We start from the raw sequence: 72,089 nt of genomic DNA, 5'->3' as shown, positions 1-72,089 counted from the left end.
AAGTTGTTTGAGCTATGCATGAAAATTGTATTTGTGTGTTGTCTTTTATATTGGTTTTCGATTATTATCCCTCTGAGTAACTCTCATATGGATAACTTATACTTCCTTTGGTATTATAGATGATATAACTAGAACTTGATTACCATCTGTTTCCTCTCTCTAGGTGGGCAATTCTTTTTGTTTATTGTCACACTCTTCCTGAGTTTGTTGAGTATTAAGTTCTTGTGTTATTAAAGGTAGTACCTTTTTCTTCCACTTATGTTAGTGGTGGGACATGTGCTTCTGATCTGATTGATTTCTTGGATCATATCCTAGTCCACCTTTATCATTGGCAGACTTAGTTTGTAACTGAATAGGTTCAACAATACCTTTTTGACGTTTGCCTAGAGGACCAGTACTTGAATATCCCATGCGTTGAAGCATCTTATAGCCTAGACCATATTGTGTCGGGGAAATCTCACAATGTTGTATTTCTTTGTTTGCATTGTCCTCTTTGAAAAGTGATTTGAGAACATCATCTCCTTCTATTTCACCTGCAAGAGAAGTAGAGGACTATATAAAGGTGCCATCATAAATGACTTTTGGAGTTGAAATTTGTGGCTTCATAACCTCTGACGATTTTCCCGATTGTCTTGGTGATGGAGGAAGAGACATTAGTGAGAGTATAGGCTCTATCTTGTATCCATCCATGCTAGTGTTTGTGATTTTCAATTTCTTTTGTAAATCTTTCAACAAAGATTTTGAACTTTCAGCTATGGAGGTTGCTCTATTATGAGGAACAAAATCATTAGCACTCTGCGTTAATGCATTGCAGGTATAGCTTGTATCGGCCGGGATACTGACTTCAACTCCATTATAAGGAAATTTCAGGCATTGATGATATGTAGATGGTACTGCTTTCATTTCATGAATACATGGCCTACCCAGTAAGATGTTGTATGAAAGATGAAGATCCAGGACTTGAAAAATGACATCTCTTTCCACAGGTCCTACTTTGATTGGTAATAGTACCAGACCCTTAGAAGTTCTTTCTTCTTCATCATAAGCCTTGATTGTTATCTTCTTTGTTGGATCAATAACATTTTCAGAGAATCCAAGCTATGTCAGTAGATTGTAAGTACAAATATTCAACCCAGCGCCTCCATCTATCAAAACATGTTTAACGCGGTGTTTATGGATCATGGCTTCAATGTGTAATGGCTGGTTATGTGGGTGGCTCAGTGAGTTATCATCTTCTTCAGAGAAAGTGAGGTAATGAGGTGAGGTCAGGTGACCCACCATAGATTGAAACCAATCTACGTCTAAATCTTTAGGGACACTGGTGGTAAGTAGAGCCTTGTCCAGGACCTCTCTATGAGCAGAAGAGATCTTAAGCAGTTCCAAAATGGATATTTGAGCATTGGTTCTCTTCAATTGTTCAACAATACTATAACCAGGAGAAGACGATGAAGCCAGTTGTTTGGATTTAGCCATGATTGTGTCTGTTTGTCTATTTGGTAGATTTGATGTTGTTTGATCGAAAGTTGAGGAACTAGTTCCTGGGAGAGTAATCTTCCTTTGAGCGCGAGTCATGGCATTAGCAACTTGTGCTTGATTTTGGTGATTTGGGACTATGATCACATTGCAATATTCAACTTGAGCAGATTCAATCATGTTGATCACATTATCATTATTAGTGTAAGTATAATTGACTCTAGCTCCTCCCTTGGATTTTTAGGAATCTCCTTGTTCATAAGTGGGTAAAGGATCTTTAAAGGTCTTATGATCAGCATTAGTCACGTGATTTCCAACAACTATCTTTCCTACGTCAATGAGATCTTGGATTTTATGTTGAAGTTTCATGCAGTTGTTTATGTTATGTCCCTTGTTCCGATGGTAGTCACAATATTTCTCCACCATTTGGGTCTAATTTCTGGGTCATATGGGCTAGAATTGTTTGGCTTGTTATCAGATTATTTGCCAATAAAGTTTTAAAAGCCAATTCATATGATTCATCTAGAGGAGTAAAATCACATGTAGGCTTTGAAAGCCAAGGTTTTTCTTTAAACCATTCTCTTGTTTTCTTTGGGGGATTCTCTGTTGTAGTTTTAGCTGCCTTGAGTGCTTGCGTGCCACTGGCCAAGTTAAATATTGTGGATTTTGTTTTTGCTTGGACAAGATCTACCACTCCATCATTAACGATGTTCTTGTTGCTATCTTTTCCATATTTCCAGTATTTACTCTTTTCTTTAGAGCTAGAACCTTGCGATGTTTCTTTTCAAAGTGATATATCTCCCTTTTTGATAAGAACGTCTTCCATTCTGAGGGCGTTATCTACCATTTTGTTGAATGAAGGGTGTACTTGCATTTGGACACTGTACTTCAATTCAGGGACTAAGTTGTTGACAAAGATATGCATTTTCTCAAGATCTGGGATAGTCCGTGAATATCTAGAGAACATCTTTCTCCATCAATGGAGGAAGGTGAGAAAGGGTTCTCCTGTCTTTTGTCTAGTATTGCAAAGCTCTATCATAGTGACTGGGTGACGAATGTTGTATGAGTATTGCTGTAAAAATAGTTGGATTAGTTCTTCAAACGTTTTTATCCCTTTGGGTAGGCTTGTGAACCATTCCATTGCTTAACCCCCTAAACTCCTTGGGAAAAGGCGCATGAGGTACGTTTGATCGTGCATGAACTCCATACAAGTGGCACAAAATTCTCTGACATGATCTTGAGGATCTGAGGAACCATCATATTTGTCAAATTTTGGGATCTCAACTCGTGAAGGAAATTGAGACATGTAAAGGTTTTCGTCAAATGGGAATGGGCATATTGTGTCCAGAGAATATTGCTTTTGCGTTTTATCTTTGTCTTCTATTCTTGTGACCACAGTTTGTAATGCTTGCATTTGTTTGCTTATTTTTCCCCATGGTGTCTCTTCCTCTTTAGCGACAAGGGCCTCCACATTATAACCAGAAGGGAGTTTGGCACCTTGTTTTGCTAATTCTAGGAAATAGTCTTCTTTTTCCCTAGCCATGATGACCTTCATCATTTTCTGGAATTATTTATCATTCTGACATCTATGTACTTTGTCTTCAGGAGGTTCAGGAAGCTCAGATTCAGTTGATAAGGAATCACTGTCAGTGGCATGATTGCTGAAATCTTCGAGAGTGTTTCGTTTACTAGTTTCGCTTTCTTGTCAATCCCCAGACATGGTGGGAGATAAGGGCTGACCAAAGATTGGTATATCATAAACTGGTATCTATGACGGGGATGGTTTATTGTAAAAGGGGTTTTCTTTGAAGAATGGATTGTCTTTTGAAAAAAAGGGCATTTCTTTTTCTTTGTCTCTTTTTCTGCGAGAATTTTTGGTTTGAACAGGCATTTGTAACCGACAGGACCGAGAGCCAAATGTTTTACGAAAGTCAAGATCAAATTGTAGCTAGTAGTTCGTTTAACGTAGTGATTGAGAGAAGTAACTAAGATTTGGTATGGTTTCAGGAATGATCTATCCTGTGTAAGACGTTATCTAAGTTAACTTAGGTTTGATAAGATGTTTGTTTGAACTAGCTTAAAGATGATCGATAAAATCGTGCAACGCAGCGACAGAGGTACATTATCAAGGTTGTTTATGCTCAGGAAGATGATAACCAATTTTAGGCTCGTTGTAAACTGTTTTGGATAGGTTTGACTGTTTTGGGCTGGCAAAATCAGAGACTTGTACGACTGTATTTCTGAGACCGTATGACAGTATAACAGGTTTAGGATGACAACAGTTCTGTTTCGTACGAGTTGCTACCTAGTACCGTACGACAAATGGGTAGATCCCGAACGACAAATAATTTCGAGCAGTTATGTTTCGTATGACACAAAATATGGCTTTAAACGACAGACTGCTGGGTTTCGTACGATAGAGAATTGAGCATAGGACGACACTTTAGTAGACTCGTACGACATAGGATATGGTGCAGGACGACAATTTACTAGACTCGTATGATTTTTCACAGAGCAGAGACAAAAATTATGAGTTTTTTTTTTTCAATGGCTGATTATGACAACTGAGTATGACCAATTCTGAGATAGCCTGATTTTTTACGATGATAGACTAGTTTGTGACACGAACAGAGTTTTGATCACTGAGTTTGTTAATTTGTTTTTTCCAATTTTAGTATTCCAGTTTTAGTTTCAGGGATGAAAACACATAAAACACGCAAGATAAATAGTAACTCCAATCACAACATGCAAACCCTATGGAAGTTGGCTTAGAGAAGAAAACCTTTGCTTGCTGACTTAGGTACACACCCAATAGCTAATCAAAATATGACTGCTGAGTCGCACGCAATGGATTCTCAACGCCGTACTAGCCGACTCCAAACGCTAATGGGGGCACGATATGGCAAGTGTCTTGGGAGAGTTACTATCTCTCTTGCACAAAAATTATCAAACTTTCAGAGGTGAATCGGGTAGCTTCTAATTTTAATTGAATCTAGTAAGGGTTCCATTCGGTGTGTCGAGGTATAAACTCAATTAAGAGGTCTCCTAGCCTTGAAAACCAAAGTTCAATATACCCAAAGGTACTGGGGAGAGCTATTCCCAAGCATTGTCGTTGACTTGATTTTCATCAAATCACGTTTATTTTATAGTGGGTTGGAGTACTTGGCGTTTAGCCGTTCCCACTTAGGTCGTTCCCCTCACACCGGCCGTAACGGCTTTAAGAGTTTTTCAACCCCTCAGGAGAGCAGGCCTGCTAAAGATGTACAAATCTCAAACAAAGAAAAATCCTCAAGGGTCTAGATTTATGATTGTCTTAGAAAGACAAGAGCATACTCTCCTCCCTCTCGGAATTTTCCAAAAAAGCACAAAAGACAGATTTGTTCATTACCCAGATAGCAAGTTAGGTGCCTAGAAAATTTAAAGAATACATGATGTTTGATTGATTTCTCTTTTAGGCAACCTGCAAAAACAACGTATCAATAGTCATGTTGTTTTTGTATATGGTGAAAATGTATAACAATAATAACGATATTGAAAGGCTAAATGAATTCAACCACAAAACCCTAGCCTAACAACAACAAAGATCCACCATAACATATGAAGATTACCTAAGACAATGCAAATCAAATGAAAACACAAAGATTATACCATCACATGTCCAATAGGGTTTGGATCTTCATTCTTCTTGTCTCCATTGATCTTGCTTGATATATTTGCTCTCAGATTTTGTGTGAACAAGAGCTTAACAAAGAACGGAATGTGGTTGCAAGTAGGATCGCATATGCAAAGCGTAGTGTAGTCAAGTGCATAAAATTGATTAGGGTCTGATAATGAAGGAATCATCTCCTTATATAGAAGACACTATAAGAAATGGAGGGATAAGATTGAGAGGTGTAAAAGGAGGTCGGCTATGATTAGAGGATAGGTAAAAGAAATAATAAAATAATAAAAGAGGTAGGTAGTGTATGAATTAAGAGATGAATGACATGTGTCATGGGTAGAAAAGGTTAATGAATTAATTAAATAAATAAAGATTTAATTAATTAATAGAGGAAGTAGGATAATTAAATAAATAAAATATTTATTTAATTTAGGAAAAGGAATAATTTAAATAAATAAATGTATTTATTTAAATGAGAAATAAGGCTAGAAGAGGATAAATGAATTAATTAAATAAATAATGATTTATTTAATTAATAGATGAATTAGGCTAAAGTAATTAAATAAATAAAATATTTATTTAATTACACTGGACATTTTTGGGTGTCTACATTTTGCCCCTCTTTGAGACAATGCAGCTTGTCGCGTTGTTTCAAAGAAGATAAGATGAACTGATACAGAGTTGCTCCAAGATGGCAATGATATGCCCCCTTGAGAGATTGGATGAAAACGTCTGAAAAGATTGCAAACAATCTCTTGATAAGAAAGATGAGATAGAATGGACTAACCGGATAAAGTGACAAAGTCACGGGATAAAGAAGACTGACTCGGGAGACGAGGGCTAGGGCAGTCTATAAGATAGACCACGAGGGAAATACATCCTCATTATCATCCACACATCCACGAGAGCAGAGTGTAGAGTGAAAATAGAGCAGCATCAGTCAGCAGCGATGGCTTTGATTCACAAATTCGACCGCCTTCGTCGATTCCAGAGGCTAGCAGAGGCAGGAGAGCAAGTGAGTACCACAAAACTTCCTCGTACTTTGATGCATTTATTGTTGTCATTAATGCATGCTAGATAGGGTAATAAATGTGCTCTAGGTTAAGGTCCAAAAAATGTCAAAAACGTCCAGGCGCGTCTGCGTTGGTGCCAGGCACGTCTGTGCTCGCTAGGCACGTCTGTGTTTGTGTCAGGCGCGTCTGTGCTGGAAAACGCGTCTGTGAAGAATGCGGCCGCGTCTGCGATGTGCAGGCGCGTCTATGATTAGAAGGCACGTTTGTGTCATCCAGGCATGTCTATGCAGAGCATAGGCACGTCTGTGTGCTTCAAGCGCGTTTATGCAGTCTCTAAGCGTGTTTATGTCAGAAAAGCGCGTTTGTGTCCAAAAAATGTAAATTTGTGTCTTCTAGGTTAAATCGACAGTTCTGTGATGAACATATGTTGTCAATTGGATAAGCTGCTGAGAGGATACACTCAAGCAGGTCCTCTAAGGAAGATTAGGATTGCAAATAGGGCTAGGATTGACAATTCTATGATAGAACATATGTTGCCAATTAGGAAACTACTCAAGAGGATTCACTCAAGCAGAGGCCCTAGGATAGGATAGATCAAGACACTTTGTGATGAACAGTGAGTACCAAGATATAGTACTCTGTGATGAACAGTGAATACTAAAATATGAGCAGCACTTTGTGATGAACAGTGAGTGCAAATGTGAGCAGCACTTTGTGATGAATAGGGAGTGTCAAACACGTAGTACTTTGTGATGAACAGGGAGTACCACTAGGATAGAAGCAACACTTTGTGATAAACAGGGAGTGTCACTAGGATAGAATACCATATGCACTTAGATAAAAAGTAGCATTTTGTGATGAACAATAAATGCCACTATGACTGACATGATTGATTTGCTTGACTGCAGGAGTATTTGCCTATGCTGGAGTCACGGGAGAGATTCCCATCGACTCAGAGGTTGCGACCTGAGTTAAGGTTCGAGGACAGAGTTTCTATTAAGGCTATGGGTCTGAGACATATTCTGTATGTGCCTGAGTTTCGGGTGAACATGGGACTGCTGACTGCACTGGCGGAGAGGTGGCACTATGAGACTTGCGTGTTTTATTTGTCGATGGGTGAGATGACAATCACGCTGGAGGATGTATACAGGATTATGCGGATACCGATCGATGGGGAACTGATTCCCTATGATCGAGATGGAGACAGGGAGGCCCTGAGACGAGTGTTCTGGGACCGAGGACTGGAGATGAGGGCAGGGTATGTGGCATGGGATACCATGACACAGACAGGATTGACACTACCGACAATGGTAGGAGGAGCGATCAGTGGATTCTTTGTCCAGATAGAGCGACACGAGGGTTGGCTTTGGGCTGGGGAGATGCATTGGAGACATTGGTGACACAACACACCAGATATGCCTGGGGTTCGTGCGTGCTGACGCACCTATATTACGAGTTGCATCAGTTTGTGTACCATGGATCAGTGGGATTGGGCTGCGGGGTCACATTGTTACAGGTGTGGGCCTATGAACATCTACCGGTGACGAGACCGATACACTTCAAGGGTAGAGGTCACAGACGCAGTTTCGTGCATTTGTATGACATGATCACCTCACAGCCACAGATTGACAGGTTAGAGCACTGGCGGTGGGTTATTGATGACATTGATATGGTTATATGGAGGCCATACCTGAGATGTGAGCAGTGGGAGGATGATGCAGTAGAGCTACCCTACACCTTTCGGAGCAGGTACCTGATTGGGCGGACACCCTATGTACTGGAGAGGCAGCTAGTGGACAGGGTGGGCAGACAGTTCGACAGGATCCAGCGGATGCCATGGGGTTCAAGCATGTATGCATGGACTGTAAGAGATTAGGCGCAGTTTGGGCCCTTACTATCATATGATCAAGCTGTTACACAGCTAGTAGAGATGATGCCCCTACCCTGGGACATATGGCCAGAGATCGAGGATGCCAGCATGGATGCCGAGTACACAGCATACTGAGCCGAGCATCCATTCCCACGCTTGACGGATCCAGGAGAGCTACTAGATGGAGATGGTGGTGGGGATGGTGATAATGATGGAGATAATGGGGGTAGAGGCCGATGGAGGAGGAGGGGGCAGTTGGAGAGAGGAGGGTGGCGCCATGGAGGGAGGGTGGAGAGGACAGGTAAGCTCGGGTGGTGAGGGGTTGCGATGGATTACCGCTACAGGTTCCAGCAGCACAGGGTCCCAGACAGGTGCAGGGACAGGGACAGGTACAGGTACTGCCACCAGTACAGGCACAAGGGTAGACACCCGTACAGGGGGAGCCACAGGGGGCTGAGGCGGAGGAGGATGAGTTGATTGAGATGAGGGAGATCTGCCAGGGACAGGCAGATGAGATCCAGGACTTGGAGAGGGAGAGGGATAGACTCAAGAGGCGGCTCAAAGATACTGAGCGGGATCGAGACTAGGCCATTCAGTGCTACACAGAGGCTGAGACAGCACTGAGGGCTGGGAGGCAGGTGATAAAGGACACAGGGACTGGATATGCCTACATCCTGCGGGCAGGGGAGGAGATTGCCTACTGGCGGGATCTCTATTATGGTGCAGTGTCAGCTGATCAGCGGGCGAGGAGCTTCCATAGACCATTGCAGACAACGACAGCTATGGGAGGGAGTCGGAGGAGACAAGCGTCTAATGGTGGGGTTATGGGTCCTCCACCACCACCGGATAGAGGGAACAGGAGGGATGATCCTGGGGCAGGTCCTTCGGGGGCTCAGATTCCTTCGAGGCCAGGCGATTCCGAGGGAGGGAGTTCATCATAGCCGTAGAGGGCTCCCTATGTATCAGTATTGTATCAGTTTTGTATGATGATGTAGACACCTGCGGGTGATTGTAGCCATATGATTTTGACATCATTGTATCATGACACTTTTGATTTATATATACGAGATGACTCTTCTTTGCGGCAGCTATATGCATGTGTACCTATGTGATGCTTCTATGTGTTTCTGTGATGTTTCTATGTGATGCTTATAATATGGATGCAAATATGTACATGATGAAATGCAATATTTTTGTGTTCTTTTATGTTTTATAATGTTATGCCAATGCAAATGTGAATGTATGTAATGCAGATGAATATGATAATGCAAATGTAAATTATGCTAATAGGTGTTGTGTGCAGGAGGTGATGTAGTTGTGATATCTATATGTATGTATGAAATGCTTATATGTGGTAATGTAGGTGCAACTACATGAAATGCAAATGTTTTTGGTGTGTCATTATACTCAGTCATGCGATAGTAGGCTACGCAGACTCGAGAAGGATGATGGAAATCAATCAAGAAAGGGGGATGAAAGATAGAAGATATGGAAGTGAAAGAGCTTCTTGTGCGTTATCATCATTAAACTTTATTATGGCAAGTAGGTTATGACAATCAAGGCATATGTTCGACCCAGAAAGTCATTGTACCCATTTGCATGGAGATAAGACAGCCACAAACAAGGAATGCCCCAGTTCACACTAGACTCTCAGTGTCCTCATATCCGTGGACAAGTCATAGCATTACTAAAAGACAATCCACATACAACAAATACAAATAGGTGACGATACCCCATCCTCACCTTTCTAGTCAAAGACATCCTAGAGATAGAATCTCTAGTCAGAGACATCCTGGAAAAGCTAAAAGACATGTCACCAAAAGATAAAATCAAAACAAAACCAAGACTCGACACCAACATCCACTGAATTCCTCAAATTTAGTGTCTCTTGTCACTTGTATAAGTCTTATTTGATTGTGGTCACAATGTTTACTTTCACAGAAATGATAGATAGCACTGAACCATAATGTTGTCTGAGTTTGTTGAAAGATTTGATTTGTTGAAGCCCATTTTTGCTGCTGTGTCTCATCTGAAACTGATTGAATCCATAAAACTGATACTTTATTGCGGATAAGATGAAACTTTATTGTGGATCTGTGATGCAAATGTTGTTTTATTGCGGATTGTGCGCGAATAGACTGAAGAAAGCTGGAAGAAACTGTACTCCTCGAAACATGTGATGTTCTCAGTTCCACACCCATCACTAGACGTAGGATTTGCCTTAGCCACGGATAGGAGTTGATTTATTATGGATGGAAAGGGAGTGAAAAGGGAGGTTTATTATGAATGGCGAACCAATCTTGGGTAGATCAATAACAAGCCATGATGAGAATGGGTAAGTTTATTATGAACGAATAGGTTGTGTGTGTGTGCAAAGTGAAAGGATGAAAGTGAATCCCAAAGGAGGGAGGAGCAATGTATCTACGCATGGCGTTGGTGACCCAAGTTTTCACCATGGTACTTGCCCAGGGCACCACCGAAGTGGTTTTCACCATTGGACGAAATTATTTCTCTTTACTTTTTTCGATTTTTCAATTTTTTTTATTTTTTTTTTGTGTCACAAGGCGCCTGTTTGCCAGGTTTTTACCAAGTAACGATTTTTTTGTTTTATAATTTTTTTTGTATTTTTGAAATTTTTGAATTTTTTTTGTATTTTTGAAATTTTTGAATTTTTTTTGTATTTTTTGAATTAGGATACTCTGAAGAGCTATGTGTAAAACCTGCGAAGGTGCATGTTGTTGATAGGATCCTCCAAAGGTTCACTTTCTGTAGTTGAGAGCTGATATGCCCCAGATCCATATGCTACTGTAATGATGTAAGGACCAAGCCAGTTTGGTTCGAACTTGCCCTTCTTCTCTCTGTCCTGCTGATTTTTGGGATTTTCTCTGAGAACCAAATCACCTACCTCAAATGTGCGAGGCTTGACCCTGTGATTGTAGTTGCGACTCATTCGTTGTTGGTAATCCTTGAGATGATTAAAAGCAGTTTGTCTTCGTTCATCCAGTAGTTCAAGTTCTTGTAAGCGAGAGACCCTATAGTCTTAATCACTGATAATGTTTTGCAAAGAGACTTGTAAAGAGGGTAGCTCGACCTCAATAGGCAAGATGGCTTCAGCGTCGTAGACAAGTGAATAGGGTGTAGCTCCTGTAGGTGTGTGAACACTTGTGCGGTATGCCCAAAGTGCAGGATTAAGTTGGATATGCCAATTACGGCCAGCGTCGTCGACTGTCTTTTTTAAGATCTTAAGGATTGTCTTATTAGACGCCTCAGCTTGACCGTTACCTTGGGGGTAATATGGCGTGGAGAAATGATGGGAAATATGGAAGCGGTCACAGAGTTCACGAACATCCTGATTTTTGAAGGGACGCCCGTTATCAGTGATAATGGAAACATGAATACTGTATCGGCAAATGATATAGTTGAGGATGAATGTAGCAATCTGTTTTCCAGTGACTTGTGTGAGAGGCACGGCTTCAATCCATTTTGTGAAATATTCTATGGCAGTGATAATGAATTTATGACCATTGGAAGAAGGAGGGTGAATCTTGCCTATGAGATCGAGTCCCCACTGACAAAAGGGCCAAGGAGATGCAATTGGTTGAAGTTCTTGTGCTGGCGCATGTATGAGGTCTCCATGAATTTGACATTGCTTACATTTCTTGACAAACTGATATGAGTCCTTTTCCATATTGGGCCAGTAATATCCAGTCCTGATGAGTTTCTTGGCTAAGGTAGGACCACTAGCATGTGGACCACAATATCCCTTCATGTACTTCACATAACGCAATCTGAGCTTCGTCGCTTTCTAAACATCTAAGAAGAGTGCCATCTAGACCTCGCCGGTATAGGATATCAGCTAAAATGACATATTGAGAGGATTGGCGAATGAAAGTGCGACATTGGTTATTTGATAGATCAGGAGGTAGGGTATTGTCACGAAGGTATGTGAAAATGGAACCATATAACTGGGACTCGGGACCGACAACACATATCATCTCAATAGGAATGATTTCATATGAAGGAACCAAAAGGTTATCCACCAAGAACTCATAGCAGGTCTCATTTGGAGGTAGATCGATCAGTGAAGCAATTGTAGCCATGGCATCTGCGGCTCGATTCTGCTCTCTTGGTATCTGCTCAAAGTCTATCTTTGTGAAGTGTTGTTTCAGGTCATCCACCATTTGTTTGTAAGGCATTAATTTTTCATCTTTTGTTTGGTAATCATCAGTTGCTTGACGGATTACAAGTTGAGAATCCCCAAAAACACAAAGTTCCTGGATCTTCCATTGAACTGCAATCCGTAATCCAGTTGTTAATGCCTCATATTCCGCTATATTGTTAGTGCAAGGAAATGATAAGTGGTATGACTTTGGTATAGAATCCCCTTGAGGAGTTATAAAGAGGATGCCAGCTCTTGCCCCATGCTGTGTGTATGAGCCTTCGAAGTACAGTTGCCATGGCTTTGCATGTGACATTGTTAAAATGGATTCATCTGGAAATTCTGAACTTAGAGGAACATCATCTATCATGGGAGTATCTGCTAATTGATCTGCGATGGCTTGTCCTTTTATTGCTTTTCTGTCCACATACTCGATGTCGAATTCTCTCAGGATCATTACCCATTTGGCTAGTTGCCCAGTAAGTGTTGCTTTATTGAGAAGGTATTTCAATGGATCGATCCTCGCAACCAACTTAGTCTTATGAGTTAGCATGTAATGTCATAATTTCTGCGAAGCAAAGACCACGGCGAGACATGTACGCTTGATTGGTGTGTAGTTTAGCTCATATCCCACCAATGTGTGACTGATATAGTATACTGCTTTTCTTTGCCCTCAGCAATTTGTTGTGCTAAGAGTGCCCCCAGTGCTGTTGGAGTAGCTGATATGTATAGTAACAGAGGCTGATCTGGAACTGGTGGCATCAGAACTGGCGGATTCAGAAGATAATCTTTGAGTGTTTGGAAAGCCTGTTGACAGTTATCATCCCATTTGAATTTGATGTTTTTATGTAGCAGGTGTTGAAAAGGATTACACTTATCTGCAAGTTGCGCTATGAATCTTTGTATGGACTGGAGTCTCCCTTGTAAAGACCTAAGTTGACTGATATTTCTTGGTGGTTGCATCTCTAGGATGGCCTTGACTTTTGCTGGATCAGCTTCGATTCCTCTTTTGATACAATGAATCCTAGGAGCTTCCCGGAGGTTACTCCAAAGACACATTTCTTGGGATTTAATCTTACTTTGTATTTTTCCAACCGATCAAAGATGACTAAAAGTATGTCCAAATGTGTATTTCTATCTATTGATTTTTCCAAGAGGTCGTCGACATAATCTTCCACAGTTATGTGCATAAGATCGTGAAAGATAGTAGTCATGGCTCTTTGATATGTAGCACCTGCATTTTTTAGCCCAAAGGGCATGACATTCCAATAGAAAGTTTCCCAAGGACAAGTGAATGATGTTTTGTGTTGATCTTTAGACGCGATCTTTATTTGATTACAACCAGAGAATCCATCCATCAACAATAACATTTCATGACCTGCTGTAAGATCTACAATCAAATCTATGTTTGGTAATGGGAAGTCATCCTTAGGACAAGCTTTGTTGATGTCTTTGAAATATGTACATGTTCTGATGTTGTGATCTGGTTTATTGACAGGCACTAAGTTGGAGATCCATTCAGGATAATCAATTGAGCATATGAATCCGACGTCCAATAGTTTCTCAAGCTCTACTTTGACCAATAATGCGACTTGTGGATGCATCTTTCTTAATTTCTGTTTCACTAGTTTTGCCCCCGGTTTAACTGTCAAATGATGCATTACTAAATCCGGATCTAATCCAGGCATATCAGCGTATGACCATGCAAAGTTGATTTGTCGTTCTTTGAAGAAACTTATGAATTTTGACCTTTCTGACTCCGTCAACGATTGAGCTAGGAATATGTTGTGTGGAACCTCTTCTGTACCAATGTTTGTTTTGATAGTCTCCTCTACCAACATGGATGACTTTTCCTCATATGATGCTGGGAGAATGTCGAGCCTTCCATCTTCGAGTGCCTCAGAGAGGTTTTCACCCTCAGATACGTCCTTTCTTTTTACTTTTTTGGGGTCAGACAGCGTCACAGTGTGGTTTTCGCCATAAGACCCTTGGTTTGTTCTTATTTTCACATTTTTGCGACTGGAAGGTCCGACGCCCTCACCAAAATATGCCACGCTATTGAGTTCTATAGTGTATCCCGCTTTATGGTCCCTAGGGGGAAGATCATCTCGTATGCCAAGATAGTCAATAAAAGCTTCATCATTTTGGAATGTGTCAAACTGTGCAGGTCCTTCATGATCCCAGTCAATGAGTTGGTGGTGAACAAGGGGAAGGCCTTTAATGTCTTCGAAGTTAGCGGGGCTAAGAGTGAAGATGCAGTTATATTCGGGTATGTCAAGGTAATTATCGAGGTCATCGATGGCACTCTCCTCATCAGTCTCGATCATGAACGAATCCAAATTATCATCACTAGTAGTTCATTCTGCGACAAGTGTTCTCATCCTATGTGATTTCAACCTAGGACCTTGAGACAAGGACTGTGTGGAATCCTCATGGGTTGTTTCTTGACCAACTTTGAATCTTTTATAAAATTCCTCTTCTTATGTGGGTTCATCTGGCTCTCTGAATATCTCGGTGAGCTCGTAGTCACTAGAGGATTTTTCTGAACCCCATTCCCATTCGTTGGAATCTGTGGAATAGCGATCCTCTTGTTGAATCTTGGCAGCTTTGATTTGTAAGGCTTCTTTTGTCCTTTGAGTGGGGACCTTGGAAGTCAGGAAACCAAGTCCCTTCGAGCGTTTCTTTTTGAAAGTCAATTTAGGCTGTAAAGGTTTAATGATGCCTTCCTTTCGTAACCCAAGAGGGCTTTTTCCATCATACCCGAATTTTTTTAGGATCTTGAAACCTTTGCCATATTTCTCACATGGTAGACTAATGTGATCTTGTGTATCATCTTCAATGTCTTTGTAAAGCATTTTGTATAAGTCTTCCTCTTCCAGTTCGCCCCATCTTTGAAAGGTAGTAGGGTCCCATTTGAGTATAATGATGGATACTTGCTTGTTAGGATGTGGTCTTCCATATTCTTTTGGTGAACTCATGAATTGTTGTAAGTACATGGTCTGATTTAAAGTGTACTCCCCCATGCCCTTGTCATGAAATTTTCCTTTAAGCTCACCTTGTTTGGATGTCGAAGGTTTTAATGACTTAGGATCAATGTAAGCCGAAGAAGGAACAACTTCGTGATTACTGGGAATGATGGTCTCAGTTTTTGATCTCAGGTTATTGCAGTATATGAATGGATTAGGATCACCGTTAACTGTTACCTCCACTCCATTGTGAGGAAACTTAATGCATTGGTGATATGTAGATGGGACTGCCCTCATTTCATGAATCCAAGGACGTCCTAGCAATATGTTGTAAGTGAGATCTAGATCTAGGACTTGACAAACTACATCCTTCGTAACCGGCCCAACTTTGAGAGGCAAGGTGATTGTACCCTTGGATGAACGCTCTTCATCATCATAGGCTTTGATAGTAATTTTGTTTGTAGAATTCACAGCTTTATCGAAATATCCCAATTGTTTAATTGTGCTCAATGTACAAATGTTTAGACCAGCTCCTCCATCTATCAGGACTCGTTTTATTCGATGTTTGTGTATGAAGGCTTCAATGTGTACTGGTGCATTATGTGGCTGACTTACGGAGGTGTCATCAGCTTCTATGAATGTAAGGGAATGTGGAACGGAAAGGTATCCCACCATGGCTTGAAACTGGTCCACATTCAGATCAGTAGGAACGACAGTGTCTCTCAAGATTTTGTCAAGAATAGCTTTATGTGCGGGGGATATGTGTAAGAGCTCAAGGATGGAGATGAGCGCGGGTGTCCTCCCTAACTATTCTACAAGGTCATACTCAGGTTTGGTTGATGAAGAAGCGGTGTTTTTAGTTGGAGCACCTTGCAAAGTGATTTTACCTCGACGAGTTGTGACATGACATTCAGAGGTAGGTTCGGAAGAAGATCCAACACCTTTTAGGACAATCTTGGGTCTTTGGGTAGAATTCTCAGGGTTTTTGTCCTTGATGATAATGGTAGAGATGTAATTGTGAATCAAAATGTGATTGATAGTTGAATCATAGTTATAGGTTGCTCTGGTATAGTTGGTTTGGTCATTTGTGGCTTTAGCTTTTCCCTTGTCATGCTTTGGGAATGGTTCCTTAAACATTTCATGTTCTTGATTGGATGAGTGTCCCTCAATCTCAATGTCACCCCTATCAATGAGATCTTGTATGATGTTCTTCAGTCGATGACAATTTCCTGTCTTATGTCCCTTGCTTTTATGAGATTCACAATACTCATCATCATTCCACCAATTTGGTTTAACTATTGGTTCATATGGAGGAAAATCTGGAACTGTGATTACCTTGTTTGCCACTAGCTTCTTGAAAACTGACTCAAGTGGTTCTGCCAATGGAGTGTACTTCCTTCGTGATCTAGAAGTTGTTTGGGTATTCACTTGATTGTTTGTAGAGCTTGATCCAGAAAAAATGAATTAGGGTCGCACTATGTTGGCATCAACAACACCATCATTGACTGTGTTCTTGTTTTTATTCCAAAATCTTGGCTTGTCCTTTCCTTTAAAGTCATCTTTGTTTTCCTTGAATATCTTAATGACTCCTTGCTCAATTAGGACCTTCTCTGTTGCTAAGCCTTTTTCAATGACGTCCTTGAAGGTAGACAAACAAGCTTTTCTTATCATAGCCAATGTCTTTGTTAACGTTTTGGGTGAACATCTCTACCATTTGTTTTTGTGGAATTTCACAAGAGCATCTGCTGGCTAGATTTCTCCATCTTTGTAAAAATGATGCGAAAGACTCTCCCTCTTTTTGCTTGGTGTTGCACAAAGTAGTGACTGATATGTCTGTCTCTATGTTGTAGGAGAAATGTTGGATAAATGCCTCTGCTAGGTCACCCCATGACTTAATGCCAGGTGGAAGTTGGGAGAACCATTCCATAGCTTGATCACCTAAGCTTTGTGGAAATAATCTCATCAAATATGTCTCTTCTGCTGCTACCTCAATGCAAGCTGTGAAAAACTGTCTTATGTGTGCTTTAGGATCCCCTTTTCCTCTATACTTATCAAATTTAGGCGTCACAAAATATGTAGGAAAAGGAGGCATTGGAATGCTCTTGTCAAATGGATAAGGACATGTCTCTCATTGTGTATGTTGGCTTTGGTGTATTTATGTCCTCCATTTTCTTTTGTAAGTCCCTGATTTGTTGTTCCAAATTGCTCTTAGGTGGGGATCGACTTCTTGGACCATACCCCATGCTTGAGGCACCAATTGGAGGAGGAGCATGTTGCATATATGGATGATATTGATCATACACATGTTCATATGGAGGAGGTCTATAGTGATGCTGCGTATATGGACCACTTGGTATAGATTCATGTTGAGGAACGAAATATCTATTTTGTCCATGTATACCATACTCTACAGGCATGTCATGTTCTAATGTGTTACCCCCAAATTTGACACGGGGTTTCCTTGTGTCCAAATTTTGAGCATGCCTTTGAATATCCAATTGCTTTGGTGGTTGATCCTTAGCATTGATATGTGATTGAGCATATTTCTCTGCATAAGACTTCCATAATGGTCTGCGAAGGTGAGTATCATATGCTTGACCATGTGTATGTGGGACCTCTGGTTTTTGAAACAAAGATGATGGTGATTCAGGCACCATATGTGGTCCTCTATTGCCTCCTTTGATCCATGTTGGAGTGAGGTTGTTGCAAAGGTCGATTTTCCATTATTTGAGACATGTCAAAATCATGAGGTATCTTGGCTCCACTTTGTGCCATTATTTGTAAGAAGTATTGTCTATCTCTCCTCATTATTTCCTCAATCAATCGATTGAAACGGGGATCCATAATGGATTCTTCCACATTTACTGAATGTACTGAAAAGTTGTCCATATCATCATTGTGTGTATCATTGTTGTTTGTAGTGTCCATGTTCTCAACATTTGGAATGTTTCTATAGGCATCCATGTCAGGTAATGTAGTATGATCAGAATTGAAAAAGTTATCATTGTCATACTCATAAGAACTCATGTTTGCGAACTCTTGAGCCTCTTTAGTTTCTCTCCTAGATTTTTGAAGATGGGTTTCAACCATGAACTAGGTATTAACCGAGATGTGTGAGACTAGATGAAAATGGAAAAAGTATGGAAGACCAAGAGTTGGATGGAATGTAAATGAATCTGAAGTGTACTTGCAATGTCCAAAGTGTAAGACCAAGTATGTATGTAGTAGAGTAGGTGTGACTTCCAAAGAGAGGATAGTTTCTCTTGATGAGGTAAGTTGACCTTGACTCTAAGTAAGACCAAATGAGACCCAAAGGTGATAGACCTTGATGAGGGACCACTCAGCAAAATGTTGTTGTATGTAGTGTGTTGACAAAGTATGATGAGGACAAGCAAGTGACCTTTTGACTCAAGTTTAGACAAATGTAAATTTAATGCAAGATGCAAAGCAATGATGGACTTTGTGAGACCCAAAGACAAGTTGAATGCTAGATGAAAACCTGGAGAAACAACCTAGGAAGCTCAAGAATTCCGAAACTGATTGCTCTTGTTTGCTGGATTGTAAAAATTTTCCAATTTGTGAAGTTGTTGGTTGTGACCAAATCTGAATGTTTGACTGTTTTTCGTGACAAGAGGACACAATGTTGATGAGGACTCAATGTTTGCAAGTGTTTAGACTCAAAATGACTCCAAGAAAAGTGTGTTGTTTGATGTAAAAATGTTTTGCATACACTTGAAGACACAAAAGACACAATGTTTTGTTGTTTGGTCTTGAATGTTTTGAATGTTTAAAATAAGTCAAGCACAATTCTTATGGTTGGCCAAGACAATAGGTGTTGATCCCACATGAGGTTTTACCTCTGAGGCTACGCTATTCAAAGCGGATACTTGGATGCTTGACCTCACTGGCTCCACCCTCGGCACTCACTTCTCGGGTCAGCCAAGGATCAGTCCCCACGAAAACTCCCCGTGGCAAACTTTGTATCTCTACTAAGAACCATATGTGTGTGGGCCGCTACCAGAGGTCCGACCTCCTGCCTCAACAACTAGAAGGATTTTGGCTTCTAAAACAAAAAGGTGCTAGTAAGGGCATCCGCTCGTGTGGCCATACATGCGGCACTTTCAGCTCTGTAAATACAGAAGGCTCCCAGTCGGTAGGGGTTACGCCCTACAACTAATCAAATAAATTTGATCAAACGGGTTTATGGGGAGACATAGTGTCGGTATGAACTAATCAACACACATTATCCATAGTTTTCACCTTGAATACAGTTGTTTATAGTGGTTCGGAAGAGGTGGGTTTTCCTCGCTACCACTTGGGTCGTTCTCTTCTCATTGGTAGTCCTAATGACCACACGGGAAGACAGGCCCTCTAAAGATTAAACAAAAAGAGCCTATTGCTCAAGACACAAAAGACAATGATTCAATTTTAGTGCACCAATTGAAGTGTTTGCTAGTCTATGAAAACAAAGTACACAATAAAAATCCAAAAAAACTTTTGCCAAGTACCTGCACCAAAGAGTTGTTAGTAGTTTGGATTGTTTCAAATAATCACCCCTTCCTGCAAGCACACAAGTTAGGTAAATTTTAAATCCAAAAGGCTTTGTGAAAATAGGGGCCTTCAACAAAACGATTTTGCTTTCAAGACAAGCTACACCAATTTCGTTAGCTAGATCTAAAAATGTTAGCTCAAAATAAACCAGATCCGAAACCTTAAATGCAAGACCCAAAACTAAATCAATAAACTCAAAAAAAAAAAAAAAAAAAAAAGTGAAACCAATGTACACAGACGCGGTTACCTTCGACACAGACGCGACGCCCTGACGCAGACACGGTTCTGTGAGACATAGACACGACTCCAGAACCCAGACGCGACTTCTGGACACAGACGCGTCTAAAAACACCGCAGACGCGACTGAGGAACACAGACGCGGTTTCTGAAATCTGCAAAATAAAATACTGTTGAGTGCATAGATGCGATTCTAGATGTCACAGATGCGCTAGAAAATCAAAAACGCGATCCGAAAGTACATAGACGCGAAAATATCAAAATGTTGTCGAAAATGTCAGATCTGCAACTTCAAAACACGAAATCTGCAACAAGGATGTTAAATGCAAAAAGGGACAAGTGTCCCACTGGGCATGCCAAAATCTATATGGTGAAAATGGATAACAATAATAACAATATTGAAAGGCTAAATGAATTCAACCACAAAACCCTAGCCTAACAACTACAAAGATCCACCATAACATATGAAGATTACCTAAGACAATGCAAATCAAATGAAATCACAAAGATTATACCATCACATGTCCAATAGGGTTTGGATCTTCATTCTTCCTATCTCCATTGATCTTGCTTGATATATTTGCTCTCAGATTTTGTGTGCACAAGAGCTCAACAAAGAACGGAATGTGGTTGCAAGTAGGATCGCATATGCAAAGTGTAGTGTAGTCAAGTGCATAAAATTGATTAGGGTCTGATAATGAAGGAAGCATCTCCTTATATAGAAGACACTATAAAAAATGGAGGGATAAGATTGAGATGTGTAAAAGGAGGTCGGCTATGATTAGAGGGTAGGTAAAAGAAATAATAAAATAATGAAAGAGGTAGGTAGTGTATGAATTAAGAGATGAATGACATGTGTCATGGGTAGAAAAGGTTAATGAATTAATTAAATAAATAAAGATTTATTTAATTAATAGAGGAAGTAGGATAATTAAATAAATAAAATATTTATTTAATTTAGGAAAATGAATAGTTTAAATAAATAAATGTATTTATTTAAATGAGAAATAAGGCTAGAAGAGGATAAATGAATTAATTAAATAAATAAGGATTTATTTAATTAATAGATGAATTAGGCTAAAGTAATTAAATAAATAAAATATTTATTTAGTTAGACTAGACATTTTTGGGTGTCTACAGTTTTTATTCTTTGATAGGTGTATGTTTGATTGATAAATTCTTTGACAAGCATCCTGCAAGAAATTGGTTAGGCTGTGAAAATCTCAGGCGGACAAAAGACAATTCAGGGTCAACGTTAGCATAATCAAAATTTAATTCAAGCAAAAACCCTAAAAAGTAATTTGTTTTTTAATCTATCAGAAAACATAATCGTACGACAATCCTCGTAAAATAGAACGACATAAAACTTTTATCGTACGAGTCAGAAATCAATACAGAACGACAGAAGATAACATAAACATTGTGTCGTACGAGTCCATATTAAGATTCGTACGAGTCAGAAATCAATACAAAACGGCAGAAGATAACAGAAGAAGTATGTTGTATGATAAACTGTAGGCTTCAATATAATGTCGTACGATGCAGTGAAATTGCTCATATGGTATTTCGCAGAGACTATACGAACGAAACCTGTAGGATAAAAAGAATTATTCTGAGGCCGAAAAAGTAGTTTTCTGCCCCACGGTGGGCACCAGAAATGTGTGTGAAAAGTGGAATGAGGATCTGTATCTGCAAGACACAACACTTCAATTAAGTCATTACATGTATGGCTAGATAGATATAAGCATGAATATGAAAACCATAACAAATCGACCCATTGCCTTCTAAAAGATGCGAGTATAATATTGCTCTCAAATTTGTATAAGCAATCCAATGACTAGACTACACCAAGACGAAGGATTTTAATCTATATGAGCATGATGAATGCAAGATTAATCTAACAAGATTTAAGCAATAAATGAGATAAATGATCTAAATATGTATGCAATATTCTCAATGAACCTAGAGCAAAAACAATATAATAACAATATATTCTCTAGGATCTTTTTTTGAATGAGAGATGAGAGCCTGAATTTATAGAAAATTTAGAAAGAAACCAAAGGCTGAGATCAAATGATGATGAGCAGTCAAGATTTTCCAAGAGGAAGCACAATCCAGGTGAATTGATGTGATTGGATGCTTTTCTCAGTTTTAAAGGAAATTGAACTAAAATTAAGATAAAATCAGAAAAAACTGATTTATTCTCTATTTCATTCAATTTTAATATTTAATTGTTTTAATTGCTTTCTTTGAGATTATCTATCAATTTTTAATTTGTTTTTGAAGATTATCTCCAATTGATTTCTTTTTCTCAAATTTTTAATTCTTTCTTGGTCAATTAATTCTTTTTTGATGATTTATTTTCTTTTTTGAAGATTTGATGACAAATTGATTATTTAATTAAATATGCTAGGATATTTAATAAAATAAATAAGATAATTGTTTAAAAATGATTTACTTGGAATGATCAATTATTTAAATAAATATTTAATTAATATTGAGTGATTAATTTTCCATGTGACATTTGATAATTAAAGGATTAATTGTGTTCTCAAGATTTATTTAATTGCCTTTGGTTAGGACCTTGGTGATGTTGTCAAGATTGGGGGCCCATGGTTTAGATGACCATTTTTAGGGTATTACACTTTCTTCCACTCTTCTTCCCTCTTTTTCTCCTCTTCCTTTTTCTTCTCTGCTTCCTCCTTCTTCTTCTCTTCTTCCTTCCTCTTCTTCCTTCCTGTTCTCTTCTTCCTTCTTCTTCTTCTTCCTTCTTTTTCTCTTCTTCCTTCTTCTTCTCTTCTTCCTTCTTTTTCTCTTCTTCCTTCCTCTTCTCTTCTTCCTTCCTCTTCTCCTCTTGTCTCGCTTTCTCCACTTTCTCTTTCTCTTGTTTCTCTTTCTCTGCTTTCCCATCCTTTTCTTTCTCCATTCTCTCCTTTTCATCTTTTTCCTTATCTGGGATGATAGCCTCAATATCCAGTGCATCAACATCAATGGAGTCATTTTGTTATGCTATTCTTTCACCCAGACTGTCAAAGACTTCATCTGGTTTGGTTGTGGATAGGTCAGGCTCTTGCTCAGCCAGTCGATTAGCTTCAGATACTTTTTGCATGTTGACAACTACCTTAACTTGTAGATGAGTGTCTTTTTCCACTTCATAAGTTTTGCCTCCGAGTAGATGAAGTCTTCTTCTTCGCATGAAGAAAATGCCTTTGTACTTATCAATAATTTCAAACAATTCTGAATTAGAGGCATTTGGAAAATATTGAGCAAAAACTTTCTCCTTGATGTCTTGTTCCTTTTCAATGGCAATGCACCATTTGTTGTCCAAAGAATCATACAAAGATTTAGAAGTAACTGACTTAATATCGGAAGGTGACCGATCATTAATACATAAATATTTAATAAGTTCTTGTTCAACATCCTCTTTTTCAATATCATTGAAATCATCAAAATATTCTTTTAAATCATCAAGAACTTTTCTTCTAATGTTTTTTATGGTCCTTTGACAATGTGTCATATGTTTGAAGAGGAAATATCTAAATTTACCGGTGCAGAGGTTGCTGGTACATTACCGATTGACTTCATCTTCTTGCTTGATTGCCTTGTCTTCTTCATTTCTACCTCCGGTTCAGTGCCTTCTGAATCCGGTGAGTTATTCCTGGTTTTCCTCTTCCTTTCGAATACCTTAGGCGGAATAGCCTCTTGTTTCTTTTTAGCTGGTGACCTCTTGGTCACTTTAGGACTGACAGTAGATGTAACCGGTGCTGATGCCGATGGCACTGCTTTACTCTTTTTCTGCTTTGGTACCTTGATAGGTTTGATCCTCTCAGAGTAAGTACCGGTCATCTTCTTATTAGGATCTAGTGGTGAAGCAAGTAGGGTAGAGGCATACCCTGTCAGTATATCATTTACCACTTCATAGCCCATAGGCTCAACTACATCTTCTCTAGGTTTGACCGCTTCCATTATGCAGTGATTTGTTTTGATTGTGAAATAGATGTCATCTTCATATTTCTTAACTAGATCACCAGATATTCTCATTCTCTAGTTCATCTTTAGTCTGAATTCATCAAAATACTTGTTCAGAGTCTCCGGATAAATAGTTCCCACTACTTGCAGACTCTCCTTTATTTGTCTGGAAACCGGTAGGTCACTTGACCATTGAACATCACAGTCTCCAGGAAAATATCTTTGAAAGTAGAAAAATAAACCGACAAGTAGTTGACCAAATTTAAACCTCGGGGTTTTGTCCAATTTGATCAACTTCAGGTTATCCAAGAGTTTCTTCTGCATGCAAGTGCATAAGTCACATTCTGCATTCTCCTTGATCATCCTATAATCAGCATGCACCGCAGCTGTAGGAACATAATTCATTATGCTAGCATAAAATATTCTATACCCGATTACCATGCATGCATATTTTACCAAGTCATCTTTAATGGTGTTAACAGCCATTGCCCGTTGGTCACTCACAGAACTAGTGAGATCTGTCACTTTGGTTTTGGTGATCTTTCGAAGAACAGGGACTTCCCCAACTTTGCAGAAACCGGTCACGACATGAATTGCCTCTAGTGTAATATCATGGGTTCGCTCAAGGTACATATTATCACTATGAACCCTACTAAGGATAATCCTGATGTGTTCTTCTGTAAATTCCTTGAGAAAATATATTGCATTGTGTAATTTCTTCTTCTCTATTATGTTGTATTCAGGTTTAATCTTCTTAGCGTCTCCACAAAACAGACTCAGCTGGGAGTGAATCACTAGAGATCCTAGGTCTTCTAGTTTGCAATCAATATATCCTAAAACATTGCCTTCGACAATGACTCTGGCGGGAATTTGAGATAGGGCATTATATTTCATCTTCTTTTTAAGAAACTCAGGTGCTTCCTCAGGTTCAGTAGAGCTAGAAGGGATTTTAGATGCATAAGCCATATCTAGAAGATTCCAAATGACAAGAATATGTCACCAAGAAATACCTTCACACTTTGAACTAGGGTTTGTTGATGTCGAGCACAACACACTTCTTCAGAAGCTTGTTTACCACTTTGACTTCCACACTGATAGCTTGAAGTGGCTACAAAATCTTGTGCAAGATTCCTTTTTGAATTTTTTTGAATGCAAGATGAATCGCTCTGGTTGCACTGTTCAAGCTTAGAAAAATTCTTCTCTGAAAATAGGTAAGTAAAAATGACGACAAAAGTCACTTTTAAACATGCTTCCACCTACCATAATAAATGCATCACCATTAGGGCTCAAACCCTAATTTTACCTTTTACAACTTCATTTCCTCTGTCGGTTGACAGGTAACAAATACCGATAAAGGTACTTTATCGATATACTCTGGGGGTTTGAAACATTTTACCAGTATGTTCCCCCTAAGCTTTTCGAAGCTCAATTTGCTGGTTCAGGGATTTCCACACTGGGTGCGGAAACTGGTACATCTTGTGGCTTCTCTTTAGATTTGTTTTTCCAATTTTTATCCATATCCGCCTGAACGGTTTCAACACCAATCTTCTCTTCTGGGTTGATCAATATGTCTCCCGATGGATTCTTTCTCAGTCTACATGCTTTGGCAGTGTGTCCCGGTTTGTTGCAATGATAGCATATCATTCCAGGTGTTTTCCATGGTCCGATGTTCACATTTCCATTCTTCCTTCTGCATGTTGTAGCAGTGTGACTGCTACCATGACAGATTAAACAGGTTTCTCTCCAACTGGTTTCCGCTTCATAACCATTTGACCGGTGGTCATAGGTTTTGTACCGGTTCATAGGAAGTTCCGGGACAACTCCTTTAGATCTTGGTGCATAACTTCCAGAGTTGTTCATAACCAACCTACACTCAAAATCTCTATGCCCAAACTTGATGCATGCATAACAGTGACCATTAAATCTACCAGATCTAGCCACATTATTTTGAAAGTAAGGAAAGTTATTGTAAGCCTTGCTCCTACATACATTGGCAGTATGTCCTTCTTTAAGGCAGTTAAAGCAAACATGTTTAAACTTTTGCTTACCTTTAGTCTTGTTGTTGTTCTTAGGTGGCGATTGCTTCTTTAGTGCATCATTCTTAGTTCCAGAGGTCTCACCTTCCTCGTATCTAGAGAAACCAAGTCCAGTGGTATCCTTTGATGGCTTCACTGATTCCAACTTTTGTTCCAACTTAGCAGCACTCCGGTTGAACTTAGCAAGTATCTCCTTTGTTTTAGCAAGTTCCTTGGAAAGAGCATCATTGGTTTCCATCAAGGTTTCATTCTAAGAAATAGCTGCATTCAGTTTAGCGTATTTCTTGTTTCTCTTCTTTACCCTCCTGCAGATAGGCGGTAATGGTACCGATTTCTTGTTTCAACTTAGAGATCTCATGCTCCTTGTCCTTTACCAAATCTTCAGCTTTCTTCTGTTTTCTAGCTCCTGACTCATCCTGATAGTCAGTCCTTCCAACTCCCTCCTTAGGTTAGTTTTGGATTCATTTAGTTTTTCCACTTCTCCGACTAGGGCCTCCATGCCTGCTTCATCAGAAGAGCTATTTTCAGTAAATTCCATCAATTGCTTAGCAAGTTCTCTTCTCTTGGCTAAAGAGGCTTTATAATTGATTTTAAGTTCATCATAGGCTCTCTCAGACTCAGTAAGACGATGAGTGAGTTCCCTCATGCTGTATTCCCCCATATCTCCTTCCAAATGGTTAGACTTATAGAAAGGTTGGCTCTGATACCAATTGATGAATACTAAGAGGGGGAGGTGAATTAGTATACACAAAAACTTAAACAAACTCTTAAGTAGTTTAACTGTAGACCAATGTAGCAGATTAAACAATAAACTGGTTAAAGCACAAACAAGCCAAATAGCAAATAAAGCATTCACCCACAGAAGCACAATCACCATAACACAAGATGTTTTGACGTGGAAACCCAAATAGGAAAAACCACGGTGAGCAAAAAACACAAGTCAACTATTTATAGAATACTAACCAGACCGGTTAAGGTCAGACCGGTTAAGGCCTTACAACGTTCTTCACCAGAACAGATCCGGTTAGGAATCCAGATCTTTGTTAGGAGATAAGTCTTGCTAAAGACTACCCTGTTAGAGGATTTCATATCCACAACTGTGAACCACCTTGTTAGAAGATTTACAATAGGCTTGGCTGGGCCTACCCGGTTAAGGGTTTAGACTTGTCGAAGATATTAGTAATCAACAAGTGAATGATCTAGACAATAGCACATAATGCTTGATTAGATCCTTGACAACTCCCTATTAATGCATTCCAGCATTACTTCAGTCTTCTATATTTTTGCACTCTCTATTTCTGTTGTGAGATACCTTTTCTTGCACAAACCTAATCTTCTATCCAACGCTCGCACACAACAACAACTATAAAACCCTAGACATGATGTCCTCATATAGGAACCTGATTTCATGTCGGTCCAATAAGATTAGACTACAATTTCCTAGGTATAGTGCATCTAGACACATTTGGTAACACGACACAGAAACACAACCAAAGTGTCGGTGGATGATAACTCATCATACATTACAATTATATCAGTTTAATACAATATATCGATTACTGGTTGACAAATGAAGATTGGAAAACTAGAACATAGTGTTCCGATCAAAAGATTAACTATCACTTGGGGTCTTCGTTCCGCTTGAGATCTTCATACCGCTTGGGGTCTTCGGTCATGCTTTGACTAGTAAGCATCTTCTGCAAAACACCGATAGTCTTCAACAAACAAAGGCTATACATTTAATGACATACAATACCGGTTGGAACACCTACCGGTTGAGAATAACTCATACATCAAATAAGTGTGTGTCCATCAATGACAATCACAACTAATTCGATAAATTCTTTCGGTAAGTTAAAATTCTAGATAACATGATTAAGTTCATCCATTACAATTTAACCCTACATTACGTTCAAACTTACATTAAAACATATGTCATGCATCTAATTTCCATACATACTTTGATTGCATTAAAACTAATGAATACTTTTCCATTATACTAACCTACCTGTTTCATGATCCAAATTACTACATTTAATAGGATGACTACATACATGCATTTAAGATCAACATCATCTAATTCCACATTATACATTATAACCATAATACCATCCATACATCCTAAATTAAAAAGGAAACAAGAATCATAAACACCACATAACACCGAAATAATGTCGGAGTTCACCCCTAGTGGGCTACATCTCTGGGTCTGCTCAACTGCAAGACCCCTTTATTAAATAATATGGTGAAGAATACAAAAGGTTCACATCATTTACATCCTGCCATCAAGGCGTACATAATCTAATAATACATACGACCACATCAGTCCAATAGATACACGAATGATCCCTAAATATGAAAGGATCCAACTGAACATGATAAGAAGCAATTACAAAAGATCAACTAGAGCACCCACGAGACTAGGTCTTCGCAACCCATCAAAAGCAACCCATGGTCTAACATGAATATCAGGTTCTCACAAGGGCATAAACAACAAGACGACTCCACAAAAGTGCTCTTATCAAAGACAACACAACAACACACTAGCAAACATAAGGGACAAGTGTGATCACATAACTTGGTATGGTTACCATGACAGGTCTCCATAGGTTCCGACCCCATCTACTGGGTTACCCTGGCAGCCTATTCCGAACCTTTGGCCCATCCAAGTCTCATGTGAACCCAACACATCCTTTCATGAAGACAAGGTTGATGGTTTGCCATTTCAGGCCTTCTCACTGTATGCCGAGTTTGTACTAGCACTCATCCCATACATGAGGCACAATTATCTTGCTTAGTGTTTTCGTTAACTAAATTCTCTAATATGCTATTAGGTTATCACTTATTTAGACACACTTTTGATGGGTTACCCAACAACCACTTTGGGCGCGACCCCCACTAGAAAGCCACTTTTCTCATATGACACTAGACCATAATCAAATGAACTCATAAACCAAGGAATACGCCAGGACAAGATTACGAAGTTCAATATGGTAGGAATACCCACATGGTCAAACAAGTCTTCAAATGAGGTGCACTGATTGACGGTACTCTGACTAGAGACACGACCAGCTATGGTCAACCACATACCAACATTCAACACTGACATAAAGGACATGACCGAATATGAAACCATCACAAGAAAACAGTCAAAACTCGAGATCAAGGATATAAGCAGGTACCCAAATCAACATATGATGACATCCAACAATCACAATCAATGACTTGCCGTTTCTTAATCAAATGCGAATACATAAAATTAAACATGCATAGGCATAAATCAGAAATGACGATCTTCTTCCATATTGTTTAAACATTACAATCAATCCAGTTTTCTAAAAGATCTAATTAGATTGCAATTTGTCTACCTTGTCTAGGTACATGTCGCTCATGGTTTACTAACTCACTATAATTCATTTTGCATCATAAAATAATATAAATACTTCCTCTTGAGTTTTCAAACCAAAATCACATTAATAAGATTATAATTATATGCAGAATCATACAAAGATATAATCAAATATACATTAACCAACTAAAACATGATGTTTATTTTTCAAAATAACATATCATTCCCATTCCTTTTTCCAAATAAATAAACCACTCTCATATCTGCAAAACAAGCATATACTTTCCAAAACTGGAAATATTCATTTAAAAAAGAAACTGAAATAAATATTCTCTTTTTTTTTTTCAATGAAATTAAATTTCCTTACATATATTTAAACAAATATACAAACCTAAGATACTAATTAGTATATATATCTCTCTCTCTATATATACCTTAATTAATAAATTCATAATTCAACCACAATTAATATATATTTAAAAATATACATTAATTAATAAAGACAATTAATATATAATTAATAATACACATTAATTTATGAATTACATCAATTAATATATATTTAATAATATACATTAATTAGCAATCAGTAATTAATATATTATTAATAATATATATTAATTAATAATTAATTATAATAAAAACACATTTAAAAAAAACAAACTTAATTTTTTTTTTTGTGCCAACAAGTGGCCCCCACACCCATGGTCACCTCGGGCTGTGGTTACCACAACCGTGGTTTCCACGGGTTGTGGTCTCCACAGCTGTGGAAAACCACAGTCTTTGGTCTCCACAACGTGGAACCATAGGCTGTGGCCTCCATGGTGTGGAGCCACAGGTCGTGGTCTCCACAACGTGGAACCACAGGCCATGGAACTCCACGGGGTTGTGGGTAGAGCCAATGCTCCCCACGCCCAAACATGCAGACATTAAATAATTAAAAAAAAAAAAAACTTTAAAAAGATATAAAACCCCAGTTTAAAATTAACAGTCTCAGACTGAGACAAACAATTTCCAGAATACTCATGGTATTCAAAATAATAAAATTTTATTGAATAACCTTCCAAAATAGGCAAATTTTTCCAACCAAAACCATATTTGGGCAAAAAGAATAATTTCTCACAAATTTATTCAACCAATTTTCCAAACTCCAAACTAATTTCCAATATGAAACTTAATCTGAGAACATTCAATGGGGATTTAAACAAATTTTTATGGAGAACAACAAAACCCAATTTTTGATTTTGAAAATCAATTTGAACAACCAAAAATGTAATTTGGAGGTTTGGAAAGGAAGCAAGGAGGGTTTAAATTCAAAAATTAAACTACAACTCTTCCATTTTTTCCAAAATATATGAGATTATCACAAACACAACCAGAAACCTTCAAAATCCATAAAATCTCTATTTAGCAAAGAAACCAAAGAGATAAACCAGAAACCTACCTTATTCAGCAATCCTGGAAAGATTTGATGGAGAGCCAAACCTGCAAGCTCAAGAAATCCTTCTTCCCCCAAATGCCCAAACTTTTCTCCATCCAAAAATAATTTCCAAAAATAACTCCAAAAATGATCCCCAAAATATTTTCCAAACCTAGGCTAAATGGAAAATATTTGACCAAAATTCTCATTTTTGGATTTAAAATACTTTCTTTTAAATAAAATGAAAAAAATCATTCTTTTGTAACAAATCAAATATACTAAACTTGCTTTTCTTTTAAAAAAATTGATTTTCTCAATTAATTGAAATTAACCTTTCTATTTCCAAAATGCCAAAGAGGGTAAATTATTTCTATTTCGAATAAAATTTAATCTTTCCTTTCAAAATGCATAAACTAAATAAATTCATCATTTAAAATTAACCATTTAATCGAACTTGCTACAAACATAAATATAGCAATTCTAATTAATGATTAATCACACACAAAGGGTCCTATTTAATTTAGCCCCTTAATTACTAATACGTAAAAGAACACATTTAATCAAATATAAATAATAAGGATTAAATACTCAATTTTACCATACGCAAAACACACAACCCAAGAAAGCCAATCGGATACACGACCCACAAACCCAAACAAAAGGAAACTAACGGATGATCAAAGACACTCACTTGAGCATAACTAGGGTAAAACGAGGGTCTTACGACCACCTAATCCAATCTCTAAGGACCAATGAGGAACACTCAAACCTGGGAATCCAAGTGGAGACGAACCTCGTACCTATGCGGTACTATACTTGCAATCTCCTGCAACCATGAGTCACACAAGCATGCACACATATATATATATATATATATATATATATATATATATATATATATATATATATATATATATATATATATATATATATATAATGAAGGTGTTAGCCCGAGATTAATAACACGAATTAGGAGAACAAATAAACTTACATAAGAATTGATGCAAAAACCACATTAATAAGTACACACAATAATCATTATATTTGACTATAACATTTCATCATGGTAAATCAACCATCCAAGAATGCCACATAAAAAGTCAACCAAGGTCAAACCAGAATTAGAATCCGATTAGGGCAGGGATACTACACTCGACCTTCGCTTTTTCAATTATTGCATCTAATTCTTTTATCTGTACCAGGAGCTTCAGGGTCTCCCATCCATGTTAGGCCTCAATTCTGTGATGAAACATGCATTGCCCCCATGACCACCTCACAAATGGGATTTTAACTGCTTTAATCCCCTTCCCTTCATGTTCTACTACTTCATCTATATCAAAACCCTCTCTAGGTACCACCCATTCTAGAAAGGATTCCATTTCTCCCAAGTACTCATTTGGGACCAAAGCCTCCATAACCCACCTCATTGTTCCAGTGTCTTCACCACACTCCAGACCCCACACCATTATCAAAGAATACACGTCCATTCTCATTTTGTAGCGATGCTTTATCCCTTCAAATGCCTTACCAACAATGAGATATATGCATGGCGCAAGATGTTCGTCCCAAAACCTAAAGAAACTCTACATTCTCCTCAAAGTTAACTCCTTGTGAAAGGGGCATAGTTGCTGCTGAGTCTGCAGGGTGAAATTCACCTCCATATCGCCACCTTGCTCACCACTACTGTCGACACTCCTTCACAACACCTCCACTACACTTCTACAAAGCTCTTTTTCCTCTATTCTCCTCCTTCGTTTCAAACTGAACTTCAAACAATGAAAAAAGGAAAGTATCCGACAATAAATTCAATTCCTCTCGGCTCTCTCTCCTTCATTAATGAGCCTGTTCAACATAAATACCCACCGCCAACAACGAACAACACATTTTCATTGTTTGTACTCATAATGTACCTGCTCAATAATTCTCATTCTTCGATAAAGTCCCATTAAATTATAACTTAAAACTAAAGCTCCTCCAAGCTAACTTGCTGCAGGTCCTCAAGTCTCAATTCACCTATTTCATTAAAAGTTAAAGCCCATTTAGAAAGGATGTCCACCTCCACATTTCTTGACCTTTTGATATGAATCACTTTGAAGTCTTCAAAATTAGTTAACTCTTCCACAATACTGCTAATTGAATTCTGTAAATGCCATGCCTCAATTGAACCCTTCATTATTGCCTGAATAATAATCAAAGAATCCCCCTCTAGATGCAATCTACTAATGCCTATCTTCCTACCAAATTTGATTGCAATCAATGCAGCTGAAACTTGAGCAACATTATTAGTCCCTGAAAGTTTTTATGCTCCCAAAGCCAACACATCCCCTTTCCAATCTCAGACAATGAATCCCGCACTAGACGGTCCAAGATTACCTTTAGATGCTCCATCAAAATTAACTTTCCACCACCCCTCTGAAGGTCACTTCCAACTCTCCTTAGGATGAGAAATAGAGCTAGATTGAACCTAACCATGCCCATTAACGAGCGACTTTACATAATTACTATAATAATAATTATAATTAAAAATAAATAAATAAATAAATAAATTAATTTACTTTCACCTCCACTAAACTTACCTCTAATTATATTTATTAACCTATGTTTCATCAAAGTCATAAATTGTAAATGTCCATTCAATTGTTTTGTCTTAAAAAAATCATATAAATGAAATATACAAAAAAATAATAAATTATTATTTTTTTATTTTCAATAATTAAAATTAATTTTATTAAAATTTGATTATTTAAAACTCAACTATTAAACCTAAAAAATAAAAAATAAAAAATAAAAAATCAATAATAATAATTTTGTTCAGTAAACAAATTTAAATTTATTTTAACTATTGAATCAAATTTAAATAATAATTAATTTAATTATTAAATAATAATAATAATAATAATAATAATACGTCAAATTCAAATAGCAAAACAATTTTGCAAGAATTCGGCAGAAACTATGCTGCAACGTAGCCTTGTTTAGGATTGATCTCATTTTGATGAAATTTTTTAAATATGATTAAATATGGATAAGAGTTTAATTTATGTTGAAGTTGGAATTTTTATTTTTATTTATTTTTTATTTTTTTATGTTTATCAATTTACATCAAATTCATGGATCTTGAGATCCGTCTACATCATTTCCTTTATATTGAGTTTGAAATATTCATCAAACTAAAACAAATCTTTCAACAATCACAAAATGCATACTTCAATCTCAATTATTTATCCTAGCTCAATTATTAGATCATTATTTTTATTTAATCTAGATTTAAACAAAATAACCTTTTCCTTATAATAAAACTAGACAATGATCTTTATATCCATAACACATTTTTTTTTAAATACAATTGATTTAAAAAGAAAAAAAAGGTTAAACATAAATATAACTTCTCACGTATCATATATAACCACAATAAAAATGTTTACCAAATGGGCTTCTTCCACACGCTATTGTTAAAATTAAAGCAAACAACATATATTGTTAAAATTAAAGCAAACAACATATATACTTATCTCCATCTCTCTATCCCTCTATCATAGTGCCACATAAATCTCTCTTTCTCCCGCTCACACTCCCTCTATATCTTTCTCCCTCCCTCTCCCCATTAATTTATTTATCTCCTTATCTCTTTTTTTTCTCACTCTATCTCTATTGCTCCCTTTACCCTGTCAATCTCCTTATCTCTATATCTATTTATGTCTCTCCTTTGCCTCTCCCTATCTATTTCTTCCCCTCCATCTTCATCTCCACTTTTATCTACTGTAACTAATGACATGAACCACCCTTTGTGTTCACAATTTAATGTTTTACTTATAATCTCATATAAACTTTTCGAATTATAAATTTATTGTACCCATTCTGTGAAATGAACTATCGATAGGTTTCTGCTCGAAAGGGTTTTGTATGCACCTGTTTAGTGACTTGAATCAGTAGATCGTTGGGCTGAGGCGTAGCCCCCGCAACGTATCCAGGCCCTTGAAGAGCACAATAAACATTCAGGTAAGCAACCGCTTTTGCTTACAGGTTGCCGAAATATTGCTCTGACCACTCGGTTGATCCTATCTACATTTGCAACACAATGATAGAATCATAATGGAAAAATAATAGAAAATTGACATTTTTATTTTGCATGTAATCTAACAAACCAGAATCTTGCACACACTATTGCATGTAATCTCACAAACCAGAAGCTTGCATACGGTATTGCATGAAATCTCAGAAACAACTCGCTTATGTTTGGGCTTAATACTGTAGACAGACAAAATACAGAAGAATTTAATACATATTACTATTCCATATTCTTCTGCATCGCAACTGCAAAGGACAATACTTCTCCTTGGTTGCCATCCCTTCCCAAGGAGAGCACCAAAGTTTCTAGCTATCTGTAAGACTATTCATAGAAAACCCAGATGAGAAATGTCAAGCATTTCAACTGGTAAAACATTATAGAAAACAAAATACATCTGTATAGTTCTGACTTCCAAAAGTGCAGCCGTACCGCTATTAGGATCTACTGCCCCATAAGTCCAAGCATCCCAATGGTTTCCAAGAATAACAAACCTGGGTATTCACCACCATCACCAAACTATATTGGGAAAAGTTTCAGTGACTTCAGTTGGTGGTCAACGGTACGAGATAAATGCATACCTATCTGGTTCTTCAGAGCCCCTGATTAGTGCAAACACGTTTCGAATGCTAGACATTGTCTGTTTAACCTGCAGAAAAAAGTTGTGCATCCTATGAGAATCTGAGCAAGTGACTATAAGGGAGAAAAAAAGTGGAAACATGGCAGATCATTAGCTGAATGCTGACTTGAAGTCGACCTATAAGAATGACTTCAAGCGGTCACCACTACATTTTTACTGCTAAAATTCCTCTCTGGCGCTAGCTATGGAACATTAACAACCTACTGCAATCCACCCATAATCACAAAAGGAGCATATTTATAATAAATGCACTGAAAACTTGGCTTACCACATAGCTAAAGTTGAGAATCCCTGGCCCTCTCCCCACACCCTGAAAGTTTAATGATCCTCTCCATGCATAAGGAACAGGAGGGCCTAGAAGTGAGATAAGAATATGGTGTGATTCCTCTGCAGAGATGGGCATGGAAGGGATGCTTGGAAACTTGTCTGCAATGCCTGATACTCTTTAGACCTTCAATCTTGTCGGTGTTTGGCCATCCTGGAGTAGAGGCATCGCCCATTCCTTGTATTACAGTTCCAAATTGGGCTCCATCTGAGGGCAACCACTTGGACTTGGGGAAAAAGCCCCGTGTTCCATTTCCACCAAATTGCTCGGTATCACTGTACATAATAACAGCAATTGCACCAAATTTAGCAGCAGTTCTGACAACAGTTCCCCTGTAGACATCACCATATCTGGCAATCACAATGGCTCCACTTGTTGTTTATAACTAGGGAAAGATGGGTTCAGATTGCCTTAAGGCAACATCCGAACCCATTTAGGATTGGGTCCTATCTTTAAGGGGTAGCGTGGCCCCAAGACAAGTCCAGCCCCATCCTCCACGCTACACCAAAAAGGCCTCATGCCACAAAATATAAATTGGCGCCAAAAAGGATTGAGGCCGACCTTGGTCAAAAGATCCATATAAATAAGTTAAAGTGCAAACACAATTCAGTCATCCATGAAATCAGCGAATTAGCTCTGCAAACAAGAGGTGCGAAATCACTAAAGAAGGTTGTGCGAATTTATCCAAGGATTGTGTGAACTTGTCCAAGGATTGGGCGAACTTATTTAAGAGGATATAGGGCATTTTGGTGCAGTCATGAAGCATGCAAAAATGGCAGATCTGATACATAAAGATCAGATTCAGAAAAGCAAGCTAAGTATTGTATTTGTGCAATAAGAGTGAATACATAATCTGACCTGTGGGTCTTTAATGCTGGGTTTTTCCTCCTTGGAGGTTTTCCCAGGGTATTTGTGTTTGTCTCTTGGTTCCTTGTTTCATTCTTGAATTTACTTGATTATAGTTTACTAAATTACAAATCTGATTAATAAACTAGGGCATAATCAAATGTTACAAATCTGATTAATAAACTAGGGCATGATTAAATGTTACAAATCTGATTACTAATCTAGGGCACGAATTTAACACCACTTACATTCACACTCATCTGTGCAAGCCTTCAGTAATCCTCTTCAAGTCCATAAATGGCATATACCACCTTGCCAACAACAGTTCCAGAGGGTGACCCAGCATGGAAAGGTTGTATTACTGATTTGTTGTTGTGGCCTTGATCCAAACATACTTCATGTTGTATTCCTCTTACAGGCGAGGACAGGAAGAGAGATCTAGAGGCTGGGTAAGATAACAGAACTTTGTAATCTACTGAGTACCGAAAGCCCATATTGTTCAAAGTGAAATTCTACATACACAGCAGTTTGCATATCTTGGGGTGTGCCTGCTACATGTGAACTTCTTGTGAGCTCCCTGAGATCTGTGGCAGTGGTGATGTTACTTTCTGCATTGACAATGTAATGTCCCTTCTTGAGATCTTCCTGTTTTTTGCCCTAGAATAACAATTTCCACTTAAGTCTAGGAAGGTGATTTATTTACAAGCATAACTTTATAAAATATTGTCAAATGTAATACATTATTTAAGATAATCCTGGTTTAGGTCCAACAACAATATTCATAATCATTAAAAAGTAAGAAACATATGATACCATGTAACTTTACAAAGCATTAACCTAAGTTACCGGGTTCGCCTGTTTTAGTCCAAGCACTTGAACCGGGTTCACTTGGGTTCGGGTTCGCCCGGGGGTTCGTCTGGGTTCGCCTTGGGTATGTACCCAAGGGTTTGGGTTTGCAAGGTACGAACCCAGGCATATCCAAAGGTGCTGAGCACCAAAACATAACAAAAACATAAATTTTTGACCTTTTTTTGCATCCAAAAACTGTAAAATGTCCCTAAAAGCTCCTCACTTATTGATCAATGATGAAGTAGCATACTATTAAATGTTGTTCTTCTGCCATTTTGCATTGTTCCATCTTCCAATTCAATTCTGAACTATCAAATGGCATTTGGCATTGATCAATAATGAAGTATCATAATATCAAATCTATTTAGTTTTATAATTTTGTATATTTCTTTAAATTTTTGTATATAATATGTGAATATATATACATGTACAGACGAGCCCGACCCACGAACCCAAAGGGCAAATTTTTTTTGCTCGAACCCACAAACCGGGTTCGCGTGCCCAAACCCGAATGGGTAACATAACACAAGTATTAAGATTTCATAATAACACATGCATCCATATAAACATCATTTATATTTAAATCCAAAATAGCATTAATAATTATTCCAAAGCATATTCCTATAGTAATTGTATTAGGATTTCGTTAGAAATGTTTGCAAACCGCAATCTCAAGGATGGTTGTCCTTGTATTGTGAGAGCATGGTTGGATCCTCGACCAACCATCTCGGGGTTGCGTACTTGAGAAGACCCTTAAGCCTAGGAGCTCCATCGCGGGGTGGTGTACTTGAAAGTCCCTCAAGGCTAGGAGCACTCATTTACCTCCCAGCCCATGAATATGGCAAGGTTGCGGTTCACTCAATCCCTCAGTCCACCTTGGAGGCACTCCATCCTCCTCGATCAAGCCCAAGAGCACTCATATGCCTCTCAGCTCATGAGCGCTACATCTCAAAGTGTTGTAATAATTATATTTTTCTTTAACAAGGTCGTCCTTTATTTAATCTGCCATTTCCCATTTTCAATATAAGTAGAAGCTGTTTTTTAAAAGGTTTTCTATTGGCTTCGACTTCATTTGTAAAGCAGTGATTTCAGCGGGGGCATGGCAGTTCACCGTTCCAAAGATTTCAGCTCCTTCCCTAGTGGCATGTTCCATAGGCATGTTTTTCCATTCAATCAGATACTCAGGAATAACCTTTTTCCTTAACTTCTTTTCTCACATATCAATGATGGCTTCAGGTTCCAAAATTAATTTTCCTTCATCATCTAGCGGGGGTAGCTCCAGACATGGTGTACCATGCTGCCCTAACACCTTCTTGAGGCATGATACATGGAAGACATTATGAATTCAACTATTTGCTGGTAACTCCAATTCATAAGCAACTTTGCCGATCCTTCGCATGTTCTTATATGGGCTGTAGAATCGTGCTTGAGCTTTTCAGCACCACTCCTTTTGGTAGAAGATTGTCTATAGGGTTGTAATCTTAGGAAGATTAAGTCTCCCACTTAAAATGTTCTTTTAGTTCTTTGTGGATCAGTATACATCTTCTGTTGATTTTATGCATGGTGCAAATTATCTTTAAGTGTATTCAAAATGTCTACACTTTGTTGCACCAAGTCTCCAGCTCTTGGAACTTGACTTTCAATGAGAATTAAATCTCCAAATGATCTTGCTTCATGTCCATACAATGCTTTGAAAGGACTCATCCCTATTGACATGTTATGAGTGGTATTAATAACAATACTCCCTGAGATGTAGCCATTTGATCCATGCGATTTGCTGCCCTATGACATAGTTTCTTAAATGCCCCACAAGCCATTTATTGACAATCTTAGTCTATCCATTGGTTTGTGAGTGATAACTTGTACTTGGGGTGAGTTCAGTTCTAGTTAGCTTGAAGAGCACTTGCCAAAACAAACTAATAAATCTACTATCCCTATTGCTGATGTTCTTTGGTAAATCATGTAGCTTGAAAATTTATTTAAAGAAGATATCTGCCACCTGAGATGCTTTATATTTAGTGGATATTGCAAAGAAATAAGCATACTTAGTTAGTCAATCCCTCACTTGAGAAGTCAGTGCTATTAGTTCCAATAGTATTCTTGGAAAACAACATCGAGAACCCTTTTTTGCTAGTGATCATCACGCAAGCCAACCTTTGCAGCTGGTGGATATCGATCTGTGTGGGCCCATGGCACCTAGTCACAATGGATTCGGGTACTCGTCTTTTTGTTGATGATCACACAGGGAAAATTTGGGTCTATTGCTTGCAGACTATAGATGAAGCCTTTTCCTACCTCAAAGAGTTTTGCACCCTTGTGGAGAAAGATACAAATCATTGTATTTGTCTCCTCCGTTCAGATCGAGGGGGGAAATACACCAGCATAGAATTCTCCACCTACTTGAAGGAAAATGGAATTTGGCATCAACTGACTACAGCTTACACACCTTAACAAAGTGGAGTTGGTGAATGGTGTAATTGTATCATCATGGAGATGGTACGTAAAATGTTGAAGGATTCTCACTTAGGACATGCATATTGGGTTGAAGGTGTGTATAATGGTTTATCTCCCAAATCGTGCACCAACCAAAGCACTTGATAGCATCACACCAGAAGAAGCATGGATAGGGGTAAAACCATATCTCTCATTTTTGTGTATTTGGATGCACAACATATATGCGCATTCCGAAGCAACAACGAAGGAAGCCTGATGGAAAATCTATGAAATGTAATCTTCTTGGTTATAGTAATGAGTATAAGGTATATGTTTTATAGATCCTAACACAAAGAAGATGTACATCTGTAGAGGTGTCATTTTTGATGAGAAGATAGTAAATTCTCCTCCCACATCATCACATGCTCTTGATAGTGCTCATATTTTCAACTTGGATGGATATGTTAATACTCAATCTAATTCAATACCCAAAAATGTCACAAGACCTATGCCTAGGTAGCATACTAGTATCATTTGTGATGCAAAGCTAGATGGAGTCCTAGACACTTCAACTTCAAGACTAAGAACTTGCAGCATGGCTCATAATGAGGTAAATCTAGCACTAAATAGTTCATTAGTTGATAATTTTGAACCTTCTAATGTTCAAGAAGCACTAGAATCAAAGCCTTGGAAAAAGGCTTTGGATGCAAATTATCAATCTCTAATGAAAAACAAGGCTTGGGAGCTTGTTGATCCACGACTAGGTAAGGGAGCCATTGGATGTAAATAGATATTCAAAACTAAGTATAAGGTAGATGGAAGTATAGATAAATATAAGGCTAGATTAGTAACTAAGGGATATGCCCAAAAAGAAGGGATTGACTATGAGGAAACATTTGCTCCCACAACAAATATCAAGAACAATTAGAATGGTTTTTGCTCTAGCTACACAATTTGGATGGAAATTGTACCAAATGGATGTAAAGAGCGCCTTTCTCAATGGAGACCTTAAGGAGGAGGTCTATATGACCCAACCAAAGGGTATTTTGCACCTGGTAAAGAAGAAAAAGTATGTAAACTTGTTAATTCTCTATATGGTCTCAAATAGGCTTTTAGAGCCCGGTATATTAAAATCGATGAACATTTGCTAAAACATGGATTTAGTAGGCATTCATATTATCCAAATCTCTACCTTAAGGAACAAGGTGGGGAGTTGTGATTATTAATGTATATGTTGATGACCTAGTTATCACAGGCAGCTTATAAACAATGGTTGAATCAACTAAGAATGATCTAAGGAAGGCATTTGATATGACAGATCTTGAGCTACTACACTATCGTCTTGACATAGAGGTATGGCAAACTAATCATCCTATATTTGTATCTCAAAGAAAATATGCCAAGACATTCCTCGAGAAGTTCAGAATGATGGATTCCAAACCCATGTCTACACCAAAGATGTGCCATTGAAAAGGAGCAAAACGGGTCCCAAGATATATCCATGGTACAATGAATCATGGTTTGGAATATAAAAAGAATGATCAATTCTTCTTGACAGGTTAAAGAGGGGTAGATTATGTAGGTTCTATTGGTGATAGGAAATCTACATCTGTATTTGTTTATTTCTTAGAATCAGGTCCTATTTCTTGGGTAAGTAAGAAGCAAGCCACAGTTACTCGTTCGTCAACAAAAGTAGAATATCGTGCAGCAAGTGCAGCAGTTTGTGAAGGGAAAATGATGGAATATCCAACATTCCCCCCTTGTTACATCATTATTTTAAAGTGTTGATAAGAGAACTTTGAAAAGTATCAAACTTCACATGTCCAAAAGGCTGGGTGATGATATAATGACACAGTTCCCTTGTAGTGCAGAATTGGAGCTGAATATTATTGGACATGTGAAGTTTGATACTTTTCAAGATTGTCTTATCAACACTTTAAATTAATGATGTAATAAGGGGGGAATGTTGGATATTCCATCATTCTCCCTTCAGTTATTTTGTTTTATTTGTTTTGGTTGGTTATTATTTGATAGCATATTTAGGATATTATTTGTTATTTTGTGGGATTCATCATATTGTATTGTATAAACATGTGATTCCTAATGTAGTGAATAGAGTCAGAGTTTCTGCTCTTAATAGCCTTTGTCTCTACAGATCAATTGTCAACTACTTGCCATTGGTAAGTAAACTACATGCTGTTTGCCATTTATATTTTTGCATCTTTATAATTTACAATAACTATTATTGACCTCAACTATTTCCAGATTGCTGCTTCCATTGATTCATGGATTATTATTATTATTTTATTTTTGTGTCAATTGGCTAGGTACAAGGATATAAATTCTCAATCATGGCATTGGCCATGCTTTCTAAAAGAATTTGTTCACAACTTATGCCTCGGCATTCTCAGATTCCTTTGCCTGTCTGCAACACCATTTTCCGAAGCATCTCCAAACGAACCAAATACATAAGTACATTCCCGCTTTGTTACTCTATTTTTTGATGAAGTGAATGACAAATATAAATTATAATGATGCTCATTGTAAATTTAAATAGGGTATAGCTGTCTGTTGTTCTTTATAGTTTCCTTTTTATTTGATGGAAGTAATAATAGTTAAATGTGGATGCAGAGGAAGTAGATCTAGCAGATTTCTTGAAGGCTGTAGGCAATGGAGTTGAGACGCATACTGAAAAACTTGCAAATGAAATTGGAGATTTGCAACAGCTGCTCACCACCAGAACTTTAAAGCTCAAGAAGATAGGGATTCCTTGCAAACAGGTATGTTTTACTGATTTTGGCATCAAAAATCTGTTTTAGTATAATCTTTTATCAGTTTTTTTCTATGTTGCAGTGCTCCCTTGGGGTCCTTGAGAGGGAAAAAGCTATCATATGCAGGTTACTGTTTCATATTTTGTGAGCATGATAGGGCAGGGGCCTCTTTATCTTTCATGCAAGCGATCCTAGTATGGATAACTTGTAATCAGCTTTCTTGGTTGCCAACTGCAGCACACGTATTTTTCCTTTTTTTCCAGTGCGTGCTCATAATAGCATGTACCCCATTCCTGTAAGAACTTGGTTGTTTTTGGATGACAATTTCATTGCAAAGAGTTCAATCCGTCCTAAAAAGCCTGTTTAAAATGACAAGATTCCAGATTTGATCACATCTGTTTGCTTCTACAAGTCAAAGAGGGAAACAAAATAGCAGTTGAAAAAGTCTACAGGAAAAAATCTAGATGACCAACATAGATCTGGCTGGTAACGTTAATTGGCAACTAAGAACTCCACTTGCAAAAGTCTGGCAGATTTCCTAGTCAAGATGACCACTGTAAGCTACACATAGAAAGTGTTCAGTAACCTTTCTGTCTATTTGACCAAATGTAGCATCATCTGTAGCAAGTTTCTTTTCCTAGGCATATCAGGAAGGCAAAGTGTCTCCTTGTACCATTCCTACAACTTAATTTAGCTCAGGAGATGCAGAAGGCCCTCCAGTTCTGCCACTTCCTCATTTAGCTGTGTTAGAGCGTCCCCTAGTGACCCAGTTTAAAAAAGATAAATGTTGAGAGCTTCTAATTTGCAACTATTAGGTACTATATATATGAATTTCTACATATGTTCATTGGCTTCGAGGACAGCGGGATGGATTTTCATTTCCAGGCTCTCATAAGCTCTTGAAGTCAAGTAATTAGTTCACATCAGATTGGAAAATTGCTGCTGAAGGAGCTCAAGGGGTGGTGGAATGATTATACTCATTGGAGGTACAAGAAGCAGCACGCCATGTTCTACAAGGGTAATGTGAGATTCTTTAGAGGGTCACACATTCAAAAGTCACAAGGAACACTACGAGGAGTTCTCAGTGATTCTATTTGTCCTTACTAATGTGTCACATTCCAAAGTCTCTTGAATTTCTGTTTTTTAGATTTTCTCTTGAGAAACATGTTCATTTGTTTGTTGATGACATCCTCATTTACAATAAATATCAGGAAAATGTCTTGAGAATGGTGATCAGGTTTAGCATGCCGAGGAAGATGATGAATTATATGTAAAAATTCTGCTCTTTAAAAATTAAATTAGGTGTGTGTAGAAAGTAGAGTTCCTGGTCATGGGGTATCACATGGAGGACTCAAGGTAGATTACAAAGGATAAAAGTTGTAACAGAAGGAGAACAAACTATTTAAAATCATGTTGAAGGTCTGAGATTATTCTTAGGCTTAACTCAATACCATCATTATATGTTTGGAATTATGTCCGCATAATAGACAACCTTGTAGGAAATAGCTCATTTGAATAAATCCAAAGCAGGAATTTAAGCTTTCCAACAATTCAAGCAAGATCTTCTTTTGTTCTTGTCCACCCCCAACCATCACCAAAATGTTCATTGTGATGTGTGATGCTTCAAGACATGACATTGAAGAAGTTCTAATGCAAGGGAGTGCCCTTTAGCATTTAAAAGTAGAGAATGAAAAGGTAAGAATTTGCAACCATCAACATATGAAAAAGGGATATTGGCCACACTTCATATTATCGGATAATGGTGCCAATTTTCATGAGTGGACATTTCAAGTAAAGATTGATCAGCAAAGTCTCAAATATTTTTTTTAGCAGCAACCATCCTCAGAGAAACAGCAAAAGTGGGTAATAAAGATGTTCAAACTTCAAATATGATTTTGAAATCATCTACGAAAGGATCAAGTAAGTTGTAAATGCAGATGGACACTTTAAGAAGGAAAGCGACAAGACTTTCTTTCATTCAATTTATTTACTGTAGTTGAACTGGGTGCAAGCAACAAGACACATTGACCAAGTAGCTTGGTTAACGGATACAATAGGAACCAAATCCTTTGGAGATCTTGAGGCAATTCCAGCCATATTTATGCAAAAGCTCTTACTAAAAAATAAGATTTTTTTGTAAATGCTTTCTTCACTGATTGGAGAACACTTGGGATTCCTTGAAGTTGTCAACAGATGAAGTAGGATTTTTTTGGGAAAGGATTTTCTATCTCCCAAAGTTACAAGGGTGAGACGATGATTCTGTTAGGAATATTGCATCATTTATATAATACAGTGCGAAAACACGCAATGGATTTCAAAGAATTGATTGAATGAACAGAATGAGCAAAACGCTCATAAATAATACAAGCTATTTACAAGAATAGCAAGTTTCTAAAAGAAACTGCTGAGAAGATCGAAGACGATCTTTCTAAAATAGAATATACACTGAATGAGCATTAATACTAAAATTAACATATTTTAATATTCTATTACCCTCCCTTAATGCTCAATCTATTAACTACACCTATAGACCCCCTGAATTTTACAAATTTATCAGGACCAAGGGGCTTGGTGAATATGTCTGCTGGCTGCTCCGAGGTAGGAACATACAGCAACTGGATGGATCCGTCTTCAACCAGCTGTCGAATATAGTGACAATGCGTTTCCACATGCTTGGTTCTTTCATGGAAGACTGGATTCTTGGCGAGTTTGAGCACTCCCTGATTATCACAGAACAAGGGAGTAGGACCTGCCTGGGAGACATGCATATCCGCAAGCATTCGCCGAAGCCAAACCGCCTCACAAGATGCCTTAACTGCTCCCCGATACTCTGCTTCCGTCAAGGAGAGAGCCACTGCCTGCTGCTTCTTACTAGTCCATGTGACAGCACCAGATCCCAAACTAAACACATACCCTGCTGTAGACTTACGGTCATCAACTGAACCTGCCCAGTCAGAATCTGTGTAACCACTGAGTATAGGATCAGAACTCCGAGTGTACAGAAGTCCATAATCAGAAGTGCCACTCACATAACGCAGCACACGCTTCGCTGCTAACCAATGATCAGCCTTGGGAGCTGTCATGAAGCGTGAAATGTAGCTCACTGCAAAACTGATGTCAGGTCTAGTAGCAGTAAGATAGATGAGACTGCCCACTAGTTGCCTGAACAGAGATTCATCCACAACTGGTGAGGATGACTGAGCTGAAAGTTTGAGCCCGGGTTCCATAGGAGTAGAGGCAGGTTTGCAATCCTGCATTCTGAACCTGTCCACAAGACTTCTGGCATACTTGGACTGAGAGAGAAAGATACTGGTCTCAGTCTGCCAAACTTCAACTCCTAAGCAGTAATGTAGAAGTCCCAAATCTGTCATATCAAAAGTGCGGCACAAATCCTGTTTGATCCCAGTGATCAAATGTGCTGAACTGCCAGTAATGATTAAGTCATCCACATAGACAACTACAAACAGAATATCATTACTAGTATGCTTGATATACAGGTTTGCATCAGATGGACTCCGCTGAAAGCCATGATCTGTCAGGTACTTATCAATTTTCATGTACCAAGCCCGAGGAGCTTGTTTCAGACCATAGAGTGCTTTGACTAGTCTACAGACCTTCTGTTCTTGACCAGCAACCTTGAATCCTGGGGGTTGCGTCATGTAGACTTCTTCCTGTAAGTCACCATTCAAAAAGGCACTCTTTACGTCCATTTGATGGACTTTCCAACTGAACTGGGCTGCTAAGGCAAGAACGAGCCGTATGGTACTCATTTTGGCTGTAGGAGCAAAAGTCTCCTCGTAGTCAATGCCTTCTTTCTGTGAGAACCCACGAGCAACAAGACGAGCCTTATACTTGTCTAGGGTTCCATCAGCTTTGTATTTTACTTTGTACACCCATTTGCAGCTAATGGGCTTCTTCCCTGAAGGAAGATCAGAAAGGGCCCAAGTGTGATTCTTCTGAAGACTCTGGAACTTAGCTTCCATAGCCTGTTCCCACTCAGGTATACCTTTAGCCTCTGAATATGTCTGAGGTTCAAAAACACTGTGTATGTTAGCCATGAGAGCAAAATTGACTGTATGCTGCTGTTTGCTCTTATTACGGGAGGTTCTACCCTCAATGAGCTCAGTATCCCTAAGATCACCAATAGTCTTGGCCCACCATTTAGGCCGGAGAGTAGAAGTGCTAACATCTGGAGGAGCTGGAAGAGGCTCAGGATCAGGAACAGGAGCAGCAAGAGGAGGATTATTCTCCGGAGGGAACTCAGGTAGTGCATCATCGAAAATAGATTCTGCATCATCCCTCCCATCAGGCGAACCTAATGGGATAAGAACACGGTGAGGCTGATCCTCAGAATTCTGCTCAGAAGAAGGGGACTGAAAAAATCCTCTGTCTTCATCAAATACAACATCACGACTGAAGATAAGACGTTCAGTGTCTATATCTATCAGTCTGTAGGCCTTATGGTGATCACTGTATCCTGTCATCATAAGTTTCTGGCTTTTGGAATCCAACTTGGAGCGCTTAGCATCTGGAATCCAAACATAGGCAACAGAGCCAAAAACCTTCAGGTGGCTGATCTGAGGCTTCCGACCAGACCAAACCTCTTCTGGAGTCTTCCCCTTAACAGCCTGAGTAGGAGAACGGTTAAGAAGGTAGACAGCAGTAAATACTGCTTCAGCCCAATACTTATTCGGAACACTCCTGTGTTGTAACATAGAACGAGCCATCTCAACAACCGTACGATTGCGACGCTCGACAACACTGTTTTGCTGAGGAGTGTAGGGTGTAGTCAACTGGCGTTTGATGCCATGGGTATCACAGAAGTTGGAGAATGCAGAAGAACAAAATTCCCCCCCGTTATCTGTCCTAAGAGTAATGATACTTTGTCCAGACTCTTTTTCAACAAAGGACTTAAACTTCTGAAAGATACTAAATACATCTGATTTATGTTTAAGAAAGTACACCCACATCTTTCTACTGAAATCATCTACAATAAGCAAAAAATATTTGCAACCAGTAACAGAAGATGTATTCATAGGACCACAAATATCAGCATGAAGTAATTGAAGTACCTTAGATGCGCGCCAAGACTTTCCATGTGGGAATGAAGTTCGATGCTGTTTGCCAGCTTGACAGGCGCCGCATACTCCAAGATGCTGAGTCTGAATATCAGGTAACCCTGAAACAAGTCCCTCCCGAGACAGCTGAGAGAGATACTGAATGTTGAGATGTCCATATCGCTGATGCCACAAAGTGCTAAGAGGAGAAACACGAGCTGCCAGAGCCACTTCAGGAGAATCACCAGTGTCAAGGAGCCTATATAGGCCATGATCCTCTAGACCAACAGCAACAGTAAGACGAGTCTCCCGATCAATGATGGAGCACTTGTGAGCACTGAACACCACATCTAGTTGAGGAGAATTCCTCATAATCTGGCTGACAGAAAGCAGATTAAGTTCCATTCCAGGAACATAATACACATTCAAAAAAAGAAGAGTCCTGCCACCAGACTGTATCTGAATAGTGCCTCTGCCAACAACTGTATACTCCTCACCTCCGCCAAATACAACGGAATCACTGAAAGGTGAGAAGTCTGTAAACCAGTCACGCCGATGAGAAAAGTGACGTGATGCACCAGAATCGATGTACCAAGCAGAAGACCTGGCATGATCTGAAGACCTCGTAGCCATAAAAGCATAAAAGGCGGACTCCTTCTGCTCGGAATGTTCTGCAACATGCGCCTTCTGGTGTGACCCTCCCTGCTTCTTTTGTTCAGAAGCGAGCCTCTGACGGCAATCTTTCTTCATATGGCCGTACTTGTGACAGTAATTGCACTGCACATTTTTCTTCTTAGCTCCATCCTGTGTCTGAGAAGAGCCTTTCTGCTGAGAAGACTGAGAGGACTGAAATTTGCCTTTATCCTTCTGAAAGGATTGAGCTGTGAAGGCATTTTCCGAGGAGGCTGATGTAGTACTACTACCAAATTGCTGTTTCCAACGATCCTGCTGTAGAAGTTTGGTGCACAGTTCTGAAAACTTCAAATCAACATTAGTGGAAGTAATATTGAGGGTTTCAATGAAGTGTTCATACGATTTCGGAAGACTTTTCAAAGTGATTACAACCATGTCTTCTTCCTCCATAGTCCGACCAATAGCTTCGAGTTGATCTCGAATGTCCTTAATCCTCGTGAGGTGCTCCTGTAAGGACATACGTTCGTCCATCATAATGGAGAACAACTGATTCTTCAGAAAGAATGCTCGGCTCTTGTCGGATGTCTCATGCAATTCCTTCAGATGCTTCCAGATGTCAGAAGCTGTCTTGCCGGAAGGAATCTGCGGTAACTGATCATCAGTTACTGAGAGTTTGAGAAGCATGACTGCCTCCCGATTGCGTTCATCAAACTTATCTTGATCTGCACCAGGTGTACCAGGACTGAGTTCTTTGCCCAAAACAAGCTGGTCAAGACGCCTATATTCAAAAATGGTCAACATACGCTGCTTCCAGATGTTGTAGTTATGACCATTAAAGCGTTGATTGCCTTCGAGCATCAGATTGGTGAGAGAAGCCATTTGCACGGTTCCCAAGAAAAATTCCTGGCTGACCCAGAAAAATCCAAGGACAACCCAGAAAAGCGTGCAAAAAACCCAGAAGGATTCTCCTGTCAGAATCTGGATTCGCGGGCTCGAAAATCGAGGCACAAAAATCGAGGCACCCAGAAAAATTGAACAACAACCCAGATTAGGTTTCGAAAAACCCACCACGAATCTGCAAGAAAAACTGAACTTCGATAAAAAACGGAAGGAAAAACTTCAATCGAAGTTTGCAGAGGTCCGTTTCCACGCGATAGTGTAGAAAAAACAGTTGCAGGTGGCGCCACGGAGATGACAAAGGCCGAAGCCTGCAGACACAAACAGATTACGGTTGCAGGTGGCGCCGCGGAGGTGACAAAGGCCGAAGCCTGCAGACACGAACAGATGACGGTGCCTGCAGACGGGTTCAGATCGCGACGCGAGCAGATCACAGTGCTCGCGGGTTGCTGGTCGCCGAACTGGTCACGAACACAGGCACTGTTGCAGGTCGCGGGAAGAGATTGCAGGTCGCAGCGCCGGAAACCACGAACCACGAAGCCGAGGACGAACACAGGTCGCGAAAAAACGCGACAATCCTGCAGCTCGCGCGGTAAGACACGACGCAAACCAAAACGACGATCCCGCCCAGAAGCCAAAAAAATATTTTTCTTTCAAAAAAATAATTTCGAAAATTTCCACTAATTGGAAATTAGGATTAAAAAATTTTCGAAAAAAATTCCTGTAGCTCTGATACCATAATACAGTGCGAAAACACGCAATGGATTTCAAAGAATTGATTGAATGAACAGAATGAGCAAAACGCTCATAAATAATACAAGCTATTTACAAGAATAGCAAGTTTCTAAAAGAAACTGCTGAGAAGATCGAAGACGATCTTTCTAAAATAGAATATACACTGAATGAGCATTAATACTAAAATTAACATATTTTAATATTCTATTATTATAGGATGCATATATTAACTATTTCTTGGGTTTGTTATAGGTGGTTATATAAGATATTGTATTAGTGGAAGGAATACATTGAGTTTTTAAAAGTTAAAATAACTCAATATATTTAGGTAATTTGTTTTGGAAGTTTCCTATAATATAGGAGATCAAACTCCTATGTATGTGTGATGCACTTGATTGAAAAGAAGGATAAATAATATAGAATATTATTTGTGTGTAAATTTGTCTGATTCTTTTCAAAATCTTTGGATTTGATATTGCACTTAATCCAACTCTAATCAAAGTGGGGAGAAAGGATCTACGTGCTTCATGATTGGGTTGCCTAAATTACAAATAATGATTGCTATACTAGAGGTAGTTGCCAGGCTTACAAAATATGTTTATTCATGTGGGGTTGGGCAATCCATTTTTGCAAATGTGGTGGCAAAGGTGTTTATGATTTGTAGAAATTGTACGGTTACTCAAAAATCCTTGTAAGTGACATAGATCCCACCTCATCAACAGTTTTTTCGAATGAATATTTTGCAACTTTATGCACATGATTGACATGTAGCTCCTCATATTACCCTCAACCTATGTTGCCCATTTGTTGGCCTACACGTCTAGATCCAGGTCCAGTTCAAATCCAGTCCGGAAACTGGGTTGATTCCTAGCCATAGCTTTCCAGGGTTCTGCCATGTTGTTTTGGAGTTGGCCTGAACAAAACTGGATGATAACCCACAGAAAAAAATAGTACTTCTTTAATTTTGTCATGATCGTGGCATAGTGTCTGCTCTTCTCTCAGTCTTTCAGGCTGTTGTTTGTCTCAAAAAAAATAGGTGGATTATAGGGTATGTTATCTATGTGGTGTTTTAAGCTCTGGTTCCGTGCCTGCCTATGTGAATGACTCTGCGGAGTTTGTGCTAGTTGCAGCTCTGTGCACCTTCCTGCAAACAGATTAACGCCAGAAATCATTTGGAACTTTCCACTTTGAGCATTATTTATTCTGCTTTAGTGTTTTACCATAATGCATGACCAAACTTCAAAGATATAGTTTTAGGTTAAGATAACCCTCTTTATCAAGTTACGTATAAGTTATAGTTTTAAACTTTCATGTTAGATTTTATTTAAAATGCATATTGATGTTTATAAAATTTAAATTTAAGAGTTATGAACGTATAATTATAAATATTAGATAATGGTATGATATGCAAAATGTTTTTTATTTTGATCAGTAATTGGCCAAAGCCTGAATAGCTTTTGATTGGAGCTATGAACTAGTGGGGACACAGTAGGGGGCCCCATCCCCATTACATATCTTTGAATTATTATTATTATTATTATGTTTGATTAGATTGACCCCAAGACCTTCCCCATCCTGTGGAAGGCCAAGAGTCACAACTTAGAATTCCACTTCAGATGTCCTTATTGGGAATTGAACTTGGGTCTCCACAGTGAGAACCCAGTGTTTTAACCAGTTAAGCTCAACCCCTTGGACATGATATGCAAAATGTTGATAGGTTATGATTTTATTATTTTAATAAATTAATATTGAACAATAAACTTTATTTATTATTTTAGGCTACAAACATGTTATGCTTATTGATTTATATATATGTTTTTGTACGAATGAATCCAAACTGAAACCAAACTAAGAACCATTTTGCCAAATCCATGAACCAAATCCCGGAGCCCAAACCTGAACTGGCAACACAGAAGTATAGGATGAACAACAATGTTTTTATTCCTCTGCAATTTAAAAGCTGCAAGTGGCAAAACTGGGGCATGGGAATTGGCCATACATTTTGCATGTAGTGCAAACGTGCCTATATGATTTCCTGTACTGAACCATTTGATGGGGTTGTGGGCTTTACTTGTGTGTATGCACATACTGCAAATGTACAAGCAAATCCTATTTCCTCATTTTGAATTATTATTGTCTTTTTCAACTTTGACAAACATTTTTACAATGACTCAAAATAACCAAATTCTTTCCTAAATCATTCGCAATTGAGACTATTTGACATTAAATGATTTTACTTTGAAAACCTGAAATTTGAGTTGATCAAGTTTAGATGATAAAGGACCTATATAAGTGATTCAAAGCACTTGCACAACCACCTACAATACCATTTCAACTGATGTATTTTTAACTTGGAGGACTCAAAAATTAAAAAAATGTCATGATCAAAATTTGAGGGCAACATATTGATGCTGAGGGAAAAATAAAGACAAAATTGTTTGGAAATCAGAAGTCACTTGTGTTGGCATATCCGTGAGAGGAAGAGAAGAACAAGCTATACTTTGTAGACATAACGTTTTCAACTTTTCACAGTCCATGTAAATGATTTAGAATGCTTATGGAAAAAAATACCTACACAGTTATTTCCAGAAGCATTAATAATCAAGCTATACATTATATTCAATGTAGAAAGAGGAGAAAAATTGGTTACAGAATTATGAAAAACAACGACTTCCACTTATTTCTGAACTTGCAGCAAGCTATAATTTGGACAAAATGTATTCTGGATTCATGAGGATGTTGAGAAAACTGTTATACTGAGAGGTGGGCAGTGAAGGCAGGGGACGGCAGTGAAGGCAGGGAAGAGGGTGAATCAGTATAACAAACTTACTTTTTCAATTCAATATCATAAATATATATTTTAATCTTAAAGCATATTCATTATATTTTAATCTTAAAGCATATTCATTGCATATAAACATTCACATGGATCTAACTATCATGAACACAAATAGAACACAAGATATATATGTGGAAACCTGTTGATGTGTCTTTTATACACGACCAAACACATAATAAAATACCTAAAGGTACCTTATCCTCTCTTGAACAAAGTTTCATGACTGTTGAAGATCTCGCCGAAGGATCAATCGGAATAACTCCAAGGTTCTGATATGTAGGTTCTCTATTTGTGGATAAGCTCTTTGCGGTATGATGTGATTTTGCTGGAATCACAAGGGGACTTACTTTCGACAGCCTGAACGTCTGATTTGCTTTGGATATTACTGGAACGTGGAATTTCACCGGCCCTTGATTTTAAAAAAAGAAAAAGGATAAGGGTTGGAACAGGATCTATTTCTAACACTAAGAACGTAAGAGCAATGAATGACCTTTGATGAAATTCTAACTAAGTCTTGCTTTGACATGCTAGGATCATCTCCACAAGATTAGTGCGATCTTCTGAGGAAAGCTTTATGATGTTTAGATCACCGCTACAAGCATGGACACCATCAAATTGATGCATATCAATGAAGAAGCGATAATTGAAGTTAAGCTTAAGCCCAATGATTCCAGTTGACTACGCAAGGCAAGTCTGCAATCAACAAACCGCTAGTAGTATGGATATACGAATTTCACCGTTGATCATACAAATTTCTTCCGTTCACCTAATAACAAGAAATCAAATTTGAGAAGTATAGAGACCATCCAAATTGTTGAATCGACCCATAGAATTCACCATTTCTTCAATGAAGTTTACAAGTCTTTTGCAACAATATTTTGGCAACAATCTTTGCCTTCTCTTTCTACTCTACTCTAACTATTTCCTACTCCCTGACTATTCACTATTAGCTAACTATTAACCTTTACAAATGAGGAGCCAGGGCTTTATATAGAGAACCCTTTACAAACAGACGGCTCTGATTGACTTAGAATCAATGGCTAGGATTACAACATAGAAACCCTAATTAGGTTTTGTTACAACAAACTTCCTCTAGCCAATGAGAAAATTACATTCCAAGAGTGAGGACCAATAGGAAGCATGGGTAGATACACTAAAGTTTGTGCCGCCTCCGATAGATTAGATACATTGAATCTGGTCCTACTGAGGTGGACCAATCCAATCCGATCGGAGGAATGATGGCTGGGATGCCGCCTTGCCTAATGTTTGTGACTTGGTTGATCCTCTGATGAATGATGTACTTCCTCTGCTTGACCAGGTTTCCTTATTGTCAAGTCTTCCTTCTCTAGTAGCATATCTCGCCTTGAAGTGCTGGCAAAGCCTTTCTTTGTCATCTTGTGGTAGAATGACGTCTTGAGGCTAACTTGAACTCCTTGAACACCCCTAGTCTTCCAACGCTTCAAAGCACCTTGAGTCGACCCTTTTTGCATGTGGAACGTCCTTGATGATGATGGACTGGAATAGGTCGTTCTTGTCTAGGCTTGATCTTCTTTTATCTGCAAAATAAACCAAAGGATGATTAAGCACATGTGACATATTCATTTTAACATAGCATTTTCCACCTTACATCATCAACAAAAAGGCATTTGAATGAAATTCGCTCAAGATCCTCCCAGAGACATGCCCTCTAAAAATTTCGCTCTAGACCCTTTGGAAGGGTTAGGAGCGAAATTTGCATTTTAGCTCAAATTTCATCATCTCCTTGCCTTGAACTTCTCTTGACCTTTGAATCGCTTTCTCCTAAAGACATCATTGATTTGACCCCCAAAAAGACCAAAAAGAGGATTTCGCTTTGGACCTTGGCCAAGGATAGGACCTACAAGGAATTTCGCTCTGGACCCTTTGGAAGGGTCAGGAGCGAAATTTGCATTCTTGGCTTAAATTCTTCTCATTTTGTGACCATACTTGCTCAAATGCATGCCTGAGGATGCCCTTAATCTCAATCAACACTAGGTTTGATGCAAAATTGGAGCAAAATAGAGTTTTTAAGGATTTTGCTCTAGACCCTTTGGAAGGGTCAGGAGCGAAATTCAAGATTTGCTTGATTTCCTTCACCTAGATCTATCCTTCTCACTTTCTATACCTGGACTCTCATCTCTGGATCCTTCCCCTATGAAGACAACACTTTGTTTGACCTCAAAATGGCATGAAAGGAGAATTTCGCTAAGAACCATGGCCAGGGACGACCTATTTAGGATTTCGCCTTGGACCCTTTGGAAGGGTCAGGAGCAAAATCCTTGTTCTAGCTCAAAATCTTGATCATTGGTGGCCACAATCCATTCAAAGGCACGCCTGGGGGTCTTTCCAAGCTCATTTCACCCTGATCCACACATGGTTAGACACAAAAATGGAAGGAAAAGAGGGATTTTAGGAATTTCGCTCTGGACCCTTTGGAAGGGTCAGGAGCGAAATTCACCTTCTTGAGCTTATTTCATCATTTTTCCATTTCAATTCAACTCAAAAGGGCAAGGACATATCAATCTATTCCTATCCAGGCCATAAAAACCAAGAACTTGACTTGCTTTGAAGGGGAAATAGGTGTTCTTGAGAATTTCGCTTTGGACCCTTTGGAAGGGTCAGGAGCGAAATTCTCCTACTAGGCCAAAATCCTTCACATTTGGTGATCACTAACAACTCAAAGCCATGCTTAAGGACATCTCCAATCCTAATTCACCCTGACCCACACTTGGCTTGGCACAAAATTGAGAGAAAAGGGAGGTTTTGGGGAATTTCGCTCTGGACCCTTTGGAAGGGTCAGGAGCGAAATCCACCCTCTAGGCTTGACTCTTCATCTTTTCAACTCCAATCTTCCTTGCAAGGCAAAAATACACCACTCCACTTGCATCTTGTTGTGACGTATTCACACATCGCCCCATTGCAAATGGGGACCCCTACCTTTTTTTGCTTTCTGGGGTTTGCTTTCTAGGTGTTTAGGGTTTGTCTGTTAGCCTTTGCATGTTGAGTGTCGCCAGGGGATCAATAGGATGGTAGGCTTTGCTTGAGCCAGGGGAGTCAGCAGGTGCTCCAGGTTAGGGTTTCTTTGAGAGTCTTCCTTAGGGCCTGGTTTTGCTCTTGTTGCTAATTGTGTCTTGCTTTGTGAGTGGGTATCATTCTTGAAGGTCTGAGTTAGGTCGAGTTGGTGAGTGATGAAGTCTGAAATGTCATCCTGATCTTCAAATGCCCTGAAATTTGGCTAAGTCTGGAATGCCTTGATCCTGAAATTTGGCTAAGTCTGGAATGCCCCGATCCTGAAATTTGACTAAGTCTGGAAAACTGAAGAATCCTCCAAAAACTAGATTTTGCAATATAACTCCTGGAGGTCCGAAACCACTCTCAAACATCCTGGAAGTATATATGGAATATAACTTAAAGTATATTTCTTCTTTCTTATACTTAAATGTTATATTCCATAAAATAATCCTAACGAAGAGGCTAGAATTTCAATTTTCGCTCCTGACCCTTCCAAAGGGTCCAGAGCAAAAATTCACCAAAGACTCAAGATCTCGCCTAAGTCAAAGAGTGGTCGAGCAAGTTTGCAAGGATATGGAAGGAAATGGATCTAGGATCGAGTCTAAGACAAAGTCAAGTCAGTTTGAAGGTGAATTGAGCCTAGAATAGAAATTTCGCTCCTGACCCTTCCAAAGGGTCCAGAGCGAAATTCTTGAAAACACTCATTCTCCCCTTTGCTAAAGTCAAGACCAAGATGGAGATGAAAGGAGAGTAGTCTATGTTTGCCTCCCAAAGAAAATTAGAGTTGAAAAAAGCAAGAATCAAGGTCAAATCATGATTTTCGCTCCTGACCCTTCCAAAGGGTCCAGAGCGAAAATCCTTGTAGCTCTTGTTTCCTTCTTTGTTTTGGCTAGGTGTTGGCGTGATGTAGGATAAATTGGTATGTTCTTGCCTTGGGAGGGAGTTGGACACTTTGAAAGATGAAGATTTTAGCCAAAAAGTGAATTTCGCTCCCGACCCTTCCAAAGGGTCCAGAGCGAAATTCATCATAAACCTTTCTTGCTCCCTTGTTTTGGCTTGAAACCTTGCTCCTTTGATGGAAAACGATCTATATTTGCCTCCAGGAGAAAATTGAAGTTTAAAAAATGAACAATCAAGCCCAAATAGTGAATTTCGCTCCTGACCCTTCCAAAGGGTCCAGAGCGAAAATCCTCCTAAGGCTCATTTCCTCCCTAGTTTGACCAAATTTTGAGTTGCAAGGCATCTTGAAGGGAAGTGTGGACATGTTTGGACTTTGGAAATGGTTGAAAGCCTTGAAAAAATGAAGGATTCTAGTCAAGAAGGTGAATTTCGCTCCTGACCCTTCCAAAGGGTCCAGAGCGAAATTCCTTACAAGCCTACCTTTTTGACCTTGCTTGGGCTTAAGACTTTGTTCCTTGCATGAGAATGATGTTTAGTTACCTTCTAGAGAAGATTGGAGTTGAAAAGATGAAGGATCAAGTCAAGAATGAGATTTTCACTCCTGACCCTTCCAAAGGGTCCAGAGCGAAAATCCTAAATCCACCTATTCCTTTCACATTTGTGCCAAGTCAGGCCTAGACAAGGATGATAGAAGCCCTTAAGATTGCCCTTGAATGGATTTTTGTCTAAAAAAATGATGATTTTGGGCTAGAGGAAGAATTTCGCTCCTGATCCTTCCAAAGGGTCTAGGGCGAAATTCATTATAGGTCCTGTCCCTGGCCATGATTTCTAGCGAAATTCTCTTTTCTAGTCACTTTGAGGTCAAGCGAAATGTTGCAAGCATGGGAGAGGGATCCAAGGATAAGAGTCCAAGTAAACAAAGTGAAAAGAATGGAATTGAATGAGGATAAACAAGCAAATCATGAAATTCGCTCATGACCCTTCCAAAGGGTCCAGGGCGAAATTGTGCAGAACCTATCTTTTCCCTCAAATTTATGCCAAGTCTAGTGTGGGTCAAGATTAGAGGTGTCCTTAGGCATGTCCTTGAATTGTCAAGAGTCATCAAATATGAAGAAATGAGCTCAACACAAGAAATTCGCTCCTGACCCTTCCAAAGGGTCTAGAGCGAATTTTCTCAAAAACCACCTTTTTTCCCAATTTTGTGCCAAGCCTAGTGCTGACTAAGGCGAGTTTTGATGGAAGAGGTCCTTAGAAATAACTTTGACTTATCAATGATTATCTAATGTGAAGGAATTGAGCCAAATGGTGAATTTCGCTCCTGACCCTTCCAAAGGGTCCAGAGCGAAATTCCTAAAATCACTTATCTTCCTTGCAAATCAAGTCAAGCTTTTGGTGTTTATGGCTTAGGGAAGGATGGAGCAAAGTTTCCTTGACCTTGGAGGTGAGTTGAAAGATGAAGGAATTGAGCCTAAAAATGATTTTCGCTCCTGACCCTTCCAAAGGGTCCAGAGCGAAAATCCTAAAATCCATCTTTTCTTCCAAAATTTGAGCAAAGTCAAACCTGGACAAGGGTGAGAGAAGTCATTTGGATTGCCTTAGAGTAAATTTTGGTTGCCAAGAATGCAAATTTTGAAGCCAAATGAGAATTTCGCTCCTGACCCTTCCAAAGGGTCCAGAGCGAAATTCTTAAGATCATCCCTTTTTCCTTGCAAATCAAGTGAAGATTTTGATTTTATGACCTAGAGAGGAGTGAGGCAAGGTGTTCCAAGTCTTGGAGGTAATTTGAAGTTGAAAGGATGGAGAAATAGCCCTAAAACAAGATTTTCGCTCCTGACCCTCCCAAAGGGTCTAGAGCGAAAATCCCAAAATCTACCTATTCCTTTCAAATTTTTGCTAAGCTATGCCTAGACCAAGGTAAAAGATGCCCTTGTGATTGTCCTTGAGTTGATGGTTGTCTCTAGAAATGATGACTTTAGGTCAGAGGAGGAAAATCGCTCCTGACCCTTCCAAAGGGTTCAGGGTGAAAATCCTTCAATCACCTATTTTGCCTTGCAAAATCAAGATAAACTTGGGTTGGATGAGAGAAGAAAAGTGTTTCCTTGCCTTGTGAGGTGGATTGAAGTTGAAATGATGAAAAAAATGAGCTACAAACAAGAAATTCGCTCCTGACTCTTCCAAAGGCTCCAGAGCGAAAAACACTAAACCATCCTTTTCTCCAAATTTTGTGCTAAGTCAGGCCTAGACTAGGGTGAGAAAAGTTATTTGGAATGCCTTGGAAAGATGTTTGACCTTCAAAAATGTGAATTTTGAGCTAAAGCTGGAATTTCGCTCCTGACCCTTCCAAAGGGTCCAGGGCAAAATTCTTATAGGGTCTGTTCCTGGAGAAAATCTTGGGCAAGTTTCATGTTAATATCTTTTTGTTGATGATTTAAGTTGAAAATGCTATGTTGAAATGAATTTATCATGTGTCCTTAATCATCTTTTGGTTTGTTTTGGCAAATGAAAGAAGACCAGGCCAGGACAAGGACGACCTTCTCCAGCCCAGCATCAACAAGGACGACCTTCTCCAGCCCAACTTCATCAAGGACGACCTCTTTCAGTCCAACATTTGAAGGAAAGACAAGGTGGCATCCCAGTCATCACTCCTCTAGTCGGGTTGGTCCACTTTAGCATGTCCAGATTCAATGTACCTGACTCATCAAAGATGGCACTAACTTTGATGTACCTACCCCGGCTATCCATTGGTTGAATATTCCAGAGAAGACGTGTCCAAATAATGCAATTATTTCATTGGTCAGAATTAAGTTTGTTGTAACTAACCCTAATTAGGGTTTTCATTGTAAAATCTCGGCCATTGATCTCAAATTGATCTGAGCCATTGAATTGTATTGAGGGCGCTATATAAGCCCTGGCTTCTCATTTGTAAAGGCTAATAGTTAGTCAGTAGTTAGAAGGTGAATAGTTAGCTAATAGTGAATAGTCAACAAATAGTATAGCAGTTAGAGTAGAATAGAAAGAGAAGGCAAAGATTGTTGCCAAGATGTTGTTGTAAAAGACTTGTAAAACTTCATTGAAGAAATGGTGAAATCTATGGGTCGATTCAACAATTTGCATGGTCTCTATACTTCTCGTATTTGATTTCATGTTATTAGATGAGTGGAAGAAATGTGTTGGATTGATGGTGAAATTCGTATATCCATACTACTAGCAGTTTGTTGATTGCAGACTTGCTTTGTGTAGTCAATTGGAATCATTCAGTTTAAGCTTAACTTTAATTGTCGCTTCTTCATTGATATGCATCAGCCTGATGGTGTCTATGCTTGTAGCCTAAGTCACCAGGTTCGAATTCGAATTCAAAGTTCGACAACTTTGAAATTCGGATGAAGTTCGATGAGGGAAAAATTTGAAATGTATAAAATTCGAATTAAATTCGCCATATGTAATTTTTAAATTGTTTTAATAAATATATGTAATATATCTATAAAATTGCCTAAATAGTTTAATATTGATAAATAGATTTGAAATCGTTACAAAAAGATGACATATTTATAAAATATAAACCATAGGAAACATATGCTAGGGCACGAACGACAGGCAAAAATTGCAGGCAAACTTCTCTTGCAGGCTGCGACTATCACGGGTCTGCGACTACTTCTCTTGCAGGTTGCGACTATCACGGGTCTGCGACTACTTCTCTTGCAGGCTGCGACTCACGACAGACTAAAGATGTGTTTAAAAAATATTAACAGAAGAAGGCCAAAAATTTATAAAGGAAAAAAAAAAAAAAAAAATTTTTTTTTTGAAGTTCGGCGAATTTCGAACTTCAAGGATGAAATTCGGCCGAACCTGGTGACTTAGCCTGTAGCGATGATCTGAACATCATAAAAGTTTTCCTCCGAAGATCGCACTAACCTTGTGGAGATGGTCTTGGAATGTCAAAACAAGACTTAGTTAGAATTTCACCAAAGATCATTCATTGCTCCTACATTCTTAGTGTCAGAATTAGATCCTTTCCTCGCCCTCATCCTTTTCCTTTTTTTTCAAAATCTAGGCTAGTGAAATCCTGTGTTCCAGTAATATTCAAAGCAAATCAGATGTTTAGTCATCAAGTGTAAGTCCCCTTGTGATTCCAGCAAAATCACATCATACCACAGAGAGCTTATCCACGAGTAGAGAAACTACATACAAGAACCTTGAAGTTGCCTCGACTGATCCTTCGGCGAGATCTTCAACAGTCGGGAAACTTTGCTCAAGAGAGGATAAGGTACCTTTAGGTATTTTATTCTGTGTTTGGTCGTGTACAAAAGACACGTCAACACATCCATGCCATAAGAATCAATGTCTTGACCTCATCCAAGATGAAAATAGGAGTTTTCAAGAATTTCGCTCTACTCCAATAAAAAAAAAAAGAATTTCGCTCTGGACCCTCTGGAAGGGTTAGGAGCGAAATTTCTATTTTAGGCTAAAGTCCTTCACTCCTTCACTTTTAGTCACTTCCTAAGGCAAAAACATGCCAATCCACTTCCTTACATGCCTTAGAAACTAAGAACTTGGTCTGAACAAGGAAGAAATTGAGGTTTATGGGGATTTTCGCTCTAGACCCTTTGGAAGGGTTAGGAGCGAAATCCATGTTCTTGGTTGGTTTCCCACTTCCTTCATCCACTTCTCCTTCAAAGTTGATCGAATTCAAGCTCCTTTCTTCTCACTTAAGTGAATCTACCATCAAATTAGCTCAAGACAAGGTCATTTTCATCATTTTAGGCAAGATAGGGGGTCAAACTGAGGATTTTGCTCTGGACCCTTTGGAAGGGTCAAGAGCGAAATTCTCCTTCTAGGTTGATATCCACCACTTCATCACCTCAAACCTCCTCTCAAAGACAAATATGCATCAAAGCCTTCCCATCACACCTTAGAAGTCAACAAACTTGGTCATATCAAAGAGCAAAGTGGAGGAAAAGTGGATTTCGCTTTGGACCCTTTGGAAGGGTCAGGAGCGAAATCCATGTCTTAGGTCGAAATCTTTATTTCTCAATGCTTTTAATTCTTATTTCTTTTCTGTAATAAATCTGAGTTAAATATCTTTAAAATCTTATACCTTAACAGTCCCCTTCCACACAATTCATAATCATATACACTTCATACCTTCCATATTTCTATCTTGTTTCATTTAATACCTTAAAATCTCTTTGAAGAGATGCAACCTCTCACCAAAGAGACACCTTTTGATTTTTAAGCAAATTGCATCTCTTCAATAATCGCAACACTTGCAAATATTTTTTTTAATTAATTAACTCACATTGGTTATAGCTCTTTAAATTCACACCTCTTGCACAAAGCCTTGCAAGTCAAATCCCACTCTTTAGAAAATATATATCCTTTGTGTTTATGTGAATCTTAATTAGTCGGCCAGCATAATATCTTTTTGATGTATTAAACAAATCACAATGCTTTGAGAACAGATTATTAATCTTCTTTGGGTAATCGCACCTCCTTTAACACGTTCCCCTTTTAATACAAATCACATTTCTTCTAAGTAGAGGTTTGCTGCATCATTGTTCATGCTGCATTTCCTTTTCACATTACCGTGTCAGTTGATTGCTTTGGTTGACTTGTGCAAAGCTTCATTATTCATAACCATATTCTTCCTCATGCAAAAACATATTCTTCATCATTCATAGAACCGTCTAGTAAGTGTTCAATATCCCTGATCACAGCTTTAGTTATAAGATCGTTGCCTTTTTGTCTTCTATAATCAAAGTCTATAGATTTATAAAGTCACACCCTTCCCATGACATAATCACTCTTATTGATGTAAGCCGATCACTGCCTTCGCAAATTTAATCCTTGATACATTAATGCTTTTATCTACACGCTGCCCAAATGTTAGTATTAAACAGAGCAGATTTAGATTAATTTTTATTAACCTGTAGACAAGGAGATAACTTCTTTTTATATGCCTATTTATGATTTGATTTTGTTTATAGAAAATAACTCTGGCATTGCTAGTTCATTCGCTGCTTATCCTCTTAGCATAGATCCTTATAAATTGATCACTGTCCAAAAATCAATCCCAACAATCTTAATCGATGTTCTTTAAGCTTGATCGCTGCATACTTATTCCTTGAGACGATGTGCAAGTGCAATTGCTGACTTTTCTTATGTATATTCAAGTCACTGTTATCTGTTTTTTCTCATAACCATTGAATCTGGTGTTGCGTATTAGTGACCAAAACAAAACCGTTGTTTTCCCATCAAATTGATGATTCTTAAACTGCATACCATCACTGTTCTTAACAAGATCAATATTGCTGATCATTATTATGCTGGTCGTTGTGATTCCTTCTTTTAGTCAATATTATATATTAGTATTGCCTTGTTCTTTGTCAATATTATTATTTCTACTTTAATATTATTTCTTTCCTTGTAGAATACAATCTTTATTGCTTTTTGTATTTATGTTTGCTCGTCTCATTAATGAAGTCGGTCACTTCACAAATCAGGTCTGCCATACTTGTAGTCTTATATGATTTAGTTTCTTTAATGAAGTATATTTGAATACATGAGCACAACTTTCTTCAAACTTGTCCATACATCAAAGACCCCTCTTGACAGGGCTTTGACATCGATGACTACGTAACATTGACATCAATGACAACATTTCCAACAGAGGAATATCCATGAATTAAAGTGGTAAAGTTTTCGCACGATGAATCAAGTATTACTGTAAAACATTTGACATCGTGAAGACATCATAGAATCAGCTATTGTATGTGAAAGTGATATGGGAAAACATTTGGTATCCTGAAGAAATCATAGAATTAGCTATTGTATGTGAAAGCTAGTGATTTAGAAAACTTTTCGCACGATGAATGCCAGTTATACGTAAAGTTTTTGATTCATGTAAGAAATATTTTTGTATGCTATGGTACAATTTGCACCTGGCAATAAACAATCTTGCAAGGTTTGGATTTTATGGAAGCAAATGCTGTTTATTCATACTATTTTTATCTTTGCAAGTTTCTTAAAAATTGGACTTTCCACAACCTAAAACATAGAAAAACAGAGTATTTGGTGATTGTTCTTGAATATTTATTTCTCTTGTCATTTTATTCGGATGAGAAGAGCTTACAGAATAAGGATGCTTCTGCAAACATAAGCTTTAGTCTTTAAGCCTCTCGTTTCTTAAAGTAGAATCTAGACAAATTGCAAGAATGTTATTGCTTGTTAACAGAGTTTTTGATTCTTGTTTAATATCATTTTTCTGTTGGTACATGGTTTTGTGTGGGGTGATTCCTGCAATCTAAGCATAGATTGATGATTGATTGGAGTAGTTACTAAGTTGGGTAGCTTCTTGAAGGTTTTGAGCTGATAGGATTTCTGGCGTGTTTTGCAACAAAGAATTTAGAGAGACTTAAATATGCTCAAATCAACCTCAGTTGAAACTTGAAACCCTAGATTTAAGCTTAGACTCTGTAAATAAATAGGAAAAAAATACTATTTGTAAATTTGTTATGAATGATTAGTGAGTATAAATAATAGATTGAGGCTTATTATCAGGAAACTAATAGCAAAATCTTGTCATGTGATTATTAATTGAACTGCTATAAGATATGAAAAGGTGTCGTAAGCAATAAAATTCTTGGATGGTTTCTCTAATTTTTATTTCAGAGGCAGTGAACTTTGGAGATACAGGAAGCAATTGCAAGAATTTTGAATTGGCAATATCAACAAATTATTAAAGATGCTAATAAATAACTGGTTCCCAACTATTGAGAAAATTCTCATAAATGTATTGATACACCGTAAAAATTAAAAGGGTCAAAGGGAAGGTAAAACAGTACTATGCCTGCGACGTATTAATGAAAGGCTTAGTGGTATTATAACAACGTTGTGTACATATTAAAATTAGAAGATTAAGAGGTGCAAGGCTTAGACATTTAATCATTCTGTTTCATTTAAAGTTAGTAGATTGTATTCTTCTAATACCATTGGTTTATATACTTGTCCTGCAGAGAAAATTGATTTTACGATTTACACACAAGTACAGGCTAGGATTATGGAGACCAAGGGCGGTTGATTTAAAAAAGTAGACCCTCTATAGTTGCTGTGATGCTTTTCTACTCTCTGCAACTTCCCCTAGCTCTTGAAAGAACCTAGAAAAGGTTTCCTATTGGTATTAAGTTGGGGAAGCATAGGCCTCTTCCTGAAGACATGAAGAAATTAAGATTGTGTAGTCCCTCAAATTTCATTACTTGAAGTCAGGAATTTATGTATCAGAGGTTTTCAAGGTTTTTAATTTTTCATTTTTGTTTTGGCTCTAGAATTTTAAATGACATCATTTGCCTTGTCTATAACTCAAATTTAGAGGTGGCGGAATTATAAATTCCGTAAGTAGAGCAATAATGCAATTAACTATTTATTAAATGGTTTTTGCCAATGGGTATTAGAAATTCCATGGAAAAAAATATTTTCAATGTTTGCTTCTTTACAAAGCTCGTATTATGGTAGTTTAATGGGGTGTGAGAAGGGCCAAATTTCACCCCTTATTTTTGAATGACTTGCACTATAAGAAACAGAAGCTTTTTTCTTATAAATTCCAATTTGCATGTAAATATCCTCTAGGTTTGTTGGTTTGCCATTCACCAACAATTATGATGTAATGAGATTCATCATCTTAAAAGAAAGGTAGAGGAGCAGTGAGGATCAATAATATGGTCAGCGGAGTATCAGATTATTAATATTTACAACACTTTTCCCCCTAGACTCCAAAGAAAACTAGGTAGCCATGAGAACTGTCTTTCTCAATTGAATTTATCCTTTGATGTAAGTCATTGTGCCTTTATATTTTTCTTTCGAATGGTTCCACTTGGACTATAACCATTTCATGTTGTATGCCATTTTTGTTGTTTGATCATGCATAAAGCAAGTTAGGGGTATTTGCAATGTGGTTACTTTAGTTACTACATGCACATGAGGGTTAGTGATTACTTATGTTTAGAGTACGTTAAGTATCTCAACACAAAATCACTTGATGCATGTTAAAAGCATCTTCTGTACATGGTCTTGTTTTGTGGGTTGTATTAAGAGATATTTAAAACAAATATGAGCTCAATGAGATCAAAGCATTAAGAAAATATATTTTTTCTTTTGTTGCCTTCAAAATGGTCATATAAGGTTAGATCAACGAAGGTTTTCATATGAGATTTGTCTTAGAGATTCTATAGGTATTTTACCTTCATGTCTAGAAGACCCAAAATTTATGGATTAATTGTCAATATGTCCAAATTGAAGCAATTTACTTGCAACTTTTAAGAATTTTTCTTTTCTCTTAATCATGTAGACCGTATCGTCGCAAAAATTCCTTGCACATACATCATTTTTTTGATCAGTCCTTGTACATGCATCATTATTTAATAAAGATTTTTGTATGAATTAAAATTTAAAAAACTACATTTTTTAATATTCAAAGGGCACATAGGGTATCTAACACTTGCAAACTTGTTTGAGGTGCTTGCAGATTTGTATCAAAGGGTTTGAAATCCTTGATAACAAAAGTTTTTGATGATCATTGGCTCTGCCATCAGCAACCTTTAATGCCACCAGTAGTGCACTATTGTGTCTAACCCTCCATTTGGACAACACTACCAACTAAGTGTGATAGCCCATGGTGGATGAAGGTCGAAGCCCCTAATGGGGGTTTGAGGGCAACACACCCAATGGGTTCAAGGGATAGCGATCCTTGTGGGGGTTTGGGGCAATAATCCTAGCCCGAATTAAGGCCTTTGAAACACAACTTTTTGTCACACACCATTTCACAATTTTATCACCTAAGGGAGAAATTAGCTATTTGTAAATTTTTATGTAGAATATTTGTTCTTCAAGTGCTATGTGAGGAAGTTTGAGGGTCATTCATGCATAAAATAACATTAGGTAGCCATGAGAACTAAGTTTCTCAATTGTTTGTTTAGTTCATTTGATCTAAGACATTGTGCCTTCATATGGTTTCTTGTCAAGTGGTTCCACTTGGGCTATAACTCTTTCATTTTGTATGCCATATATGCTGTTTGATCATGCATAAAGCAAGCTAGGGGTATTTGCAATGTGGTTACATGAGTATTAGTAATTACTCATGTTTATAGTATGTTAAAGAGTATCTCAACACAAAATCACTTAATGCATGTTAAGAATATCTTCTGTATGGCCTTGTTTTGTAGGTGGTCGTAAAAGATTCCTAAAACAAATATGAGCTCAAAATGGTCATATAAGGCTAGATTAATGAAGGTTTTCATATGAGGTTTGCCTTAGAGATTCTATAGGTAGTTGATATTTTGGATCAAATTTGATCCTTCCTTCATGTCTAGAAGACCCAAAATTTACTTGCAACTTTTAAGAATTTCTCTTTTCTCTCGATCATGTAGATCATATTGTTGCGAAAAATTCCTTGCACATGCATTGCTATTATACAAAGTTTTTTAGTAATTACAATTAAAAAAACTACATTTTTTAATATTCAAAGGGTACTTACTCTTGTAGACTTGTTCGAGGTCCTTGCAAATTTGTATCAAAGGGTTTGATATTGGAGTTGAGAAATACAACCCCACAGTAGCCTGAAGATCTTCTGCAAGTTGAATAACCTATTACAAGGAGAAGCAAGGAAACATTAATCTGAAGAACTCACAAAACACAAGAAAAAAATGCTCAAAATATGAGAGTTCAAATCAACTAAAAAGTATTGTGAAAATATAATATAATGAAAAGCAAAATTAACCTCTAATAAGTCAATAAACCCTAAAAAGGGAAAACCCTAGGCTTGCACATAATAATTAATATGCACCTAATGTTAGCTTAAGTGTAAAAAGATAATTGAGAACTTAAAGAATTAAACAAATATTGTTTAATTAATCAAGTAAAGACCCAATTACTCTAACACCCCCCCTTAAGCTAGACTTAGGGAGAAGCTAAAACCTAGAACAACTACTGAAAGCATGAAAGATGGGTCCCGACAACAAGGCCTGATTAGGTACCCAAATACAATGAAATCTCTATGAAACGGAGACAAAGGAGAAAACCCAGTGGGAAAAGAATCTTTGCCAAAAAGAGATAAAAGAACATGCTGAAAGAAGAAGAAGGAAGGAAGGCCTCATAAAGACCCCTCAAGGACAACTTCCTTCACCCCAAGCATAGAGCGCAACTGAAGATAGTGCGGCGATGCAAAAGGTTTCGTGAAGATGTTTGCAACCTGCTCGGCAGTGGGAATGTACTCCAGAATGAGAACACCATCATGAATCAACTGGCGGATGAAATGCATGTGAAGTTCAATGTGCTTCGTCCGCTGATGCTCTATCGGGTTGTGGGAAATATAAATAGCACTCTGATTGTCACACCAAAGAACAGTGGGACTATCAGGAGGAAAACCAAACTCAGTCATCAACTGTCGAAGCCATAAGATCTCTAGATTAGCGAGCACAACAGCTCGGTACTCAGCCTCTGTAGATGATAATGCATGAGCAATCTGCTTCTTGCAAGACCATGTGATAGGACCAGAGCCAAGACAGAAAACAAAGCCAGAAGTAGACTTCCGATCAGTGACATCATCAACCCAATTTGAGTCAGTGTAGCCAACAATGTGAGGTTCCCTTGATGTGTAGTGAATGCCATGAGAACTAGTGCCCCGAATGTACCTCAAAATACGTTTGGCAGCTTGCCAATGACTCTCATGAGGCTCATGTGAGAATCGAGAGACAAGACCAACCGCAAAGGAAATATCAGGACTGGTGTGAGTCAGGTACAACAAATTGCCAACCAACTGCCTGTAAAGTGTAGAATCTACTGAAAGAGTGGGACATGTGGTGATCAAAACAACCCCTGACTGAAATGGAGTGGGAGCAAGCTTGCAATCAAGCATGCCTAAGCGCTGAAGCATGTCAAGAGCATACTTCTGCTGGTAGAGGTAGATCCCATCAGAAGACTGAATCACCTGAAGATCAAAGAAATCTTGCAAAAGACCGAGATCTGTCATCTCAAACTGATCCATCAAGGCACGCTGAATATGCTGAATCATAGAGGATGAGCTACCTGTGATGAGGAGATCATCAACATATAGCACAAGAATCAGTATGTCACCCTCAAGAAGCTGAATGTACACTGTGTGATCAGAATGACCGCGGGAGAACCCAATGGAGAGCAAGAAAGAATCCATCTTCTCATACCAAGCCCGGGGGCCCCGTTTGAGACCATACAATGAACGCCGAAGTCTGCAAACCAAAGAACTATACTGCACAAATCCCTGAGGCTGCTCCATGTAGATATACTCTTGTAGATCCCCATGCAAAAAGGCACTTTTCACATCCATCTGAAAAACAGGCCAACTTCGAGAAGCTGCAAGAGATAGTACAAAGCGAATGGAGTTCATCTTGGCGACAGGGGCAAATATCTCGGAGTAATCAATACCCTCAACTTGTGAAAACCCCTTCGCAACAAGACGTGCTTTGTACTTATCAATGGAACCATCAGCAACATACTTAGTGCGATACAACCAGTGGCACCTAACCATCTTTCTGCCCTTAGGAAGAGGACAAAGATTCCAAGTATGATTCCTCATTAAAAAAGAATACTCCTCCTCCATAGCACAATCCCACTCAGGGTGACCTGTCGCCTCTGAAAACTTCTGAGGATCATCTGAAATAGCATGACTCAAAAGACAAGAACCCACAGTATGAGAACGGGTGCGACAAGTATCTGAAGGATCACCGGCCATAGGCCCTGCCGCTTGAACAGTAAGGCGAGCCCACTTGGGCATATGAGGTGGAGTAGGTGGAGGTGGGGATGGTGGATCATCAACACCATCATCAGAATCATCCTCAAAAAGATTTTGAAGGGGTGCAGTGGTCGAAGTAGGCAGATGAGTAGACACTAGAGTCGGGGTATCCACTGTGGGAAGGCTCTCATCAAAGTGAACATCCCGTCGAAACAGGACCTCTCTGGAATCAGGATCAAACAACCTGTACGCCTTAACATCATCACAGTAGCCAACAAAAATGAGCGGTCGACTCTTCCACTCCATGGCTTTCCTCTGAGCATCAGGAATAAAAGCCCATGCCTCACTGCCAAATACTCAAAAAAAGGAAACATCAGGCTTGTCATGAGACCAAGTTCTCAGGAGTCATATGTCGAATAGCCTTGTGAGACATCCGATTTTGAATATAATTAGCACAATTGACTGCCTCAGTCCAAAAAGATGAATCCATGGACCTGAACTAAATCATACAATTCGCCATCTCCCGTAAAGTTCTGTTCTTGCGTTCAGCGACACCATTCTGCTGAGGGGTGTAGGGAACAGTAAACTGATGCTGCAAACCATGCTCAGTGCAAAAATCTCTGAAAGCCTGATTCATATACTCCCCCCCATTATCTGTACGTATCCGCCGAATAGAACAGCCATACTGCTTCTCTACAAATGTTTTGAATACTCGAAAGGAATCAAAGACATTAGACTTGTACTTAAGAAAGTACACCCATGTGCGTCTGGAGAAGTCATCAATAAAAGTGAGTACATACTTGGCCCCGGAAAAAGGAGTGGGAAATGACATGAGATCACTATGAATCAACTCCAAGGGTGCCAAAGCACGAGAGACTCTCCCCTTCGGAAAGGGTTCTCTGTGATGCTTGCCAAGCACACAACCATAACAAACACCATCAGTGCAGGAAATCTATGGGAGCCCAAGAACAAGTGCCTGTGTACTCATCTGTTGAAGATATCTGTAATTGACATGGCCAAAGCGCTCATGCCAAAGCTGACTCACTGAATTTGCATGTGCTATAAAAGATGAACCTGTACTTGAAGAGGGCTCAAATTCATCAAATCTGTAGAGACGAGATGCAGTATCCACACTACCAGTAGCCACAACCAAATCAGGGTCATGGAGGTCCCGAATAACCACATCATGTGGTGAGAATTCAACTGTCTTACCAGAGCCAGAGTGGCAAATCTAATAAATGGATAGGAGGTTCATCGAGATGTTAGGGACAACTAGAACATCCTGCAGAGTACCCCCATCCAATGAAACAGAATATGAACCCAAGATTGAAAGCTGAACTGAGTCACCCACTGCAATCTGTGAAGTACCACAAGAGGCAAGAGAGGTAACCATCTCCTGAGTGTGAGTCATATGGTGAGAAGCACCAGAATCTAGAATCCATGTGGACCCATAGGTCGAAGCTCGAGCAGTGAGAGCATGACCTTTCCTTGTGGAAGGAGAAGATGCCTGAGGTGAGGAGATGTGATGCTGCTGCATGGCTTCCTCTAAAGCCTCTAAATGTTCCCAACACCTGGAAACTGGATGTCCTTCCTTGCCACAAAAACTGCAAGTGTCTCCTAATTTCTTCTTAGTCTTGGAGGAAGACTCACCAAACTGTGAAGATTTCCCTTGCTTGGGAGGAAATGGAGGTTTAGAATCAGACTTAGGAGGTGGCTTGGAGGAAGATTCACTGCTTGCAGAATTCTTCTTGGGCTTCGGTTTCTGCTTCTGTTTCTCCTTCTCCTTAGAGGACTGAGCAACCAATGCTTTGTTCTTGGAGCCTGAGAGCTTATCTAGCCGAGAAAGATGAGACTGCTCACGAGACAATCGCTCACAAAAGACATCAAAGGTAGGCATGTTGAAACGAGCACCCAAGCCATCCATGGTGGGGTAGAAAGTAGAGGCAAAAAACTAAAAGTGACCCCGAAGCTTCGAAAGAATCAAATGAATGCACTCTGTATCTGTCTTGATCTTTCCACATCCCTGAAGAACATATCTAGTAGTCTTGAATTTGTTCAAAAAATCCTCAATAGTGGGAAATGAATCAAGTGACAAAGAAACCAACTTTGCCTCAATCTATAATGCCTGAATCTCATTGACCCTCCCGAAGAGAGAATCAAACTTCAACCACATATCTCGAGGACTAAGCAACTCATCAAGGTGAAACAGAAGACTATTGGAGACATGCAAAGAGAGCAAACCCATGGCCTCATCCAACTTGTTCCTGTGCATAAGAAGCTCATAAGGATGCTGCAGTACTGATTGAGCCTCATCCAAACAAGACCACAACCCTCGTGCCCTGAGAAGCCTCGTGATGCGAGGCTTCCAGGTGTGATAGTTGTGTGAAGTCAACAACTCAACTGAAGGATCTGCCATGAGAACAAAAAAACTCTGCACCTGCACCTGCTTGTTGGTTTTTTTTTATTATGCGATCTTTCAGAATAGACAGAAGATGCAGAAGGGTTCGTTTGTTTGGAGAGTTTAGGTGTTCTTGATTTCTGATATAAATGACAAAAAGCGAGAAAAAAAAACACCCCCCCACAATAGAGAAACCCAAACCCTAGTAC

At 38.6% G+C, this 72,089-nt stretch overlaps 1 protein-coding gene across 1 annotated transcript; it reads left to right on the top strand.

The window, feature by feature from the left end:
* The first annotated feature begins 34,564 nt into the window (after nucleotides 1–34,564).
* On the top strand, nucleotides 34,565–65,199 carry LOC131047687 (uncharacterized). Its single transcript, XM_057981485.2, has 4 exons — nucleotides 34,565–34,703; nucleotides 42,191–42,335; nucleotides 42,495–42,643; nucleotides 64,738–65,199. Exons 2-4 carry the CDS (start codon nucleotides 42,215–42,217, stop codon nucleotides 64,813–64,815), a joined length of 348 nt encoding a protein of 115 aa, XP_057837468.2. The 5' UTR covers nucleotides 34,565–34,703; nucleotides 42,191–42,214; the 3' UTR covers nucleotides 64,816–65,199.
* Nucleotides 65,200–72,089: the final 6,890 nt, after the last annotated feature.

The sequence above is a fragment of the Cryptomeria japonica genome, chromosome 4, assembly GCF_030272615.1.
Source record: "Cryptomeria japonica chromosome 4, Sugi_1.0, whole genome shotgun sequence".
Lineage (NCBI taxonomy): Eukaryota > Viridiplantae > Streptophyta > Pinopsida > Cupressales > Cupressaceae > Cryptomeria > Cryptomeria japonica.
This window is presented reverse-complemented; position numbering and strand designations above follow the sequence as displayed.

Bases quoted from the DNA above. Each gene is read 5' to 3' on its own strand.
- LOC131047687 (XM_057981485.2), top strand. From the start codon at position 42,215: ATGGCATTGGCCATGCTTTCTAAAAGAATTTGTTCACAACTTATGCCT. The intron at 42,336-42,494 runs GTACATTCCCGC...ATGTGGATGCAG, and splicing joins CAAACGAACCAAATACATAA to AGGAAGTAGATCTAGCAGAT. The intron at 42,644-64,737 runs GTATGTTTTACT...CTTGTCCTGCAG, and splicing joins TAGGGATTCCTTGCAAACAG to AGAAAATTGATTTTACGATT.